This window comes from Lottia gigantea (genome assembly GCF_000327385.1).
Source record: "Lottia gigantea unplaced genomic scaffold LOTGIsca_228, whole genome shotgun sequence".
NCBI lineage: Eukaryota > Metazoa > Mollusca > Gastropoda > Lottiidae > Lottia > Lottia gigantea.
The window spans coordinates 3,555-69,885 of NW_008708627.1; the positions used below are offsets into that span (position 1 = coordinate 3,555).

At 33.8% G+C, this 66,331-nt stretch overlaps 5 protein-coding genes across 5 annotated transcripts; 3 read left to right on the top strand and 2 right to left on the bottom strand.

Moving 5' to 3' along the window:
• Positions 1-138: 138 nt before the first annotated feature.
• On the bottom strand, positions 139-1,507 carry LOTGIDRAFT_144245 (hypothetical protein; the record flags this gene model as incomplete). Its single annotated transcript, XM_009054839.1, has 2 exons — positions 139-549; positions 926-1,507. Coding segments are annotated over 2 exons (993 nt in total), but the record flags the coding sequence as incomplete, so codon positions are not given.
• A 3,852-nt stretch (positions 1,508-5,359) lies between these two features.
• Positions 5,360-22,810, top strand: LOTGIDRAFT_239364 (hypothetical protein). The gene is made up of 24 exons (XM_009054840.1): positions 5,360-5,435; positions 5,719-5,914; positions 6,541-6,623; positions 7,020-7,132; positions 8,032-8,255; positions 8,850-8,979; positions 9,470-9,629; positions 10,742-10,867; positions 11,188-11,315; positions 11,903-11,989; positions 12,860-12,962; positions 14,875-15,017; positions 15,444-15,564; positions 15,608-15,697; positions 16,327-16,499; positions 16,720-16,819; positions 17,251-17,423; positions 17,855-18,092; positions 18,704-18,938; positions 19,963-20,015; positions 20,344-20,431; positions 21,194-21,268; positions 21,965-22,110; positions 22,650-22,810. The coding sequence occupies exons 2-24, from the start codon at positions 5,728-5,730 to the stop codon at positions 22,788-22,790; spliced, it is 3,117 nt and encodes a 1,038-aa protein (XP_009053088.1). The 5' UTR covers positions 5,360-5,435; positions 5,719-5,727; the 3' UTR covers positions 22,791-22,810.
• Positions 22,811-23,432: 622 nt separating this feature from the next.
• On the top strand, positions 23,433-30,104 carry LOTGIDRAFT_227129 (hypothetical protein). Its single transcript, XM_009054841.1, has 11 exons — positions 23,433-23,580; positions 24,422-24,561; positions 25,225-25,295; positions 25,861-26,001; positions 26,545-26,573; positions 27,078-27,260; positions 27,518-27,586; positions 28,080-28,157; positions 28,376-28,468; positions 28,817-28,925; positions 29,177-30,104. The coding sequence occupies exons 1-11, from the start codon at positions 23,509-23,511 to the stop codon at positions 29,374-29,376; spliced, it is 1,185 nt and encodes a 394-aa protein (XP_009053089.1). The 5' UTR covers positions 23,433-23,508; the 3' UTR covers positions 29,377-30,104.
• Positions 30,105-35,314: 5,210 nt separating this feature from the next.
• LOTGIDRAFT_239367 (hypothetical protein) lies at positions 35,315-37,110 on the top strand. The gene is made up of 2 exons (XM_009054842.1): positions 35,315-35,441; positions 35,999-37,110. The coding sequence occupies exons 1-2, from the start codon at positions 35,322-35,324 to the stop codon at positions 36,548-36,550; spliced, it is 672 nt and encodes a 223-aa protein (XP_009053090.1). The 5' UTR covers positions 35,315-35,321; the 3' UTR covers positions 36,551-37,110.
• A 3,064-nt stretch (positions 37,111-40,174) lies between these two features.
• Positions 40,175-56,926, bottom strand: LOTGIDRAFT_239368 (hypothetical protein; the record flags this gene model as incomplete). The annotated part of the gene is made up of 25 exons (XM_009054843.1): positions 40,175-41,048; positions 41,641-42,033; positions 42,287-42,499; positions 42,964-43,044; positions 43,195-43,346; positions 43,778-43,872; positions 44,325-44,410; positions 44,795-44,901; positions 45,438-45,883; positions 46,322-46,437; positions 47,036-47,468; positions 47,622-47,926; positions 48,283-48,591; positions 48,896-48,994; positions 49,416-49,510; positions 49,806-49,918; positions 50,077-50,203; positions 50,646-50,827; positions 51,706-51,820; positions 52,307-52,386; positions 52,642-52,779; positions 53,321-53,481; positions 54,262-54,397; positions 55,248-55,405; positions 56,876-56,926. 25 exons carry the CDS (start codon positions 56,924-56,926, stop codon positions 40,866-40,868), a joined length of 4,374 nt encoding a protein of 1,457 aa, XP_009053091.1. The 3' UTR covers positions 40,175-40,865.
• Between the last annotated feature and the right edge of the window lie 9,405 nt (positions 56,927-66,331).

Sequence of the window (66,331 nt, forward strand, 5' to 3'; positions counted from 1 at the left end):
TTATAATCGCAAAGCGCCTTGAGTGGTATTTTTCGATTAGTGATGTCATCAAACACAAATTGGTGCAAATTGATGCTATCAGTAGCCCAGTTACATAAAACAATAAATTTAGAAAACCTCTTGACAATCCCTTTAATTCTAAAGAGTTAAGTTTTCGGCTAAATAAAACAGAGCCGTTGTAGTCTCGTTTGGCGTATACGTCTGTCTTAAAGCATCTGATTGGTCGAAAGGTTCTCCCATATTCTCGTCGATAACATCCGAGACTAATGAATGGTCAGTTTGTTCGATTGTGTCTGCTACATTTAGGTTCACTATGCTGACGTTGGTAACGACTTGAGGTGGATTATCGTGCGTTCGTTTGTGGCGACTTAGAGTAAATCTTGTATTAAAACTTTTGTTGCAGACGTCACAAGTGAATGAACCCGGATGCACGTGGATTGTTGCAATGTGTTTTTTCTGTACGGATTGAGTCTTGAATGACGCTCCACACAGATGACATAAATACGGCCTCTCCTTTTTGTGCGTTATCTCGTGTTCTTTAAGATGAGCCTGAAATTGATTAAATTAAGGAGTTAAATGGTAAGTAGTTAGGTATCCCCCCCCCCCCGGACGTAAACCTGGCTCCACCACAGTGGCAGATACGCCCTTTTTTCGTATCAAATTTCCACACACGATGGGACGCGTAAATTGGTTGGATAGCATATCCCCTACAGGCTTCGACAGCGGTGGGTCGGTCGAATATCAATTACTAAGTGCATATACGATATATGCGTATCTAGAAAGTAGCTGAGGATGACACTTGGGGCCAGTGGCCCGGGGATGAGGGCTTAATTTCACATCAAAAACAGGCCCGAGGGGACATGTCCGTAAATTCAGCCAACAATGCCCCGATATATTGATAAGAAGCGATTACATCAGAACTTACCCTGGAACCAAATCCTTTAGAACAGATCTCACAAATATGAGGTAGATTTCTATCCTTTCGCTGTAAATGGGTTATTTTATGAGCTTTCAACGCGTCAGTTCTTTTAAAGGATTTGCCACAATCGTCACATAAATAAGGTCTAGCGTCGCCGTGAACGTCCGTCATGTGACGCTGAAACCGTGCGTTCACGTCCGTCTTATAATTGCAAGTGTCACATTTGTAGATTTGTTTTTCTCCTGTGACCACATGTAATTTTAGATGCCTGGTATAATTCACTCGTTGATTAGTTGTGAAGTCGCAGTCCGGACAAGTAAAGAAATTCTTGTTGGCTTTGTGCTTCAGACGCTTGTGACGCCGTAAATAAAACGCTTGGTTGGTCGTAAATGTACATTTGTCACAGGAGTGGATCGTAGTGCTATGGTGTTGAAGTTCGTGACGATTTAAATGACATCGTCTAATGGCTACGAACGTACATTGTTTGCATTTTAACAGTTGAACGTTGCGATTTTCATGAAAACATGAATGTTTGTCCATGTGACTCTTCCGTGCCGTTTTAAACGAACACTGTGCACAAGCAAATTTGAATGGTTTGGAGATGGGTTCTGGGACTGAAAAGAAAAATTATATTGTATTCAAATATCATTCATGTAGCCACTTCAGTTAGGGTAAAACGACTGGCCTCTTGAACGTTCGTCAACTTGACCTTTTGACCTAACTTGATAACTGAAGTGGCTATATTAAAAATAAAAGCTAATAAAAACGGAACGAAAGTTTGGTCTAATATAAATTAGAAAATGAAACGAAATGAATGGAGTTTTACGTCCTACTACTTTTCTGTACCATGTGGACGATTGAAGACGAGCAACGGTAAGTAGGGTGCAATGAGGGACATTTTGCTAGGACAGTGGCATTAGCCTGCTCCCTTTCGATTTTCAACTGTCGAGGGGTCTTTAACGAACGAGCAAGCGTCTAGATTGCTGAGCCACCGCAAGACCCCAAAGTTAAATTAGACGGGACCATTATTAACCAACCTTTTGAATTTTCAGGCTCCAAATCTGTCGATTTCTGTGAACGTAAATATCTTCTTCTCGGTTTTCTTTTATGTACATGATCGTCACTGTCATTTTCATTTTCGCTCACTGGGTCTTTGTAAAATCCTTTAAAAAAAACGAGATTATAGGAAGTTCATTTCATTTTATGTCGTTTTGAGCCCCATAAAAACTTATGGGTATCGGGGACACCGTTAGCATCAATTTGCAACATTCCAATTATCAATTAGTTTGATGACGTCACTAATCGCAAAGCATATTTAACGATTAGTAACGTCAAAATCAATTAATTAATGGTGATTTTGTTGATATGAATATCGCCCTAAGTGCACTTTCACTGAGACTAAGGTACGATTGGTCATACGGATGGCGATTCTGTCCCTTTCAGTAAACTTACCAGTGTATCTAGAAGGTTGATGAACCTGACGACCTCGAGAAGAGATGTGAGGAACCAAAATATCACATTGCACCTTAACATCGGACGTCTGCTTCTCGTCTTTGACGTGAAACGTTCTGGCGAGTTTACCATTCAGTAACTCCTGTAGCTTATTGTTCAGCTTTACAATGGTATCAATGCTACCGTACACTGTACACTGGTTAGTATCCGTCATCTCCATCTGTACATCCGGTTCTGTTTGGATCTCTGACCAGATGACTGTTTCATAATCCGGGATAATCTGCATCACGTCTGTTGATAGAGTTGCTGATACGCGACAAAATACCTGACAAATATTTTATGATGTTAAAGGGGGATTCCGCTATTTTCCTTATCAGTTTATATCCGAGAATATTTCTAAAGGATGCTATTTATATTATTTCTTTGAATTTGTTTTAAAAGGGTTAATTAAAACGGAGAGTACTTATTGGTAATTAGGAGACATATTCCTTTACTTTACTCAAATTTGTGCATTACTTTTTTAACAGCTTCCAAAAAGCATAACGAACTTAAAAACCTTACGTAACGTTTTTATAGCGTTTAAAAATTTTACACTTTTAGATACGTACGTTAAAGGGCCAATTTCTCTACATATTTGAGTATAGTTTTCACAAATTTGAGCAAAAAATATTTTTGTCGTACGAAAAACGGAATGCCCCTTTAACAATAAGAACGACATAACAATTATGGCGACATCAATTAGATGGAGATTAAGGACACATCTCAGAATGGGGAACTTTCAACGATCACAAATCTGGCAAAATGAATTAATTCATTTGCGTCATCTCCATGGTTGTCAAACAGTAGCGGCGGCCTCACGAGACTGGCGGTACAAACAAGGGGCAGGCTGACTCTATAGTGACTGTTCTCCCAAAAATTGTGACGCATATTTTGGTGAAAAACAGGGGGCAATGTTCATCACCAAAAGATGTAATTTGAGACACATAAATGATACTTACTAATATTTGATTGTTGCCGAGTGGAAGGTGATTCGTTGTCTGTTGTACATGTTGGTTACCGTTCTGAGTAATAGAGTCTAAAGGCACGACTAACCGGTCTGAAGAGGTTTGGTCGTTTTGTTGTTGCAGTAAAAGTAACGACTCCTGATCGTTCTGGACATCTCTGTTCAATTCGAAAACATTGCCAGATATTTCTCCACCTAAAATGGACATAAAATTTAAAGTCTCAAACTTGGTCAATAACAGTATATTCATCAGTTAGATTTACCAGGTACCATGACTAAAGAATAGAATCTCTATACAAGACGATCTCTATGCAAACCATTCAAGCCTATGATAGCTACTTTGAGAGTTGTGGACTGTTGTAGAGACAGAAAAAATTGGCCCTGTTTGGTGGGGATTTTAAACCTATTTATTTAAATCAGGTCAGCCAAACCCATATATATTGGAAAGACTCTACTCCAGCCGATGTATGTCAAAATATCTATCAGAGGCTGGAATACTTGCAGATGTTTCGGACTACATTCAGACCTACAAGAATTAAATGATCTCAATTATGCGAATTTTAGAAATCCCTCAGACATGCATGGTGGGTAGCGAGTTGGAATGTCGTCTGCTGGAGGTAAGGTGCCGTGGGTTAAACAAAAACTCTGATGCCTGTGCTTGTGCTTAGGAGAGTCGCTCCATTGTCGGCTTTCTAAATACAAGCATATCTGTAACTTCAGATATCCTGGTCATTCAGAATCTTGACACCTACCATCAACAATCTTAGCCATGTCAAATTTGCTTACTACAGCATCGCCATTTTCATCATACGTTATGATGGACTGGTTTGTTGGATCGTTTGGGTCAGCTACAAGATTTTGACGAATGGCGAATTGTGTTTCAGGATCCAGGTGTTGTAACTGAATTGGTAGGGATTGAAAAGATATGATGGTCTCATTGCCACTTTGGATAGCCCATTGCGTCTGGTCAGCCAGCTCCGAGGGAACTGAAATAAGATCGCTGGTAACCATGTCGTTTTCTGCTGAAGATGCAAGGGTTGTCATTTGTTGAACTCCAGCATCCATGTTGACGATTGGGATGATCTCTGTCGATTCGTTGTCATCTAAATGGTAAGATTGGTGGCTGAAAAAATTATAATAGGCCTATAAATATTAAAGGAAGAGAATCGCCATTTTCGAGGGTTGATTTTGAATCTTGAGTATATGTAAATAGTCGAAAATAGAAAAGTACAAAAAGCGCACAATTCCTTCAAATATATATCTTTTCTATATTTGTATATGACAGAGTCGCATTAAATGATGAGTCGTCATTTTAACGAGAAATGGTGAGTCGTCATTTTAACTATAGATGTGGATATAGGCCTACAATGATACCAGGGCTCATTAGTCTACTGATTAGACAGGCTTAGCTAAAAAAAAAAAAATCCCTTTTCTGAGACTAAGGTACGTCTGGTCAAACTGATGGCGGACATGTTGTTCCTTTTAGGAAATAACGTTAATTACCGGTATCCTAAATCTATGCGTATGGAGAATTTAAATGTGATCTTAAATGTAGAGTACAAAGTGCTTAAAATTAAAGGGGGGTAACTCCATTTTTTGGTTCGTGAACAAATTAATTTTGAATAAACGAAATAAAAGGAAATTTTAAATTTTTTACCTTGGTGCATGTTGATGACCCCCTTCTTCCATTCTTAAACGTTAATTCCAACAAATTATTCCACACAATCAACAAATTTTTAATACCAAATTTGGGAAACGAGTCCTCTTTTCAACCCACTCGAATCTCACTTCTTTTCCCCGAGAATGTAGATAAACAGATATAAAAGAAACTTAACGATTTGAAAATATGTGAAGCGACAATGAAATAAATTCAACACATTATAAAAATTAAAATAGCTTTATAATTTACATCTATTTTATCTTGTTTTATTTTTTCCAAAAAATAAATTTTCTGCGGGACTATTAAAATGGCGGCCTCAATGAAATGAAAAATTTATATAGAGGAAGAAAGAAAACGTTGAAAACATAAGATATATCAAGTGATTCTTTGGAGTTTCTTTTGTAAGTTTCTTTGACCCTTTCTTTCTGACAACGTCGTCATTTCATTCTTTCAAGGTTTATTGATTCTTTTCTGATTCTTGTACAGGTTGCAAATCGAAAAAGACATTGTTTATCCATTGCATTGGACTGTCAAAGTTTCCCTCATTGAACAGTCTTCATTAGCCCAATTGGTCAGAGGTAAGGAGGTAAGAGGCAAAACTTCACGCTTATGATCCAGTTATAATGCAATTTTTATCTCATCTTTTGTTTGTAATAAAGTAACATTTTCATTGAATTCTCTTAGGTTGAAAAAATGGAGATAAAAATGGAGGCAATAGGCAGTGGAGGTAATAAAGAAACAGAACCCATCTTAGGGCTGGTTAGTGAAATCAGAAGGACTTTGATGAGGGCATGGACTGAGCGGTGGTCTGAAGTACAATTTGGTGTACAGTTAAAACGTATTTTAGCCAGTCATTCTGATGAAGATGTTGATTTGGCGGGTAGGTCAATGTGCTAGGTATTGTAATGTAATTGATGGTAAGGAGGTTTTGTACAAAAATTCCAATTTTCAATCTGATGCATGTGGTTGCTGCAATTTCTCAAGAAAATTAGTATTTGATGACGTCACTAATCGCAATAAAGGTCTTATGTAATAACGCATATTTTGCAAATGGTAACGTCATCAAACTCTTAGTTTTAGAAGAATTGCAGATAACATAACACATGTTTTTTCAGAAATTGCAGGAACCACAAACGTCTGATTGGAAATTGGAATGGTGCAAATTGATTCTATAAGTGTCCCATGTACTCATAAAATTTTTTAGAAGACCTCTTCACAATCCCTTTAAGCTTAAAGGATATTTCCATCAAAACCTTTACTTTATAGCAGCTTCAGTACAGCAATTATTGTAGCATGTAGCTAGGTGAGGCTGGGCACTCCAACTCCCAAGGCCACTTCAGCATTTCCTTTAGAAGTCAACATATCTACATGAATTTCTGCTTTTTTTCACTTCAAATTTGAGCAAGATTCATTATAAACATGCATTGGTGCCAGTAGCATTTTTTATTTTATGAGGTTAAACCATACAATAAGAATACAATGTAATAGAATTCTTTTAATTTACAGAAATCCTGTTACAGTTGGCACTAGTTGGAAGCAGTCCAAAATCTCTATTATTGGATTATTTAAAACATATTGTTCTGTCACAGGTAAAAATTTGCATTATTCATCCTTAAAGGGGAACAGTCGGCATTTTTGGGGAATGATTTGGGTCTTAATTGTGCTTTAATAAAAATGTACGAATATCACATAATTCCTTCAAATATACCTCAAACTAGAAATTTCACTTTCTATTCCTAAATAATATGTGTTTTATGTCATCAAAATGAAGTTATAATGATGCCCAACACTAATTTACAGTCAAGGTAATTTAATATGCTAGAAAAAAGCGCATCGACGGATGTTTGAAAAATCCCCATAAAACAGGGTTAGTTTTTCTGACTCTTCTCCAGCTGATAACTGTCAAAATATCTATGAGAGGCTGGAATAGAGGCAGATGTTTCCGACTATCTATTTTAATGAAATGTTCATCATACATTTTGTAGGTAGTACCACACAGTGTAATGTTTAAACATATCTCCACTTATGATGATCTTAGTAAACCTTACTGTATCATGGCTTTAATAGACTTAGCTGAAACATTTGCCACCAAAATAAGGTATTTTAAATTTCATTTTTTATTATTAAAGGTTTGAAAAGTATTCAGCCCTTATCTGCATCTATGATGTTATTCCTAATTACGGTCTTGATTTACTGTCCGCTTCAATTCCTAAATTCTGCCGCAGACAAGAGGAACTGCCTGAGCTCGCTGCCTCGAGATTTTGACTACTTTTTTCACCACAGACGAGAGCTCTAAACTATTGTCTCACTAGAAAATCTTCGATGAATTTTGTATGTCAAGGAAAACAACTGAAGAACGCTCAGACCGCATCCATGTCATAATCAAAATGGACACATTTCCCTGTTTTGGAATTCTGCAGAATAACACGTAAAGACAAGGGTAGTCTTGACATATAAGTTGATCTTCTAAAATTGCATCATTCATGTTATCATAATGTGATCCGTCAACGCATTTCTATTGGTTAGCTTCTTTATCTAGCTCAGCTGGCAGCAGTGAATTTCTGGCCTTTTGAGGCAGAATATATCAAACAAGATGGCCTCAATGCAGAAATCTCACTAAAAATTCAGAGCACATGGAGAAAACGACTCAGCGCCCAACTTCTTGAGGCAGGCAGCTCAGTTAGTTTGTCTCATCTGCGGCAGGCTTTACAGAAAATCTGACTCGTTTCTGTATGGTCCATATTAATCAAAGCATTAAATGAAATGCTACTTTCGTTTTTTTACGTTCCTGAAGAGATCGTCTATAACAAGTGATTCACTTTGATTTTATTGGCTGAAATTTTACTAGAAAGATTTAGGGACAAACTCGATTGGACAATATTTAGCTGTTTATGCAATTTTCCCTCACTTGTATTACCACGGCCCCAAGGAAATATGACTAATTGGGGGTGTGGTTTGGACACGATGCCTTCATCAACAAAGATGTTCATTTTCTAGTTTCAGCTATGGAATGGACAGTTCTCTACAGATGTGTAAGTCATTATTAATGCTAGTTCATTGGCTGTTAAATCATGTGTATAGATGCCTACAGAAAACACAGGAGGGAAAATCTACACCAGAAATCCCCAGTATTATTGATAGAGCCAGTTCTGCTATACAGAAAACAGTTGATAAGAAAACAGTGTGTACGTTATTACAGATAGCACGGGCTGAGACTGCAGGTATAATATTAGCTTGGTTTTTGTTGAATTTAATTCTCTGATATTTTAGTCTAAATTGTAATCTTAAGAGTTTCCTACCCAAAGGCCAGTCCTAAAGGTAGTATTTTCAACCAATCAAAAAAGCTTCTAGATAACATAAGGAATTGTGGGATAGCAAAACCCCAAGAGGCTGTCATTTGCTCTACTATAGGTTTCACTATCCCAAAATTCCATATTTTATCAAGAGAGGCATTTCACATTCTTTGATTGGTTAAAAATACTGCCTTTTTGACAGGCATTTGGTAGAAAAATTCTTGCAGTCACCATTTTGGGTATTGATTTGGGTCTTGAATAGTCTTCAGAAGCACTAGAAATGTACCAAATTCACATAATTCCTTCAAAAATAAGAATTTCTCTTTCTATATGTCTTTTAATTTTCTAACGCTAATGATTCTGGAAACATGTATTTGAAGGCTAGCTGTGAACACTATTACTGATTAGCTTAGTTTAAAAAAATGCGCATTTCTGAGACTAAGGTTTCGATTGGTCAAACCAATATGGCGAACCTGTTTCTTTAAGTCAATCTTGAGATGTAATAATATTTGTATATTTCAGATAAATATCGTGAATTTGAACAATGTGAAGTAAACGTACGAGGAACACTGTCTCAGTTATCACAGTCAACTGGTATTTTACCATCAACTACGGTAGAGAAAGTCTCAGATATGTTGACATCACTGGCTCAGTAAGATTTTAATTTTATATTCTTGATTCATTTAAAGGTATATTACCTCTTAGAATGGACATAAAATTTAAAGCCTCAAACTTCATCAGTTAGACTTACCAGGTACCATGACTAAAGAATAGAATCTCTATATAAGATGATATATCCATTAAACTAAGTAATTATTGAAACACACTTCTAATTTTTTCAATTTACTTCATTCCGATTTTCAATCAGACGTCTGTAGATCCTGCAATTCCACTAAAACTAAGTGTTTGATGATGTCACTAATCGTGAAGGGCTTGTGATAAAACATGATTAGCAATTAGTGATGTTATCAAAAACTTTGTTTTATTGGAATTATAGGAACCGCAGACGTCTAATTGTAAATTGAATGGTGGAAATTGATGTTATCACAGTGTCAAGAATAAACACATAAAAAATTTAGAAAAACTTTTTACAATCTCTTTAATGGTCTATTTTAAAACTGTGAGGCTATTTTTGATTATAGATTACAAGATATGACGTTACCATGTGAACATGAAGAAGGTCCACTTAAATTAAAACTCAGTTCTACAGTAAATACTCTAGTAGGACTAGAAGCTGTGTTAAATGCTACTAATCAGTTACAGCCATTTGTAGATCAGACATTGGTGTTAGCTCGACTAACAGTAAGTGAAATTTTTGTTTTCCATATAGAAGATCTTAAACGAGTGTTGCAGGTCGCTCGATTGGTGAGTTCTGTACTTTCTGGATTTCGGACGGCGTTCCCTGTGTGCCGAAAAATAATAGGTGCTGACAGAATTCAGAAAGCCCGTGAAGGAAATAGATAGGAAAATTTTGAATTTCCGAAATTTATAAAATGAGTTGCCAGATTTGATATTTCCTGAGACTTGGAAAACATTAAATCTGGCAACTCATTTCATGGATTTCATGATATGTCATTAGCACAAGTAGAAAGATTTTATTTTCCATAAATTCCTTTTACTTTTTCTAGACCTTTTGACATAACTCGATGACGTCTGCTTTAACAAATCAAATTTCTACCCTCTTCAGCGCTGGCATTTTGTGATGAGGTGTTTAGCAGGTTAGATCAAAAGGTTAATCTGATGAGCGTTTAAAGGGACAGGTCCGCCATTTAGGGGGGTTGATTTTAATATTGAATATATGTAAATAGTCTTCAGAAATACTAGAAATGTACGAAAATTGCATATTTCCTTTAAAAATATCTCAAACTAGGAATTTTACTCACTTTTCCTATGTATGTCTTTTCAATATATCACGAGTTGTCATTTTAACATTCAATCGCCCATAATTCTGGACACACATGGATTTGAAGGCTAAAATTTTGATGGGGGGTTGATTTTAATATTGAATATATGTAAATAGTCTTCAGAAATACTAGAAATGTACGAAAATTGCATATTTCCTTTAAAAATATCTCAAACTAGGAATTTTACTCACTTTTCCTATGTATGTCTTTTCAATATATCACGAGTTGTCATTATAACATTCAATCGCCCATAATTCTGGACACACATGGATTTGAAGGCTAAAATTTTGATGGTGAGCTTTGAACACTAATACTGATTGGCTTAGCTATAAAATTCCCGCCACTGAGACTAAAGTATGATTGGTGAAATTGGTGGTCCCTTTGACCCTAACTGAGGTGGTTACCGCTATATTAAGAATAAAAGCTAACTAAAAAAAACAGAAGGAAAGTTTGGTCCAATGTAAACTTTTATTTCGTAATCCTAGTTTTGAATTTTCTATTCTATTTCAGTCGTTTGAGAAGCTATCGTGGCCAGAATTGTATGTTGAAATATTTAGAGCGTGTTTTATGGGAGTGATAGACACCCCAAATGATTCCCATGAAGAGTTGAAATGGGCTTCCTTTACATTCCTCAAGGTACACAATTATATATTTCATTATTTTTTAGAACTGAGTTTTACGTCCTACTTTTCTGCACCATGTGGGCTATTGAAGACGAGCAACACCATGCAGGGTGCAATGAAGGAAATGTTGCAAGGACAGCAGTATTAGCCTGCTCTTTTTCGATTTCCAACTGTCGAGAGATCTTTATCGTGCACAGCCTGTAGCACACAGGGCCTCGGTTTATTATCCCATCCGAACGACTAGATGCTTTTTCCATGTCTGCCCCTCTTGCCTACATCACTGAAACCAGGGATACCAGGTTGAAAAATCCAAAAATCTTTTCTCTGCTATAGATACCACAGATTATACAGAAGTTACAAGTCCATACTATTGGTAGAGATGTCACTGTTGATTTGGAACAGAGTTTTGAGTTACTGTTAAACTATCCTAATTTATTAGACTTAGCAGACGCCAAACAAAAGTAAGATGTGTGATTTTTTTTTTTCTGGGACATAATATGTATGTTAAAAAAAACCATCAGAACAGCTTGTGTTTTTGAAGATTACAAACCTTTTTCAGTAATAGCTTAGTCTGTTACCCACAACAAATTCCTGACATGTGCCATGAGCTCAAAGGTACAGGCACGTGAACGGTCTTGGTCGGTGATTTCTGTTGCTGACTAGAGTCTTGTCAAGAGTGTCCACGCCCGGCACAGGCACACGAGGAGACAATCTCAAGTTGGTCGTTTTACACCATGTCGATAATCATGTATGGATCTTGCAATTGAAACGAAAATGATGACAGTCTGTGTTGCAAACGATAAAATTGTTGGAGACTATTATCGAACTGGTTTGATTTTAAAAATCTTGTTGTGAAAGTATGGGCACACGCTAGATTTTACTCAAGAGTCGAGTCAGCGACAAAAATCTCTGACCAAGACCACTCGTGCCTGCACCTTAAGTCAACCCATCCATCTTGGTGTGTTGCATTTCAATAATCTAATTAAGATAAGATTTTTTTGTTTAGACGGTGATGGTCAAGGAATATTACTATTGTTGAATATTTCAGGTGTGACTCAGTAGAACAATTAATACAAGGTTGTATCAAACTAAATTTACTCTCTGATAGACATAAACAAAGAATCATGCAGAAAAGGTAGGCATTTTCATTAGCTTGTTCACATAATATTTTTTTTACAATTTTTGGTCAAAATCTTAAAAGGGTTGTAATAAATTTTTTATGTGTATCCAGGACACTGATAGCATCAATTTGCACCATTCCAATTTTCAGTCAGATGTCTGTGGTTCCTGCAATTCCACTATAACTAAGTGTTTAATGACATCATTAATCGCAAAAAATATGCTTTACCACATAAGGTCCTTCACGTTAACACTTAGGTTTAGTGGAATTGCAGGAACCACAGAGATCAGATTGAAAATTGGAATGGTGCAAATTGATGCCATCAGTGTCCCCGATTCACATAAAAAATTTGGTGAATCTCTTAAAAATGTCTTTAAAGGTTCTTGCCCTAATTTCCAGTATATAGAACTCAATTGTTGCTTGATATATTTGTGTGAGATTCTATAGAAAATAAATAATGAACATATTGCTTTAACTTAGTGAGCGACATATTTCCCAATTCTTTGATGAAATGAAATATCAACTTCAAACTAGTACCTTACCCATCTTTTGCAATCAAAGCTCTCAATTTTCAGTCCTGGTTTCCCTCTGTCAGTAATGTAGGTAAAAGGGGCTGACATGGAAAAAGCGTCTGGTTGTTCAGATGGGTCAATAAACCGAGGCCCCGTGTGGTACAGACTGTGCACGTTTAACAATCCCTCGACAGTTGGAAATTGAAAAAAGAGCATGCTAATGCGACTGTCCTGGCAAAATTTCCCTCATTGCACACTGCATGGCATTTCCTGTCTTCATTAGCCCACATGGTGCAGAAAAGTAGGAAGTAAAACTCCATTCCATTCATTTCATTTTCATTTCTAAATTTGCACTGCAATTTTCTATCCATAGAGACAACGAGAGAGGTCGAGCTTTAGAAAGATCGTCCAGTCAAACTAACAGTATAGTCATTTTACGTGCCGAGGCTACAGTCCTCTCCATTCTTAAGGTAGAGGTATAGTATTCCCCACTGGTTGGCTCAGTGCTTTTTTTCTTTGCTTTGTTTTTATTTTGCTTATGTAGTTTTACGTTTTTATGTTACTTTTCAAAAAAGACAAATAGTACACCATTGTCTTATATCTACTAAAAAAAGATATATCAATATGGGGCGCTCGATTGGTGGGTAATATACGTTCATGGAATCAACTGAACGTTCAATTAGTTGGAGCAGAGTTCAGAACGTGATCCACATGTGCCTAAAACATTGTAGGTGTTGAATTCAAAATGGTGGAAAAGGAAATAGATGGGAAAATTTTGAATGTGGCATACTGAGGGCTGTTCGATTGAGGGCAGAACTGACGGAACCTGTTCAGAATTCTTCAACCGAGCGCCACCTATGTTGGTATATGTTATTAGCACAATCATGTAATTGTGATGTTTGTGTGCATCTTACGGGACACATGCCCTTTGCTCTTGTCAGTGATGCAAGGCTACTGACTGAAATGCGTCTGGTCGAATAGAATGCAAAACCTATTCTTTTTCTGTGCAAAGATCCTTCAGCAATGAAATTGGATTCTAATTAAAATAAGACCAAACTTTCGTAACGTGTTTTAATAGCTTTCATTTTAAATATAGCCACTTCAGTTAGGGTCTAACGACAGCCCTCTTGAACGTTCGTCAAATTAACCTTTTGACCTAAATTGATGACGTCTGCTTTAACCAATCAAATTTCTGCCCTCTCCGGCACTTTGTGAGTTAGTGAAGGAAATTGATTGGTTGAAGCAGAGGTCATCAGGTTAGGTCAAAAGGTTATTTTGAAGAATGTTTAACAAAAGTTGATAAAAAACGGAACGAAAATTTGGTCTAATTTAAAATTTAAAATCATAAATGAATATGGATAATAAGGAAATTGGGTGCTGTCTAAACCATTTTTCCCTCATTGTACACTGCATATGTCTCCAAATTAACTGAATCAGGCAAGAGCAGAAACAATTTTCCTCGCACTTTTTGTTCCAACAAAGCTTAGATACATTACCAAGATTTTTTTTTGATTTGATATTTTTTAGTAGAAGCAATCAGCATTAATTTTAACACTTTCTACCATGCGCTTTTCACAAAACATGACAAACTGCACTGACAAATCTCTGCCTTTGTTTATTTTTTAAGATTATGTCATCTATGTAAGAGTGCGGACACACAAACGATCTTAATCAACGATTTTTGTCACTGACTAGAATCTTGTCAAGAGTCTCACCAACTGACAGTGGGCACACAGGGAGACAAAAATCTTACCAGTCTGTAATTTTCCACTTTGTCGATTATCATGCAAAAGGAAAAATGAATCTGATTGGTTGATGATACTCTGTGTTGTAGCCAATAAAACCATCAGCGACAATTATCGACCTTGTTTGAAATTAAATCATGTCTGCAATGCGATAATCTTGATTCAAGTTTGCAACAAAAGATTAGCAACCAATTCTGTTTGTGTGCCCACACCCTGTCTGTTCATTTCATTCATTTAATATTGTACTTATTTTGTATAAATATTGAATAAGATTGTATATTATATTGAATAAGATTGTATAAAAAATTGAATAAATATTGTATAAAAATTGAATAAATATTGTATAAATATTGTACAATACTTTACAAATATTTTCAATATTTTACAAATATTTACTTTTTTTTTAAACAAATATTTACTTTTTTTTTTAAACAAATATTTACAATATTTTACAAATATTTACAATATTTTACAAATATTTTACAAATATTTACAATATTTTACAAATATTTACAATATTTTGTATTAATATTGTATAAATACTGTATAAAGATTTACAATATCTTACAATGTTTTACATATTTTGTATATATATTGTATAAATAGTATATAAATATTGTATAAACATTGTATAAATATTCAGACATTAGATACAGACTATCAGAAGAGCCAGGAACCATTGTTAAGTGTTTTGTGTCAGATGACGTCTGGCAAGAGTTTTGAGATTATATTAGCAGCAGCAGCTTCTATGGGGGAACTACAGAATTTTTCTATCAAACTGATCAAGTAAGTTGACTAACTTTTTAATTTTTTAAGAAAAGTTTGGATTTCTGGTCACAAATTTTTACTTGGAACAAATTTTTCTGCCTGATTTATCCGACCCTGGGAAAGTTGGCTATTTATAGTTTTCTTTGCATGTTGGTTTGTCCTTGGTGGCACTCGATTGGTGAGTTCTGAACAAGTCCCTTCTGTTAAAATTCTGCCCTCAATCAAATGGTATGGAGTGGAATATGTCACATGTAAAATTTTCCCGCCTAATTCCTTCTCCGCCATTTTGAATTCTGTTTGCACCTGCTATTTTTGTGGCACACATGGAACGCGTTCTTAACTCTGTTCCAATAGTTTTATTGTTGCATAACAATTGCAATAGCTGAATCATGAACATGCAGAACTCACAAATCAATTGGCAGATATATGATGATTTTGTTTCAGAGTCAATGAATTTGCCCGTCATTCTACAGGAGAAGGTGGAAAAGCTTCACAAACCAGAGCTTCACTGTTTGATGTTACATTTTTAATGTTGTGTCATATTGTACAACACTATGGTCTAGAGGTGAGTTCTGTCATGTTGTTCAACACTATGGTCTAGATTACAGACATTGCAGTCTAGACATAAGTTATGTCATATTGTACAACACTATGGTCTAGATGTAATTTCTGTCATTGTACAACACTATGGTCTAGAGGTGAGTTCTGTCATGTTGTACAACACTATGGTCCAGATTACAGACATTACAGTCTAGACGTAAGTTATGTCATATTGTACAACAGTATATATTCTAGATGTAAATATTGTCATATTGTACATCACTATGGTCTAGAGGTGAGTGCTATGATGTTGTACATCACTATGGTTTAGATATAAGTTCTCTCGTATTGTAAAACATTATGGTCCAGAGGTAAGTAATGTTATATAGTTCCATCATCATTATGGTCAAGAGGTCTCTAGTATAATGATCAAGGATGACTATTTGCAATTATACTAAAATGTCTTTCATATATGTTTACTGGCTCTCGAATGGAGTGTTCTGAACAGATTCTGTCTGTTCCAATTCTGGCAGAATATTCAGAAGCAGAATATGTCACATTCACATTTTTCTCATCTATTTCTTCTCTGCCATTTTGAATTCTGTCTGCACCTACTATTTTTTCGGCACATGTGGAACGCGTTCTGAACTCTGTTCCAACTTGTTTTATTAAACGTTCTGTTAATTCCGAGCGAGCAGGACCCACCAATCAAGCGACCCCATTATGGAATGGATTCCTTAAACCCATTTTAACAATTTTGACACAAATTTTGTTGCTTCTTTTGCAGACATTAACTTCAAACCATAAAGATACATCAGAGACCTTTTTTGTTCAATGGGCACAGAGATGGTTTCCTGAGGAGGGCAAATATAAAAATATAGAAAACTGTAGTCCATTAGATCAAAATAAAGTGGAACCATTGATGAAGCTATTTTTAACTTCTGGAGAACTCAGAACTAGGTAAGTTAAGTGAAAAAACAGCTTGATTAAAAAGAAACAATTTATTCCATGGGCGGTGTAGAATATATAAATGCTCTTCTATGTTGATTGCTATGTATAATGCTATGTTGAATGCTGTGTTGATTGCTGTATTGATTGCTATGTTGATTGCTATGTTAATTGCAGTGTTGATTGCTATGTTAATTGCAGTGTTGATTGCTATGTTGATTTTTTTTTTCAGTCTAACACGATGGCATGAAGTTTGTTTAAATACACCATTTGCTATACAAGAAATTTTATTTGCGTGGGAACATGGTGCGATAAATATTGATCAGGTGAAGGTAGGTGTTAGTAATTTTTGTCTGATTTTAAAGGGATTGTAAAGAAATTTTCTAAATTTTTATGTGTTTTGGGGACACTGATAGCATCAAATTGCACTATTCCAATTTTCAATCAGACATCTGTGGTCCCTGCAATTCCACTAAAACTAAGTGTTTGATGATGTTGCTAATTGCAAAATATACTTTATCAAGTAAGGCCTTTCAAATAAGTGAAGTCATCAAACAGACAAATAGCATCATAATAAAGTTTGTTAGCAATTGCAGACAAACCAGATGTCACATTTTGATTCTGGAAAGGGATACAGATAACTGCAATTGAGCATTGTACAGACAAATTTACCAATCTGTTTAAACATTTGCAGACAAACCAGATGTCATATTTTGATTCTGGAAAGGGACACAAATAGCCGCAACTTTTTATTTTATTATAGACAGTGCTGGACAATGTAAAAAGTTGGATGTGTTGTTTACCAGTAGTTGTTAGTTGTTGGTTGTGTTGTTATATTAATACTGCGGACTATGACCGACGTATTAAACCATTGTTCATGTTAGAACAGTTAATGACTATTACTAATCAAGCTGAATCAACTCAACTCAATGATAGGTAAGCTTTTTTAATGTAGTATAAAAAGAATTGTAAAAAGGTTTTCTCAATTTTTTATGTGTATCGGGGACACTGATAGCATCAATTTGTACCATTCTAAGTTTTAATCAGATGTCTGTGGTTCCTGCAATTCCACTAAAACTAAATTGCATAAGTCCTTATGTGATAAAGTATATTTTGTGATTAGTGACATCTTTACACACTTATTTTTAGTGGAGTTGCCGGAACCACAGATATCTGATTGATAATAGGAATGGTGTAAATTGATTCTATCAATGTCCCTGAAACACCTTTTTACAATCCCTTTAAAACATAACTCACTGCTATTTCAGTAATTTCAACCTAGATTTCATAGAATTTTTTGATAAGTTAGCCTTTTAACATATTTTTAATGTTACTTTATGATGGCTGTTTCATTTTATTTACTTCAGGTATCAGTTTATGAAAACAGTCATTGAGCTACTATCTCAAGAGGTTCTCCCAGCCAATCACACTTATCGTAACATCAGTAAACAATATATTCCAGCCAATGAGCCTCCAGCTATCATATTTAAACAAACTCTTCACAATATCTTCAGTAAAGGCTGGGTCAATCTAAAAAGCCTGCATACACTAGAACAGGTGTTAAATCTGTGTGGCTGTGATTGGTTTTGTGATCAAATTGTAAACGTAAGTTCAGCCCTGTTGCCAGGAATGAATTGGTGCTGGGGCTCATATTTTGTACATTGAGAATTAAAGGCCCAGAGAACTCATTTCTGACAATTTTTAAGAGCCAAAAACGTTTCAAAATCTTTATCTTTCTGATTTTGTATAAAGACACTGTAAATGAATCAATCTCTGCTGAACTGAAGGTTTTGCTGGGGCTTAATTCTCACTTGATGGGCCCAACCCCCATGGACCCCACCCTAATTACGGGCCTGCATAAGTTTTGCTATATGAGTTGTTATACCTGCAGGCTCAGGATTCAATCCCAGCGTAGGTCGAGATAATACCTTTGGATTTTTCAACCAGTTTTCGCCTTGTCATTGAGACTGATCTGAAAAAAACTCCTAGTTGTTCAGATGGGACAATAAACCGAGGCCCTGTGTGCTACAGACTGTGCACGTTAAAGATCCCTCGACAGTTGGAAATCGAAAAAGAGCAGGCTAATGCAGCTGTCCTGGCAAAATTTCCCTCATTGTACACTGCATGTTTTTGCACATTTTCATTAGCCCAATCAGGTGCAGAAAAGTAGGACGTAAAACTCCATTCAATTCATTTTGTATATGTGTTTATTTCAGCATATGTTAGAAACTAATAAAACAGATGAACTATGTACTGCAGTTAGTCTCGTATTTGCGTTATTCCATATGGATTTAGAAAACCTTACATTAAGTTTATTGGTAAAGACCCTACCAAGCATCTTACATTCAGCTGATAGAACCCATTTAATGATCGATCCCCGAGGCTATACGCTAGCTAGACTAGCTGTACTCTGTATTACTGCCTCTAATGTCAACAGAGGAGGACAAAAAGGTAAGAATTTATTAAAGATGGGTTTCCTTGTTTTTTAGAGTCAAATTAAGCAAACTATTAGATGAATTGGTGTTTCTAATGATTTATCATGTATTCTTAATCATATCATTATGTTCTTAATGCATATATTAAGGAGATTTTAACCGATCATAAATGTCTATGTATATACAGTCTGGATAAACAAAAAAATACTTTTTAACCTTGCTTGATCGGTCACTCATTGGAATTCTGCTGGTAATTCTCTTCTAATTTAGCTCATTATGAATTAATTATGGACATGTGAGACAAACTGGTATTTTTCCAAGTCATTAGAACAACTCTTTTTTTCTATTCATATAAGTATTTAGCATTTCCATTTTCATAAATGAAAAGAAGGGAACCCAACTTTGATAGCTCTAAGCTTACTGTTTCTCAAATTTCCAGTAATTAAAGGGACAGGTTCGCCATCCATTTAACCAATCATACCTTAGTCTCAGAAACGTGAACCTTTTTAGCTAAGCTAATCAGTAATAGTGTACACATCTCACCGTTGAAATTTGAGCCTTCAAATCCATAAGTCTTATAGAAAGATTATATAGAAAAGACATATAAGGAAATAGAAAATGAAATTCCTAGTTTGAGATATTTTTAAAGGAATTATGTGATTTCCATACATTTCTAGTATTTCTAATGAGTATGGACATTATCAGGACTCAACCCTCCAAAAGTGGTGAACATGTCCCTCTTATCCAGTGGTTCCCAACGTTTCTCAGCCTTCGCACCACTGCAGCAATCACCTGGATCTTTCACACCTCAAAAATTTGTTTCATCCACATTTCCAGCGTGTGACAATGTGAGGTGCTCTCTCAACACAAAATGAATTCTTCTCCTACACCAGTTGGCCACACCCCTGACACCCTAGTCTCACACCCCCAGGGGGGTGAAAACATCCCAGTTTGGGAACCTGGGCTTTAAGAGAACTTTTATTTCTACTGGATACAGACTTTTTCCCTTTTGTAAATTGTGTATTATGTATATATTGTAGAGCCCTATGTACGAGTTGGAAGGAAAAGATCTAGAATTGAAGTTGATATAGAGGTAAAAACTGTGTTTCCACTGTTTTCAGTGGACAAATTGGCAGAGGCAGCCATTTTGAACGTCATATATCAACATCAAATCCGATTGGCTGAAGAAATATCAGTCACCTGATGAAATAGGCTGGTCAGACGAACGAATTTAACAGCAGTGTAGAAATATCTTAACATTTTTGATGCAGGCGATTTGTATGGGCGTAAACAAAATTAGTGAATATTTTTTTTGTGATTTTGAAATCCGGTGATCAAATATGCTTGTCTGCCTCCACAGCACTAGATGACTGCTGGCCTTAAATTCAATGTTTTTATAATAATGTTCAATATATTTCTAGGATATTGATGACAGTGAAGCCAGACCGTCTAAAATAAGAAAAATAAGTGAACCTCAATTAACTTTACATTCTGAAGATTTTACTTTTGGTAAGAATCATTGATAATAGTGCTCTGTTGATTTGTCTTGGTTATACATTGTCAGAACTGCAATTTCAATATTTCCATTATGATTGGTTGTGATTGGTGTTCGATTGGTGAGTTCTGAACAAGTTCTGTCTGTTCCAATTCTGCCTTCAATCAAACAGTATGAAACTGAAAGTGGAATATGTCACATTCAAAACTTTCTCATCTATTTCCTTTCTCTGCCATTTTGAATCCTGTCTTCATCTACTATTTTTTCGGCATACGTGGAACCGGTTCTGAATTCTGTTTCAACTTGTTTTATTGAAGGTCTGGTTCATTTCATGAATCCAGAACTTGCAGAAATCACCAATCAAGCAGCAGAAATCACCAATCAAGCAACCCCATGGTCTTAATAGCCTTCTTGTTTAAGATAAACGCAAATTGTTTGAAACCAGTTTCCAATGTGTAGGAGACAGCAAGAAACAGCCAGTGGGAACATCAGCCTCCCACGACTGAAGGTACAAATATGGGACAGACTGACTCAATGGGCAAGTCTGAATTCAAAATGCGACAGACTCTCATGGAAGGTCGGAAGGGTTCTCCTAAGAAAATTTTCAAACAATTGAATTATTTTGGTGCATTCTGACACATATTTTGGGGCAAAAACGTATATAAAAATCATATTTGTTAAAAAAGGAACATCTTGGGGCACAAACCATATGCAGTGAAATATTTAATTTTTTTATGTAATATTTATATTGTTTGTCATATATCACTTTTTTTTAGATGACCTGAATACAAGGGAAGATGGTGAAGTTATACCAACATTTGATACAAAAGAACCTTTAAATAAAGCTCTAGGTAGTTATTTTTGACAACTATTGGTATATACATGGCTAAGTATGGAGTGAATCGAAGCAGTCATATTAAAACTAGACCAAACTTTTGTCCCCTTTTTTATTAGCATTTATTTTTAATATAGCTACTTCATTTAGGATCTAAAGATAGAACTCTTGAATATTTGTCACAATAACCTTTTGACCTAACTTGATGACGACTGCTTTAACCAGTCCAATTTCTACCCTTTCCAATGCTTGTATTCTGTGAGAGAGTGAAAATTTTTTTACTGCATGCAGCTAGCAGTTGTCCACTGTTCAATTAGAATGGCAAAGAAGTCGTAGTAGAACACACACGAAATCCTCAATAACGAATGATTGATTTCAGGACACCCTGCTCTGCTTATATCTGAACAACTGACTGCGCTGCTCTACTACGCTCTTCTCTGCTCTGCTCATCTCTGCGCCGCCCTGCTCTGCCTGTAGAGTGAACGAACCTTAACTTTTCTGCACCATGTAGGCTAATGAAGACGGGCAACGCCATGCGTGTAAGGAGGGTTATTTTGCCAGTACATTTGCATTTGCCTGCTCTTTTTCAATTTCCAACTGTTGAGGGATCTTTGATGTACACAGCCTAAACACTTTTAAACTTACGGATTGAAACAAATCCTTTCGAGCTGTTTAAGAAATTTTGTCAACTATATACATTTTTTTCTTACAGTCAATTTGTTTCGGCTAATGAATGCCAGTATTCATGATCAACGTGTTACAACTAGAACCAGTTTTATACGATCCTTTATAGAGGAAACTTTACGCTGTGGACCACAATATTATAGATTTATTTTACAGTTTATGCCTGCAAATATGGTGAGTCTTTCAGTGATCTGAGACGTTATTTTGTATTTAGAATCAGACATTTAAAGAGATTGTAATGAGGTTTTCTAAAATTTTTATGTGTATCTGGGATAATGATAACATCAATTTACACCAGTTCAATTTCAATTCTGACATCTGTGGTTCCTGAAAATCCACTAAAACAAAGTGATGACATCACTAATTGAAAAATGCTTTATCACGCCCTTCACGATTAGTGAAGTCATCAAACACGTAGTTTTAGTGGAATTGCAGGAACCACAGACATAACTTCTTTTAAAAATACCTCAAACTAGGAATTTCACTTTCTATTCCTATATATATCTTTCCTATAATATGAGTATCAAGAATTTATAAGTCGTCATTTCAACTTTCAAACACTGATAATTCTGCACACACTGGATTTGAAGGCTCAAATTTTGACGATGAGTTGTGAACACTATTACTGACTAGCTTAGCTAATTTCCGTTTCTGAAACTAAGGTCAAACGGATGGCGAACTTGTGCCTTTAATTTGATTGTTGTAAATTTCAGCTGGCCCAGTTAATGAAGACCATGCCTGGTATATTTCAAAATGAACAAATCATCCATATCTGTGACCTGTCTACACTTGGTGGTCGTAAACTAGCTGCTAAAGCTGTCTGTCACAATTCTTATTTAAAAGTCTGCTCATAAATAAAAACTTTTTGATAATGACACACTTGTTTTTTATAGGCCCACTTATCTTTTCGCAGGCATATATTCTTGGCATAATTATCTTCATGCCTACTGGTATTGTGGTAAATGAAAATTGAAAGGCATTTAATCAAAAAAAAGAAGCAAATTCTTGACTCATAGTTGTCAAGTGTCCAACAAAATGTGTAGCACCGTTATGAATGTATGTGGCTTTCGTCACTAATCCACTTAGTTAAAGTAAAAAAATAAGCCCCCACCCCCGACACACACAAGATAAATATATAGAAGGAAAATCTATCCCACTTAAAAAGTAAAGCCTGCAGCTCTAAAATTAAGGAGAATTAAGGAGCTGATTCGTTTTTTGGGAGGTTATAAATGTATTTAAATCAAAGGGCAACATCAAAAGGAGTTGCCGGCATAGTTAGTACATGTATATTCATCACTGCCGGCAAGGCCAGATAATCATACCCACCAGTAAACTATATTTTATTGTCGTCTGAACTGATTAAATTTTGATGAAGAAGTGAAGAACACAACTACAACTTTTTACAGAACATTCTACCAATGCAATTAACGTATATTGAAACGATGTTTAGCTGTTAAAAGTTTATACGAAAATGTGGCTACCGGAAGTGAGAAATCAGACATTTTGCCAAAACAACGTGTGATTTCACTAAAACATGAAATAAATCGCTCATTCAGCTAATTTGGATCTAAAATGCCGCCCAAGAAACAACCCAATCAACCAAGTAAAAAGACAGAGCAAAAGAAAAAAGAGAAAGTTATCGAGGTAATGAAATACTTCTAGGCCTATCGTGTAAATAGTGTTTCATTGTGACACTGTGTCAACGACAACAAATTCAAACTTATCCAGTATGGCCAATGTAACAAATGTTAATTTAAGGTGCTAATTTAATAAGATGAAGCAAACTAGGCCCTACTTAAACCCTAGACCATAGGTCAGATATAAAGTTTAAAATTTTAGAATGCTGACCACTGGTCTACACTCCGATAACAAAATTTAATCTGTTTTTAAATTTCATTCAGAAAAACAAAAATAAATTTTGCTTAGGTACTTACTAAAATATAAATGTAAAGCAGATAGGCCTATAATTGTCTTGATATTATCATGTCCAACAGAGCTCTGAAATGAAAATGAATGAAGTTTACATCCCACTTTTCTGCACCTAATGGGCTAATGAAGACGCACAAGGCCATGCAGTGTGCAATGAAAGCAATTTTTCCAAGGACAGTGGCATTAACCTACTTTTGTTCTTGTACATGTATAGCCTGTAGCACACAGAACCTTGGTTTAATGTCCTGTCCTAACAACTAATACTTTTTCAATGTCAGTTCCTCTTACCTGTATCACTGACTGGGGGGAAACCGGGTTAAGAAATCCAAAGTTATTATCTTGACCTTCGCCAGGATTGAACCCTGGACCTTCAGGTTAGCCAGCAAACGTCTGACTTACTCACTGCGCCACCAGCTCTTAAGGCTTTAACTTAAATGATTTTGTTCTTCCCTCACTGCCTATGCATATTTCCTCTACATACACCAAGAATTTTTATAATTTTCAGAGAAACCATATAATGACAGATTCAGTTATTGTTCAATTGTTTGTATTTCAGGATAAAACTTTTGGTCTGAAAAATAAAAAAGGTGCCAAACAACAGAAATATGTTGAGACTGTTAAAAAGCAGATTCAACATGGCAATGTTAAAGCATCGAAGGTAAGGAACCATACATTAAAGGGATTCAATAAAACTAAGTGTTTGATGATGTCACTAATCGGTAATTAATAATACTACCTCTTAGAATGGACATGAATTTAAAAGTTTCAAACTTGGTCAATAAGTGTAAATATTCATCAGTTGGACTGAACATAAATATACAACAGAATCCTTGATTACACTGATAAATCCATAACGTAATTACTTAGTTTAACGAATTATTACTTAGTTTAATGAATTATTACTAAGTTTAAAGAATTATTACTTAGTTTAATGAATTATTACTTAGTTTAATGAATTAGTACTAAGTTTAAAGAATTATTACTTAGTTTAATGAATTATTACTTAGTTTAATGAATTAGTACTAAGTTTAAAGAATTATTACTTAGTTTAATGAATTATTACTTAGTTTAATGAATTAGTACTAAGTTTAAAGAATTATTACTTAGTTTAATGAATTATTACTTAGTTTAATGAATTAGTACTAAGTTTAAAGAATTATTACTTAGTTTAATGAATTATTACTTAGTTTAATGAATTAGTACTAAGTTTAAAGAATTATTACTTAGTTTAATGAATTATTACTTAGTTTAATGAATTATTACTTAGTTTAATGAATTATTACTTAGTTTTATGGATTTATAGAGGGATTCTCTTGTATAGTTATGATAGGTAAAATGATAAATATATAAAAATAAGAGATTACAGAAAGAAAAAGAATTAGAAGAACTTAGTGCATTATTTAAACCTGTAAAACAAAATGTCAGCAAAGGTAAGTCGGTTTCAGAACAAAACAAAAATTCTTTGTTTCAAACCAGTTTGATATTTGTCGCTGATTGTTTATCGTCTGCCAGATAGATATCCAATCAGATTCATTTTCCTTTCAATTTCATGCTCCGCAGGTGATTATCGATTTAGTGGAAAACGACCGAATGGAGATTTTTCGTGTGCCCATAGCTGGTTGGTGAAACTCAGTAAAAAACTCTTGTCAGTGACAAAAATCACCGTCCAAGACTGTTTGTGTGTCTGCACCTTAAGTGCCAAGTACATTTATCCTTAGATTAAAAATATTTGTGGGATAGCAGTTGATGCTGTGGAAACACCCTACTTCTACAAAGATGGTCTTGAATCATTCAACCAGCGTCAGTCAATCTGAAAAGAAACAATGCTGTTGGTATCAGAAAATGTCTAATTTGATGCATACCGTTTCATTGCTGTGGCATAACTCCTTCCAAATCGGCCAATGAACTTTTCAGCCTCTCTGGTACATGAATTTGAAATTAAAAAAGCTCTGAGAAGTTTATTTGATTGCTATAAAACTTTGTATTATATTCTAGGTACTGATCCCAAGTCTGTGCTTTGTCAGTTTTTTCGACAAGGCCAGTGTACTAAAGGAGACAAATGTAAATTTTCTCATGATTTAGCTATTGGTCGTAAAGCTGAAAAACGTGATTTATATACAGACACTCGAGATGATGGTAAGTATTGCTCAGTAAATTATGACTTGTTAACAGGTATACGGGAGAAAATAGACGTTGATAATTAATTGATATGAACTGATAATTGATAATCAAAATTATAAATTCCTAGCGACGATAATCGATGATTTTGGTTATTTTACCCAGCTCTATCTATAGATATAGAAAAATACTTAGAGACGGGCTCCCTTAATATTTTCATTTATGAAAATGAAAATGCTAATACTTATATCAAATAGAAAGTAAAGGTGTTCTAAAGACTTTGAAGAATACTGGTTTGTCTCACATGTCCATAATTAATCATACTTAGCTAAATTAGAAGAGAATTACCAGCAGAATCCAAATAAGTGACCGATCATGAAAAATCAAATAGTCTCTGTTTTTTGTTTATCCAATCCATGATTGGTTAAAATTCTTAATTATATGCAATAAGAATGTAATGATATAATTAAGAATACATGATAATTCATTAGAAATAATTTACTTAATTTGACATTAAAAAAATAAGGAAACCCATCTTTGATTAGTTATTTTTTATTACAGCACCTGGCGGACCAGATAGAACTGCACTGGTAAGTAAATTATATTATATTGATTTTTCACATATAGCAATTTATTTATACTCATATACTGCCTTTATATTTCATTATATACAGTAATTAGATCTACTGTACATATATAACAGTCATATAGAATAAATGACTTGTAATCAATTTCATATCAAATCTTGATGTTTGTTTCATGTTTTTCTGAGGGTGACTTCTCTTGATGAAACAAGTTAAAGGGACAGTTGCACGATTCTTTTTGACCAATTATACTTTAGTCTCAGAAACGTTTTTTTTTTTAGCTGAGCTTGTCAGTAATGGTGTTCACAGTTCATAGTCGAAATTTGAGTCTTCGAATCCATGTGTGTCCAGAAATATCTGCGTTTGAATGTTAAAATGACAACTCTAGTGTTTGTATAGAGGCATTTTTAGCTGTAGAATTGAAGGTGGCAACGAAAGGTCATGCTGTATATTTAGACCGCTTACTTGTGTATAACACTTAATAAATTTAAAGAACAATATTAATTTCAGGTGTGTAAACATTTCTTGGATGCTGTAGAAAGCGGTGGTTATGGATGGTTTTGGGCGTGTCCTAATGGAGGTGATAAATGTACATACAGACATGCTCTACCTGAAGGTTACGTGCTTAAAAAAGATCAGAAAAAAGAAGATAAAGAAGATGAAATCTCTATAGAAGAACTGATTGAAAAAGAGGTATATTTGTAAATTCCCAGTTTGATTAGAATTATAAAAAACTTTCGTTCCAGTTTTTTATTAGCTTTTATTTATAATACAGCCACTTCAGTTAGGGTCTTAATAACCTTTTGACCTAACCAGCTGATGACCCTGCTTTTTAACCAATCAAATTTCTGCCAGCACTGGGATTTTGTGAAAGTGAACAAATTTTACAATCCCTTTAAACGATGCTGTTATTAAACATTGTTAATGATATTATCTTATTATTATTGTAGAGAGCTATGTTAGGTGATGATACAACCAAAGTTACTTTAGAGTCATTTCTTAAGTGGAAAGAAAGAAAGGTAGGCGGTTTTTGATTAAGACCTTCACTTGTTTGTCGTAAGCTTTTGGTGAGAAGGAATTGTATTTTAAGGTCTCTACCTTTCTGCACTCATTTGATAAATGTTTGAATTGATCTTTAAAGTTCAGTCAATGAACAGGATAGACCGAAACATCTCCCTCTATTCCAGCCTTTGATAGTTTTTTTAAATTTGTTGGCTGGTGTAGAGACAGAAAAACTTGGCCTTGTCTTATGGGGATTTTCTTAAACGTATTTATTTACATCGGATTCGCCAAACCCAAATATATTCGAAAAGGTGATACCAAAGTTACGATGATACCCATCACTTATTTACCGTTATCTTAAAGGTAATTTCATATTATGTTTCGGAGGTGTGGAAAATCCCCTTAAAACAGCTCCTTGTTTTGACTATCTATATATCTTTTGGAGGCTGGAATAGAGGCAAATGTCTCAGACTATGAACAGCGGTGTTAAAATATTTTGAATAATTTTAGAGAAGAGAAAAGAGAGAAGCCAGAGAAAAGGATGAGAAGGAAAAGAAGAATGCTTACAAACAGGGCAAATTATCAGGGGTAAGTGTAGGCTACTATAGTGTCATATTGTAATAACATAGTCAAACATATTGTTATATTGTGGTCTGGAAATATCATGTCTGTATGAAGAGTTATCTCCTTTTAGAGATTGGTGGCCAGCCTGAATAAAGATGGGGGTCTTAAGCCTGTCACAAAAATGGCGCTAATCCAATCAAAGAAGGGGCCAAGGGCATAATTCTGTTTGTTGATATAATTAGATTAGTGGAAGACAGATGTTTGAGTTTGATCCGACTATGGGTGGTGATGATGAAGATGCTGATGATCAGGTTGAAAGAGAATTAGATGAAGAGGTTAGTATTTATAGAACAGCTTTATGACACTTAGGGACTTATCAGCGCTCAAACCACACCACGTCTCACTTTCTCGTGGCAATACAAATGAAAAAAATTACATATTCGTAGCTAAATATTGTCCAATCAAAAGGTAAATTTTACTCCTCCAAATCTTTGTATGCGCTGTATTATTGTATTATATAAATGCACACTTTAATCTCTGTCAATACATTTTGCTTAAATAAAAATGCCTGTCTTTAGACCCTAACTGAAGTGGCTGTACTAGAAATAAACGATAATACAAACGGAAATAAAGGTTGGTCTTATTTGAATAAAACTGGCAAGAGATTTGAATTGTATTTATAGGATGTATATGATGGTCCTGTGGTGGATGTATGTTTAGAAAATATTAAAGCTACTGATGTCGACTCTTCTGGTACTCAAGCTTCAAAAGATAGGTTAAAGGCAAATTCAGGTAAGTTGTCTTTAAATACTTCAAGAAGAATTCTTGAAAAATTAGTTCTTCTTATTAAATCAACTTGGTAGCCTGATGGTGGTAGACAGAAAAAGAAACAAACAAGGCCTATCAAGAAACCCTATTATTGATGGAAATTTGACTAAATTAAAATCAATTAGTAACGGTCTTTTCAAGATTTACAACTAAATGTCCCAACTACCAGTTTTTCCAGCATAATTGATCCAAAATTGTATATTTTATACTTGTAGAGCACAATAAATTGGACCAGGCAGCCGCTTTACCACCTTCGAATAACACAGCAAGTGATAAAGAAATAGCAATGGCACTAGCTGCTAGTGAAAACGGTGAATTAACAAGTGATATTCCTATTGACGAAGGACTTTTTGATGGGGATGATATAGATTTAATAGACGAAGATTTAGAAAATCTGGAACTTGAAGATGATTGATGTTTGATTTCAACATTAAATTATGTTTACAAAAGACTCAATTATTTGGTCAGACTCGTATTTCTCAAAATGTCTGCAGAAGTGGGATTAGGATTATTATCCTCAAAAATACAATCATTTTTGAATTTAAGGTATTTTGAAAAATACTGAGTCTGAATGGTGCTTGAAAAATTCCTGGAATGAATGAATTCTTTAAAAAAAATTCTTTTAAAGTTATATTACCTCTTAGAATGACCAAAAAATTGAAATTTTTAAACTTGGTTAAAATGTGTCTTTGTGCATCAGTGGGCTTACCTGGTGTCATAACAATATAACAGAATCTCTCTATAATCAAATAAATCCACACAACTAAGCAATAATTCATTAAAACTAAGTAAACTACTTAGAAACGTGATTCAATAATCATTTATTTAATGGATATATCGTCTTATATAGAGATTCTATTCTTTAGTCATGATACCTGGTAAGTCTAACTGATGAATATATACTCTTATTGACCAAGTTTGAGACTTTAAATTGTATGTCCATTCTAAGAGGTAGTGTTCCTTTAAGTGTTCAAGTGTTTTCCTTCTTCAAAAATTAGAAATTTATACACCTTATTCATGCGTCGGCCATAACACATAAAGGTAGTTTGGTGTCACTGCACTAAAATGACCACCTTGACCTCCTTCTCCAATACCTTTAACTCAAAACTAATCATATTTTAAATCATTAAAATCAGAATTGATTGAGCTATCTAACAATACTTTCAAATGAATTTAACCTTAGCTCATTTCCAAGAAAGGTCAGTTTTAGGCCCGTTTTGTCGCTGATGAACTGGTGTTTTTATGTCAAACAGGCTTTTCATTCATACGACATCGCTATCATATCAATGGATGACGTAATTTGAGTTATGAACCTCGCTTTCAGTGTCTCAAAAACGAGGCATGAATATGGTCTATAGATTTGCAGAATTAATATTCTTTTAACATCTCATCTGCATTTTTTGAAGGTCGACTAACTTATCAAAACTCAATATAACACTGTGCTGGTCTCAATGAAATATTATTTAGTTCCAGATTAATTGGAACATCTAACAGTTTCAAGTTTTTTCAAGTTTTTGTGAATTAAAGGGATTGTTAAAAAGGTTTTTTAAAAATTGAATGTGTATCAGGGAAACTGATAGAATCAATTTGCACCATTCCAATATTCAATCAGATGTATGTGGTTCCTACAATTCCACTAAAACTAAGTGTTTGATGATGTCACTAATCGCAAAATATGCTTTTTCATATTAGGCCCTTTGTGATGTTGGAATTTCAGGAACCGTAGACGGCTGATTGGAAAATTGAAATGGGGTAAATTGATGCTATCAGTGTCCCTGATACACATACAAATTTAGAAAACCTTTTTAAAACAAGACACCCCAATCTATCAGTCAATTGTTAGGATTTCAACATCAAATCTAACTTTTAAAGGTTCTATCCTGCGAAGACAATATTGTGTGATTGAAACAAGTTATGATGGCCCATTGTATTACAGTTTCATTTTGCCCCTATTATATTAAAGTGCTAAAATTTTAATTTTTGTTTTTTTTTCTCATTGAAATGAACTGATCACAACAAACTTAAAATAATTATTTTCTATTTTGGCCCAAAACAATGAAAGGTGTTCTTGTTTGTGATGTGCTTAAATAATTGTTTTTGCATCAATCCAATACACCTTAGAGCATTTGGATTTTTAAAGGGATAGTAAAGAGGTTTTTTAAATTTTTATGTGTATCAAGGGACACTGACAGCATCAATTTTCACCATGTCAATTTCTAATCAGACATCTGTGATTCCTGTAATTACACTAAAACTAAGTGTTTGACTATGTCACTAATCGCAAAATATGCTTTATCACATCATTTCACCACATTTGTCTATGCTGTTTTCCACTATGACTGTTTGTGTGCCTGCACCATAAAACACTTAAAAAAACAATTATATTTTTATATAATCCTTAACCTGTTTAGAATTAATTCACAATAATTAATAATAATAATAATATAGAGATAACATAACAAAAAGATCTAAAAGCCTCTAAAAATGAATATTGAAAGACGTTAAAATTGACTATAATACCATTTTGAATTATAGCGGATGAACAGGTCAGACGACATGCAATTTAATTAAAATTCAGATTACAATTTCGTTTCATCATTATTTTTTAATTGTAATCTAACTAAATTTCTACCAAAGGTCTGTCCCACTTATATTATTTTTAACCAATCACAGCATGTCATGTAAAATTTGATTCTTGATATAAAGAATTGGGGGATATCGAAACTTAAAGTAGAGTAATATTACATACTGTCCCAATGATATTATTTTTAACCAATCACAGCATGTCTTGAAAAAATCTTTCTTGATATAATAAGGAATTGTGGGATGGCTAAACCTAAAAAAAAGCTGTCGTATTACTCTACTTAGGTTTCCCATAATGTATCAAGTATTGGATGCCATCTGACTCATAAACCCTTAAAGGGATTGTAAAGAGGTTTTTCTAAATTTTTCATGGGTATCTGGGCATCGTTCAAATTTTCATTCAACTGTCTTTGGTTCCTGCCATTCCACTAAAACTAAGCGTTTGTTGACGTCACTTATTACAATAAAGCCTATTTTATGATTAGTGATAACATCAAACACTTAGTTTTAGTGGAATTGCAGGAATCTAAGATGTCTGACTGAAAATTAGAATGGAAATTGATGTTATCAGTGTTTCTGATACACAAAAAATCAGAAAACCTTTTTACAATCCCTTTAAAAACTACAATCATCATCTTTGTAGAAGAATAAAGTCTTGAAGTTTACGTGGAAGATTAAGCAAAGGAATAACATTTGGTAGATATTGGTTCCGTAAACTGGTCCTAATCTGATGCCTGCAGAGATTTTGAAGAGAACGTGGTAGAACACAATAGGGCATTAACAATTCACTTAGTTTATTGTCTCTAGCTATATCAGGGATTAACTCCCCTTTATCATTCCGTAAATCAAATTGTCCAGACGCTTCAATCAACAGTTCTAAACATGCATCATCATGTTCTGTATTCAGTCCACTTGCTTGAATGGCTGCCGCTCGCATCAAAGCCGTCTGCCCATTTAGATTGCGCGAATTAACATCAGCGTTATATTCCAGAAGTATTTTGATTATTTCTAAATGACATTTTCGCGCCGCCCAGCTCAAGGCAGTGTCACGATTGTAGTCCATTACATCAACTTCAGCGCCATTTTGAAGGAGGAGTTTCACACATTGAACATTATTGGTATAAGCCGCCCAATGTAATGGCGTATCATTATTACCATCTCCCATATTCACATCTGCACCATGTTGTAATAAAATATCAACACAAAATACGTCTCTTTCTGCTGCATAGTGTAAAGCTGTTCTACCATACCCATCTACTTCATTGACCTGTCAACAAACAAAAAAAAAGCTGTCTATTAACGGCACAGATTCACCAATGGTCTTCAGAATCAGAGGTACTAGAAATGTACAAATATTGTATAATTCCTTCAGAAATACCTCAAACTAGAAATTTCACTTTCTATTTCTATATATGTCTTTTCTATATATGGCAAAATAAAAAAATGAGCCTTTTTAATTTTCAAACACGGATAATTCTGGATACACATGGATTTGAAGTTTGAAGTTTCAAATTTCAATGGTGAGCTGTGAATACTATTACTGATTAGAAGAGCTAAAGAAATTCCTGTTTCTGAGGTACAATTGGTCAAACAAATGGAGAACCTGTTTTATTTGGCGAAATAGTGTTCACAGCTCAACTTTCAAATCCATGTGTGCCAGAATTATCCGTGTTTAGGAATCTTCAAGCCTAAAATCAACCCCTGAAAATGACGAAACTGTCCCTTAAAAAAAACAAAAGGGATTTTTGACATGGAGTCAATGACCAACTTCAAGGAATTATATGTTACAGAGCGCCAAAAGGACAAAAATGCTATTTAATTGTATCATACTAAACCTACCCGAGCTCCCTTTTGTAGCAGAAGTCGTAAACAATAACTGTCACTGGCCATACAGGCACAATGTAACGGTAATAAAGTACCATGTAATCTGTTAACATCTGCTCCTAGTTGGATTAACTCTTCAATATCATCATTAGAGGTAGATAAAGTCCTCCAATTACTAATAGCTCGTATCAAACGATCAGATAAATTATAATCTTGTTGTATATTTTCCATGATATACCACATAATATGTCAATCTGGTACCTGAAATTGGAAAAACAGGATATTTAAAGATGAATTGCATAAAGTGACAAATTAAGCAAACTATTAGATTAATTGGTTTTTCTAATGATTTATCACCAAGCAATATTCATATATGAGATATTGCTTGGTTAACCAATCATAAATGTCCTTGTATATACAGTCTGGATAAACAATAAAAGACTTTCTGACCTTTCTTGATTAGTCGGTGTTTCTGTCGGTAATTCTCTTCTAATTTAGCTAATTATGAATTAATTATTGACATGTGAGACAAACTGATATTTTTCCAAGTCATTAAAACACCTCTTCTTTCTATTCATATAAGTATTAGCATTTTCATAAATGATAGGAAGGGAATAAATCTTTAATATTTCTTCTTATCAAAATTAGAACAAACTTTCATTCCGTTGTTTTATTTTTGATACAGGCCACTTCAGTTAGGGTCTAATCACAGCTCTGTGGAAAGTAGTCAAATTAACCTTTTGACCTAACCTGATAAACAAAAAATGAAAGCGATGGAGAAGGTAGGAATTTGGTTGGTTAGTCAACGCAGAAGAACGTTCAAGAGGACTGTTGTTAGACCCTTACTAAGATGGCTATAATAAACATGAAAAAGCTAATAAAACATTGAAAGTTTGGTCTAATTTTAATTAGACTGTTCCATAATTGTCTAGAAATATGAGAAACTCATTCCAATATTTAATAAAAAGGGATTGTAAAGAGGTTTTCTAAAAATTTTATGTGTTTTGATATCAGTAATCAGATGTCTTTGGTTCCTGCATTTTATACAAACCAAGTGTTTGACGACTATTTCGCAATTAGTGATGTCATCAATCTACGAAAACCGAGTTAGATTGTCGTCTGCTAGGCGATTAGTTGATGTAGATTCAAATCCTCCACAAGGTAAGAAAAATTCTAATGCCTGGGCCTTTGTTGGCTTTCACCCCCTAATACCAATACCAGCCTAAACACTGACAACAGACCTAGGCTAAGTATTGAGTGTGAAACTGACATTGCAAGCAATTGAACTGCTGTGTGTAAGTCACAACTACACAAGTGGGTAGTGCAGTAGCAGGCCTCTCCGAAATCTAAAAGCCTGGTAGCATTAATCAAACAAAATTTGAAAAAATGCCAACCTGTTCTTTCTGTATTACTTGTCTGCGTGAAAATTAAAACATACTTACCCTTTGTGCAAATATCTACGGAGATAGGAAATTTTGACATTTATTCCTTGTATATTTTCAAGCTGTTATTTATTAGATGAACTTTGACCCGGAACAGAAACATTGAGGGGTGTTCGATTGAATATTCCGTTCGATTCATCTATCAGTTCTATTATTTTACTTAGTTTGACAATTATTGTGCGCCCCACCCATTTGCGGATTCAATTGGAGGGGGGGGGGGGGGGTGGGCATATCCTAAAAATTACTGCCGCTGAGCCCACAAAAGTTCGATTCATTTGCTCTGCACAAACTTATAGAGATGTGCAATGATAATTAAATTTGTGTACTGCCATTTTTAGTCGTGGCAATGCTGTTAAGAAACATTTTGAAATTACTTCTAAGTAAAACTAGAGCTGAAAACTTCGGCCACAGAAACTCTAGGTCCTTTCAGGGGATAGTCAATAAAAAAAAGTTCAAGGGTTTTGCATTGAAAATCGCTCACCTCTATCCACAAGTTTTAATGGCGTGAAAAATGAAAGTTGCTATCGTTGGACATTCTTTCGTGCGAAGATTGGAAGAATTTTCACGAGATATTAAAGAACCTGTGCATCCAGAACATGAAATATCATTCCACGGGAAAGGTGGCTCCAAGGTAGGTGAAATTTGATGTAAATTAACTGAAAAATCAAGAGAATTTCTACGAAATATTTGTGATGTATGTACAGGACGCTTTTCCGACAAGCCTAATGCAGTAATTGTCCATGGCTATTTATTGCATGATTTTGCATGGCGAAGTAGATATGATTTCATTTCGAATATGACATTTATTATTGAAACACCAACACACATCTTTGTTTACCAGAAGTCTGAAGAGAGCATTACTTGGTTTTGGTTAAAGGGACAGATGCGGCATTTCCGGGGGTTGGTGTGGACCTCAATATAATATGTAAATAGTTTCCTACTAGAACTTCCAAAACTGCACGAAAATTGCATTATTCCTACAAATAGACCACAAACAAGATGATTGAGTCTACTGTATAGTGTATAGACATGACGTCATCAATGATTATTCAAAATAAAGAATCTCGTAAAAAAAATCTGAATGTAGTAACTTGGTCAGGCTTGTAGTTCTCTTATGGACAGATGCTATACAAGTGTAGTCTTCTAGCTTAAGCTACCCTGAGCTCTATTTACATTCATTCATTTCAGTTGGATAATATTTTTGGATTGATAAATGAACTACCAAAGGAAACTAAACTGGTCTTTATACAGAGTGGTGGGAATGACCTGAGTCCACATACTAGCGCCAATGATGTCGCTAAAAAAATGCTGAAAGTTGCAGAAAGAATTATTCAAGTTCGCGAGATTCCAGTAATCGTCGGAACTGTTTTTATTCGTCCAAACCCGCGATATCAAACTCCGGAAGATTATGATAAAATGCGAATAAAAATCAACAAGGAATTTCGAGGCATGGTTCAACATAAACGTAAAATTGTTGTTGGATGTCACGAAAAGTTTTTTCGTAAACTACGTTGCTCGTATATGCTAGAAGATGGCGTCCACTTAAATCCTGTAGGTCAAAAGGCATTTATGTTTTTTATTAGAAAGAAAATTAATGGTGCTTTACAGAAATTCTATAATCTACATGGTCCACATTTTAAAATTAGGCCATCCCAAGTTTCCAAAAATAAGAAAGAGCTCATGAAGCTGCAAGGATCTTATACATCCCCTGGAACTAACAAACGAAGGAGGCATGTTTAAGGATCTGGAAACTGTTTCAAAGTATACTACCTCTTAAAAAAGACATAAACTTTAAAGTCAAAAACTTGGTCAATGAGAGTATATATTCATCAGTAAGACTTACCAGGTACCATGACTAAAGAATAGAATCTCTATATAAGATGATATATCTATTAAACTAAATAATTATTGAAATACACTTCTTAGCATGTTTCAAAATTACTTAGTTTAATGGATTATTACTTAGTTTTATAGATTTATTAGATTATATAGATATTCTATTCTCTAGACATGGTACGTGGTAAATCCAACTGATGAATATATACTCTTATTGACCAAGTTTGAAACTATCAATTTTATGTCCATTCTAAGAGGTAGTGTACCTTTAAGAATATGCTTAAGGAAATGTCCAACAGCTTTAGATGGTGCACTTATTTTCACTGATTCCACTGATCAAAAGATTAGGAAACTTACTATTTTAGTCTGTTTAAAAGATTTAAAAATCTTCAGTTATAAATTTATTTATTGATATTGAGACGTAATGAAATGTTTATTTTTTCTTGTTTACGATTACAAATTTGAGTTTAAATGGATTTTTTTTTTGAAGGGGGGCAGTTTTAATCAAAAAATACTTTAGACCAGAAATGATTAAAGGAATTGTAAAGAGGTTTTCTAAATTTTTTATGTATCAGGAAATTGATAGTATCAATTTACAATATTCCAATTTTCAATCAGATGTCTACGGTTCCTGCCAATCCGCTAAAACTAAGTGTGTGATGATGTCACCTATCACGAAGGACCTTGTGAAAATATGATGAAGCATATGCTACGATAAGTGACAACATCAAACGCTAATTTTTAGTGTAGCAAAAAGCTACAGACGACTGATTAAATATTTGAATGGTACAAATTGATGCTATCAGTATCAGTGTCCCTGGTACATATCATCACAAATCTCTTTAACTCGGAACAAAACAAAAAAAAAGTATTTTGAAAAATAAATATTTATTTATACAAATTACAAATTATATGTAAAATTACACTTTATCACATTAATCACATTAATTTATATTACTAGTTCTTTATTCCAGCCTCTGATTGATATTTTGACAGTTGTCGGCTGGTGTAGAGACAGAAAAAATATGCCCTGTTTAATGGGGATTTTCCACACCTCAGAAGATACAGTTTTTTTAACATAATATTTAATAATGACTGTAAATTGTTTTGTTAGTATCATGTGACCTTTGAACTTTTGGCTGCTGCTAGATCAGTTTCGCCCAAAAAACTTTGATGAAACCGGAGACATGACATAAATGATGTAGGGAGAAAATGATGGTATGACTGAACCACAAAAATAGTCATCTTTCCAAATATATCTGGGTTTCGCAGATTCGAGGTATCTAAATAGGTTTTAAACCCCAGCAGATGCCGAAAGTTCCATAAAACAAGGCCATTTTTTCTGTCTACACCAGCAGAAATTTGCCCAAATAGCTATTGGAGGCTGGAATAGAGACCGATGTTACAGTCTATTAAACAAGTAATATTGATGGGATGAAATGAACTATGAAGTCCTGTTTATCTTTGGTCATGGGCTAAACAGCTAATGAACTGGACACGTAAATACATTTATTTAAATTAGACCAAACTTCCGTGCCATTTTTTTTATTAATATTTATTTTTAACATAGCCACTTCAGTTAGGGTCTAACGACAGCCCTGTTGAGCGTTTGTCAAATTAATTTTTTGACCTAATTCGATGACGTCTGCTTTAACCAATCAAATTTCTACTCTCTCCAGCGCTGGCATTTTGTGTTACGTTGTGTTTATCGGTCTATGTCAAAGGTCAATTTGAAAAACGTTCAAGAGGGCTGTTGTTAGACCCTAACTGAAATGACTATATTAAAAAAAAAGCTAGACAAAAAACGGAACGAAAGTTTGGTCTAATTTTATTTAGACTGACATGAATACAACTTTACTAAATTTTAAGGCACAATTTTCAATAATATTTAAGACAAAAATAACATTGAAAATTAAATATTTTCAAAATTAAGCCATTTTAAGGAATAATACCTCTTAGAATGGACACAAAATTTAAAGTCTCAAACTTGGTCAATAAGTGTATATATTCATCAGTTGGACTTACCAGGACTAAAGAATAGAATCTCTATATAAGACGATATATCTATTAAACTAAGCATGTTTCAAAATTACTTAGTTTAATGGATTATTACTTAGTTTTATAGATTTATTAGATTATAGAGAGATTCTGTTGTATAGTTATGACACCAGGTAAATCCACTGATGACTCATTTTAAAATATCAATTTTTTTTGGTCATCCTAAGTGGTAGTATACCTTTAATCTATAACTTGCAATTAAATAGATCAGCGATTTTGACATCTTGACATCTAATCAAATCACCAATCAAAAGAATGCCAAGTTTCTAATACTATATTTGTTAAATGTCAAAAAAGTTATCACAATGAAAACAGAATTACCGGTATCTTGAAAAACCGCATTTCCACTGACAATTGTAAAGATAACTCTAATTTGCATTGATTTTAGCCTCGATCACAAAGTCGCGCATTATTGACAACATATGATGTACAAGTCTACAGTTTAGACCAGTAAGAAAAGCAATAGACTGGAAAGACCAATAATGCCCCCTATTGCTGAACGAGATAAAGCTGGCTTTTTACCTTTCCACCGAGTAAAGCTATCTTTTGGCCCTCGATAAATTGCCGAACACAAAGAGAGAGGTTTTCGGTCATTTGCCTAGTGCAAACACACGAAAGCTAGCTCAAAGCCGGCTTTATCCATCAGTGGAAACAGAGTTTATATAACATACAATAAGAAAGAAGATCTTTAAAACTGCACCATATTAAGCAAATTATTTCATAAAAACATCAAAGGAAAATAATTATGTTACAATACACTATGAGATCAGTTCAAGGCACCAAGTTATTTACTAAACAATAAATATAAATATCAAAAAATATTATTTACATAACAGATATTACTAACAAGGTCAAGCTTATCAAAAAGTGAACACGAACAATTTAAAAAGAAGAAATGAAAAATTTTGATTTATTTAAGGGGAGGTGAGATTATTTAAAATCATTTAAGACTATCGGAAGGTATTCAGTGCAAGGCTGGCAAAAGACTTATTTTTAAAGGGATTGTGAAAGGATTTTCAAAATGTGTATCAGGGACACTTTTAGCATCAATTTGCACCATTCCAAGTTTCAATCAGACTTCTGTTGTTCCTACAATTCCACTAAAACTAAGTGTTTGATGACATCACTTATCGCAAATTATGTGTTACCGTATAAGGCTCTTCAGGATTAGTGACGTCATCAAACACTTATTGATTATACACATAAATCAAGAAAAGGATTATACAAATAATGCACAACAAATGAATAAGTTACAATTTACTTGTTTGGATACAGATTAATCTTAATTTGACTGAACTTTCGTTCCGTTTTTTATAACTTTTATTTTTAGTATAGTCACTTCAGTTAGAATCTCTTGAACATCAGTTTGATGATTCCGCCAGCCAATCAAATCCCAAGTCCCACAAAATCCCAGTGCAGACGCGGGCAGAAATTTGATTGGCTGGCAGTATCATCAAACAGACAAATGTTCAAGAAGGCCAGCCGTCTTTAGACCCTTACTGCTATATTAAAAATAAATGCTAATAAAAAACGGAACAAAATTTTAATCCGTCTGGTTTTGACATCATATCATTAAACTTAATAATTAACTTTTGTCTACTAACATAACAATTATGAGTTTTGTTGGCCATAGCGAATGATGTAAGGAACACCTAACTTTTGTTCATGTAGGTACTAAAGAGGCAGGACATGCTTATGGTTGATGGAAACTCAGCAGTTTTAAACATGATTTTTATATAATGAATGTTATTTTTATGTTGTTAAATGTCTTAAACATCACAGTTTCAGTCTGTTACTCATGAATGGCAAATACAGGGAAATGTTTTTGAAGCTCAAGATCCAAGTAAAAAAATTTGGACTAAGACTACTAACATTTCTATTGTCAAGATATTTTCAGACACAGACCACTTATACTTTTATCTAACATCAGGGTGGCGCTCAATTGGGGAGTTCCGAACAGGTTCTGTCTGTTCCAATTCTGCCCCCAATCAAAGTATGAATGCAGATACGTCACATTCAAATTTCTCCGCCATCTATTTCTATCTATCTAATCTATTTTCCTCTCTGCCATTTTGAATTCTGTCTGCATCTACTATGTTTGCGACACATGGAACGCGTTCTGAACATGCAGAACTCACTAATCAAGCCGACCCCATGTTTCTCATTCTCTCTTCTCTAAAATGGTGGGGAAATGAATTATCTGAAGATCTTTTCCGAAGTCACATACAATACTCATATTACCAATGGCCTGTATTTTCCTGACAAACCCAACCTGGTCAGAATCACTGAACTGAACTTGTCGTATAATTTTACCTTTAACAATATCACAGAGGTATAGTTTGTCCTGGAAAACAAAGCATATTCTTCAATAACCATGGAAACGTAGCCTTGATTCATTGGTGAAGGGAATTGTCTTCAAAAGATTGTCAAGAGATTTTCTAAATTTTGTATGTGTATTGGGGACACTGATAGCATGAATTTGCACCATTTCAATTTTCAATCAGATGTCTGTGGTTCCTGCAATTCCAATAAAACTAAGTGTCTGATAACATCACTAATCGCAAAGGGCCTTATGTGATATATGCATAGTTTGCAATTAGTAATAAAACGCTTAGTTTTAGTGCAATTGCAAGAACCACAGACATCTGACTGAAATTTCGAATGGTGCAAATCGATGTCCCCAATACACATAAGAAATTTAGAAACTTCTTTACAATCCCTTCAAGTCCAGAGAGGTTTTGACTAGACTAAGTTATGATATCACTTTCGCAAATGATGAGATAAGAAATAAGCTACCCAGAATGCCCAAAAAAGGTAAAACTGTAGATTTTAAACGATAAGGCTTACCTGACTTCCTGTCACAACCACAGAATTACTTAATAAACATAAATTACTACCACAACAATTCTCCTGTAAACAGATAAACACAGAATTACTTCAGAAACATAAATTACTACCACAACAATTCTCCTGTAAACAGATAACACAGAATTACTAAATAAACATAAATTACTACCACAACAATTCTCCTGTAAACAGATAAACACAGAATTACTAAATAAACTTAAATTACTACCACAACAATTCTCCTGTAAACAGATAAACACAGAATTACTAAATAAACTTAAATTACTACCACAACAATTCTCCTGTAAACAGATAAACACAGAATTACTAAATAAACATAAATTACTACCACAACAATTCTCCTGTAAACAGATAAACACAGAATTACTAAATAAACATAAATTACTACCACAACAATTCTCCTGTAAACAGATAAACACAGAATTACTAAATAAACATAAATTACTACCACAACAATTCTCCTGTAAACAGATAAACACAGAATTACTTAATAAACACTAAAACTAAGTGTTTCATGACGTAACTACAAGGCCTAATGTGATAAAGCATATTTTACGATTAGTGACGTCATCAAACACTTAGTATTTGTGGAATTACAGAAACCACAGATGTCTGACTGAAAATTGGAATGATGCAAATTGATGCTATCAGTGGCCCCAATACACATACAAAATTTACAAAAACATCTTTACAATCCCTTTCAATATAACTTACCACTGTAATGGAATGAAGTAGAAAGCCTTTATAACGATCCCAAATACACAGTTTATCATCAACTCCAATACTTATTACATGATGTACGGTACAGCTGATATTACATACTGTACCTTCATGACCAGTTAAAATATTTAAACAGGATCCCATGACTAAATCCCATAATCTAATACATTTATCTGTTGATCCACTTACACAACCATATGGTGGTAACTAAAAACATAAAATAAAAAAATATTTAGACCTAACTTTCAAGCCTGGTCATTGTATCTTAAACAATTTTGAAATTTTACATTCAGGAATAACAAACTTGGGATGCGGAAACACAAACAGTCTTGGTCGCCAATTTTTGTTGCCGACTCGAATCTTGAGTAAAATCTCACGTGTGCCCACGCTTTTACGACAAGATTATCGATATTTGTTACAGAAATATGTGAAGGTAAATTCATGTGAAAATATCATTTCCGATTTTAATGATGTAAAATATTATTAGTTTAGAGTTAGTGGGATTGGAGAGGAAGGCTTTAAAGACATCGAGGTGGCGAATTTACTGCAGTGACACCATGTTACCTTTGTTTGTTTCCATTATAAGCCTCAATCTGGATTCAATATGGCTGATGCGTGAATAAGGTCTATTGGGCTGTAGAATGCATCCCTTTGTAGTAAGACACACTTACTTTGTCCAAATATAAAGCTGTAATGCTGCCTTCGTGACCATAAAACGTATACAGACACAAACAATCTTCCATACGGAAAACCTAAAATTATAATGGAGTTTCTTTATCACAAATTTACTCTCTTTAAAGATTGAGAAAACCTCTTTACAATCCCTTTAAGGCCCAAAGTAACACAAAACTTTTTAATTTGGTTTCTGTATTATCATGAAACATAACAAATCTATTTCCTACCTTGAGGGTGTGGTCTTGACATGCTGATACTACACGCCCACCAGATGATTGTAAAAAGTTGATTGGACGTTGATGAGCTTTGACAGATGATTGACAGACAAGACGTAACATGATATCATTGGTTTTCACTTCACTCATACTTCTTACATGACCTGGAAAATCACAAAACTTAGTCAAACTTGTCCCTGATTGACTTTTGACTTCCTGAAAGGCTTGATCAACTACAGTCAAATTATAACAAACTTTTGTTCCATATTTTTAATATAGCCACTTCACGTTGATTTAGGTCTTGAATATATGTAAATAGTCTTCAGAAATACTAAAAATGCAAGAAAAACGTTCAAAAATATTTCAAACTAGGAATTTCCCTTTCTATTTCTGTATATGTCTCAAGAAATGACGAGTTGTCTTTTTAACTTTCAAACATGGATAATTCTGGATACAAATTGATTTGAAGGCTCAAATTTCGACAGTGAGTTGTCAACACTATTAGCTTAGCTAAAAAATTCCCGTTTCTGTGACTAAGGTACGATTGCTCAAACAAATGACGAACCTATCCCTACTAAATGAGTTTAAATCTTACCTAATTGTTTTCGGAGTTCATCTTGTGGTACAGGGTTATGAAATGTCTCAATATGTAAAAAATCTATACTACCATCTAATCTAGCAACAATTACACTGAAAATATCATCAGATGTAGGGACATAAAAAATAGGTCCTGTTAAATGGGGTATTTCCGCATCTTCGCAGGTGCTGGGTTTTAAACCAACAAAACTGAACTGAACGAAACTGTGGAAAATTCTCATTTGACAGGGCCTATTTTTTCTGTCTCAACTCCAGCCAACAACTATCAAAATATCCATCCATACTCTTTGACTTAAAATGATAACATCTGCTTTAACCCATGACATTTCTACCCTCTCCAGCGCTGGCAATTTGTGACACAACGTTTATGAGGTCAGGTCAAAAGGTTATTAGGATGAATGTTCAAGACAACTGTCTTAGACCTTAACTGTAATGACTGTATCAAAAATTAAAAAGCTTGTTTTGCTAGTGTAAAAGCTACTGGAAGTTATTTGGATAGAACCAAATCACTTTTGCACTAAGTATAATAATATTAAAGGGTGTACCTTTTGCCAGAAAAGGACAAAGCTGTAACACCAGACGTCTTCATTTCATACTGGCATTTAAACAGACCAGATTCAGCTTCCCAAACCTAGAGAACATTAAAAATAAATACTTAAATTAAAAAAATAAAGGCCATATCAAAAGAATTTTTGAATTGAGACAAGTCAACAATGAAGATAACATACTCTGAATTCTATTTGGGCATATGAACCTACAAAAATAAAAGAGGCAAATTCTATTTTTGACCAATCGTATCTTAGTCTCAAAAGCGTGAATTTTTTAGCTGAGCTAATCAGTAATAGTGTTCACAGCTCACCATCGAAATTTGTGCCTTCAAAGCCACGTGTTTCCAGAATTATCTGCGTTCGAAAGTTAAAAAGACGATTCGTCTTTTTTTCAGAATCTTTCATATATAGAAAAGACATCTATAGAAATAGAATGTTAAATTCCTTCAGTCCAAATTTTTCCTTACCTCTACCCTTCCATTACCACACCCAACTACAACCAGACCTTCATCACTAGCTAGACACCATATAGCTGATGGTGGACCCATTACTGTACCAGAGAATGGTGAATCTCCTAAAACAACAGAGACATCATACAGAAACCTCTGAACTACTAATTCAGAACTCAAATCCACTTGTTGTATCTAAATTTAGACTCCATGTTTCTTTATGTCACCATATGACATGAAGTTATATTTGCATTAGCCACATTTTCGTATTTGAATATCTTTTTTTATTTAGAGGAAGATATGGAAAGTTAAAACGGATATTAGTCTATTTCCTGTTGCTGAAGATGATAAATATACAAAATACTCGAGTAGCTGTTGCAAATATTTTAACCAATCATGAATGTCTGTGAATGTACAGGCTGGATAAGTGATAAAAGACTTTTTGACCTTTCTTGATCAGTCAGTTAATTTGGGACTCTTGAGAAAAACCAGAATTTTTCAGAATCACTAGAACACCTCTACTTTCGTTTGACATAAGTGTTAGCCGCCCAATAAACGAAAATATATATAAGGGAAGGTACCTTTAAAAGCGCTACTGGTAAATTTCAAGCAACAAGCCAAGCCGTATTTTGAGCAATGGAGGAAAAAAAAGCCTACAAACCTGCACTCCAGCTTCGAGTTCGTAAACTATTTTCCCAATCTGTACTTCCACTGGTATTGATAGAAGATTCCTGACTCTTAATTCGACTGTCTCTAGCAGACGGCATGGGTTCAACTTGGTTCACCAGTTGCCAATGTTCTTCATAAACTTTCCCAAATCGTGACTGGAAATCGTAGCCTATTTGTCCATCTGTGGGAATTTCTTTCGATACTTTTGGATCAGGAGTCTTGAAGTCGCAGCAAATTGTACTCGATAAATCTGGCTCGTTATCAAAAATAAATTTTCTGGAATGTTCCAAGCTTCCTGATTTGTCTGAGAGACTAGTCTCAGAGGATCCTGTCGAGTCTAAACCAAAACTGTCACCATGATATTCAGCATAAAGATCAGCATCACTATCTTCAATGTTTCTACCTAGACATGGCTTTCTTCTTCTTGGAGGAGTGATGCTACAAAAGACAAAAGACATTCTAAGATAAAAATGTACATGACCACAGATATGTGTTTTGACTTAAGAAATGTTAAGTTTAGTGCAATATCTTCATCATTAAGGGGATTGTAAAGAAGTTTTCTAAAAATTTTCGGGACACTGATTGCATCAATTTGTACCATTCTAATTTTCAATCAGACGTCTGTGGTTCCTGCAATTCCACTAAAACTAAGTGTTTCATGACGTCTCTAATCGCAAAATATGGTTTATCACATAAGGCCCTTTGTGATTAGATGTTATCAAACACTTAGTTTTAATGGAATTGCAGGAACCACAGACATCTGACTGTAAATTGGAATGGTGCAAATTGATGCTATCGTTGTCCCCGATATACATCAAAAGTTTAGAAAACCTCTTTTCAATCCCTTTAAGTTATATTTTCTAAGAAATAACTGACCTATTTCTATGAAGAGTAGATATCAATTCACCAGAGTTGGAATCCCAAACACGAAGTTCACCACCAAGACAGGCACTAATAATAATCTGTACATCAGCCAATAAACATTCAATATCCTACAACAAATTAACAAACTTATCAAAAAATGAGAAGTGTTACAGTCCAGTCAGAGGGAGCCCCCTAGAAAAATGGCTTGCACCTCCAATTGTACCCTTACCTTATTTTTAATGAATTCAAAAATATGATTTTTATATATTTTTGCCACAAAACATGTGTCAGAATGCACCAAATCATTAAATTTTTCATACATTTTTTTGGAAGAACCCTCTCAGATGAGACGAGAGGCTTGTGACAATATGCCTCTATAGAGTTTCTGGAGGGAACAGGTTTTTGGGTGAAAGCAAAACATAGCCTGAATATTTTGAAAATCTATGTCATTTTTCTTAATACGCCTATGAAAATTCAAGACCAACACAAATCTCTTTAAACTCAAATGAAATGGATGTTTAGTTTCTTTTTCGCTATTTTACCCAAACTTCCGTTTACCCATGCACATCATCAATGAACAAAATTACCATATATTTTTTTTTTTCTTGCAGCTCAAGGATATACGGAAGTGTGGATAAAAAAGTGAAAAAAAAAAATAGACCGGTTCACGGATAAACATCCACTGCGAAACTCAAAAAGGTCTAAAAAAAATGATCAAAAAATTACCTGACTGTGCCCTTTAAGAACTAGTGGAATGGATTCCTTTATGAATCTATTAGTTGATCTGCGTTGACGTTTAAACTTATTCCAAGATGTCCGCCATTTAGCATAATTTCTTGAACACATACATTTATACATGACTACCATAAAATATGTGATTACTATGACGGTCAAAATGGCAAAACACACAGTTATAAAAAATTCTTTCTGAGATTTGGGGTAGTACAGCTTGAGTTGCTCTGGGTCATACATATGCATGTAGTGAGAAATATCATCTGCAGCTTCATCTGTTAATGTGTCTGCCTGTTTGATTGGTTTACTGGTGTCTTCTGAATGTAAATCCTTCAGTGATTGGCTGTCAGATGAATGCCTCAAATTGACAGCCATGTCTGGATTAATGGTAGATGACAGGTGAATTGTGGGTAAAATACTAACATAACTGAAAATAGAAAAGCATTATTCCTTCTCAAAATTAAAAAAAAATTCACACTAAAGTGGCCTTCAATTGGAGAGTTCTGAACAGGTTAACAAATACAGCATGAGTGGGCGGAGCCTAAGCCGTTATATCTGATTTGTGAATTAAATGACTTACTGTCCAAACAGACTAATGTTGTAATGACCAAATAAAGTTGGCCAATGATCATAAGATAAATCGTTAAATAGTTCTAGCTCTGTATGTTCTACTGGACCAATCAGATCATCATATACAAATGCACGCCCCATTCCCCAAAGGCCTTCATTGGCAAATTTTGTAGTAGGTAAATCCATCATCTCATCTTTCAATAGCGAATCAGCAGTAGAGGTCGGAGGTGAAACTGTTGGATGATTCTGATTGGTTAATTTATCCACCAATCCTGTTTTATAAAATATCAGCACAATCCAAACAAAGGTGCAGAACTGAAAAATAAATCGATGAAACCAAAAATTCAGTCGTTAATTTTTTCACGACAAAAGTAAACTTTTGTGGTGCTTTTTGGATTTGAGTAAAATAAACGCCTGATTGTAAAGAAATATGTCTCATACGTATTCTAAAGGTTTCAACTATAATATCGAGCCATTAAAAAGCCAAACACAAAAACTACGCCAACTGCTTGATTAACAATTTGTATACTCAGTTTAAATTAAGCCTTTTAAAACAAATTCAGTATGATCAAGTAGATACATAGATATTAATAGCATATTTTAGAAATATTTTCAGGTATAATTTACAATAATGATAATTGATAATGAAAATTTTCCATACTGTCCCTTACCATGATCATTCTTTGGAACATTCTGGTCTTTGCCCAGAAGTAGAGAAACTTGAGACGTCTGGGTAATTCCAAGATGGCAGGTGAAGGGAAAAATGTGTCGTCTGCTCCAGGTGAAGGCGGCGGAGTTATAGACTTGCCACTCAAATTCATGTCCTTCAGATCTAGATTTGGAACTGACTTAGCGCTATGTGTTTTTGATGATGATTTTATATGACCAGCTACAGGACAGTGGTATAATGGTTCTATCTGAACAGCAGCATCATTTTCTTTGACTGATTGTAAGACCCTCTGTTTGTGGAGATCTGTCAGCTGAAAAAATCAACCGAGGTGAATTTTAGGTCAAGATATTTTAGTAAGGAGTTCACTTCATTGGTGGTTTCTGTATGTTTGGGATTCATGGAATCGACAGAACGTTTAATAAAACAAGTTAGAACAGAGTTCGGAACACGTTCCATGTCTGCCGAAAAAATAGCAGGTATAGACAAACTGGCAGCGAAAGAAACAGATGGGGAAATTTTGAATGTGACATATTTTGCTTCAGTACCGTTGGAAAGCAAATCCAACCAAAAAATAAAATCCACACAACATCAAAAGATAACATAGTTCAACAAACCTCCATTCTTCTAATATCAACTGATAAAACAGTGACAAAGAAAAAAACTTGTAAACAAAAATCAGATAAAATACCAACAACAGCAAATAAACAGAATTCCTGCAAGAGAAATAAATGCAAACAACTGTCAAGGGATCAATCAACATTTTGCTGGCAGCATATGGACCTTCATCTAAGTTTGACTAAAAGACACTAGGTCTCTGTTTCCGTCGGTTTATTTCGATTCTGAATATATGTAAATAGCTTTCAGAAGTACTAGAACTGCAGGATAATAGCATAATTCCTTTAAAAATACTTCAAACTAGGAATTTTACTCACTATTTCTATATATATCTTTTCTATATATATCACAGAGTATCTTAAATTGTCGTCATTTTAACATTCAAACGCGGATAATTCTAGACACACATGGACTTGAAGGCTCAAATTTCGACAGTGAATTGTGAACACTATTAGCTTAGCTAAAAAATTCCTGCTTCTAAGACTAAGGTATGATTGGTAAAGAAAAAAAAAGACTTACCTGTATTGCTGGTACATATGTAAATAATCCTATTAAAATAATAACTAGCTCTAAAAATAAATTCTTTGTTATATACCATCCTTCTTTACTCAGACCTGAAATATAATCAAACTTGAATTACAATTTCGTTTCGTTATTATTTTTCAGTCTCAATTGTAATCTAAAATGATTTATACCAAGGTTGCGTACTATTGACATTCATTTCAACCAATCACAGACTGTCATGCAGAATTCGTGTCTAAATATCGACTATACATTAGTAATTATTATCTATCTGTTCCTGCAATTGAACATGTTCCAGCTTGCTTTATTGAATGGCTGATTTCCTGAATCAAGCGACCCTGTAGGTTAGCCTACTTTTAGGCCAAGGATTTTAAAAACAATACTTACCTTGTGCCACCCTAATTTTAACATCTAAATGTACTGGAGTTGAAACTATAGATTTAGTTAATACAACCACATTTTCTACACCAATAATTATAACAAGATAGGGGAAAATTTCACTGAAATAAAAAAAAAAATACATGGATTTGAAAGCTCAAATTTCGATGGTGAACTACTACTGATTGGCTTAGCTAAAAAATTCCCATTTCTGAGATTAAAGTATGATTGGTCAAAAAAATGGCCCATCTGTTCCTTTAAGGAAACAATGAATACTAACCTTCCATTTAGTTGTGGTCTCATACCAAATAATGTACAAATACTAACAGATACTAATAATGACGCGATCACCATGGCAACAGCACTTACAGCTAAACCCCATTTTGACTTGACCATTTCAATCTTTTCTGTAAAAGTACGCATAACAGTCAAAAACAAAAGATAGCTTGCCAGGCAACGTAATATACACCCACTGGCTGCTAGAGTGTTTAAGATCTACAAACATTGAACGCGTTTTCATGAACAAGGGCATTAACTCAAACTATATATTTTTCGATTTTTGTCATATTCAATAGGGTTCATCCATAGATGATATTACAAAAATAGTTCTGGAGTGTTCAAGAGCTAAAAAAACTTGTATCATGAACAGGGCAATAACCCATACTAAATATTTTTCTCACATTCAATAGGGTTCATCCATTGGTGGTAATAAAAAAATTTCTCCTAGTTCTGGAGTATTTAAAAGCTACAAAATTGAACGCATTTTTCATGAACAAGGGCATTATCTCATACTAAATATTATTCGATTTTTCTCATATTCAATAGGGTTCATCCTTGGTTCAAACTTACTTGCAGAGAAATACAGATAAAGAAATCCAGCAAAATAGGCCACAAATAAATAGGTATATTCAGCAACATAATCTATATCTTTATAATGAAAATGTACAATATGTTGCTTTTCTGTGTTGTTTACATTCTCCGATGTTTCTGGAAATAGTGATTCTAACTTCATCCTTAAGGTTTGCGTAAAACTGAAAAAAAAAACGAAACTCTTGAAAGTCAAAAGATAGCAATGGCCATCATAATAAGCCCACAATTGTAATACCAGCCAAAGCGTCAGGGAGGTTGACAATAGCTATTAAAAAATATTTCGGGGAGTAACGCAAGAGCTTAATTCACAGCCTTGTCCACCTTTTTTTTCGATTTTCAATAGGGTCTATTCTTGGTTGGGTGACAATCAACAATTCCACTAAGTTTTGTCCAAAACTGTCAAGAATTGTGCCTTCTACACAATGAGCTAAAATCAGATTTACTAGGCACAAACTCTTCACGAAAGAGTTAATTTTAGACGTTCTAATAACCCTGATGAAGGCAAATTCGTCCGCTCACAAAACTGTAAAACATGTCAAGAGGTCAAGATGCATGCGTAAGAACTGTTCTTGGAAAGCTCGACCATTTACACTATCAAATTTCAACTGTTCCGTTCTGAGAACTGTTCTGGGACCGACTGGCCCCGGTAGTCTCAAATTGGAACTGTTATTAGAACGCTCGACCGTTTACACTATCAAATTTCAACTGTTCTGTTCTGAGAACTGTTCCAAGACCACCTCGCCTCAGTAGTCTCAAATTGGAACTGTTATCAGAACGCTCGACTGTTTACACTATCAAATTTCAACTGTTCTGTTCTGAGAACTGTTCCAAGACCACCTCGCCTCAGTAGTCTCAAATTGGAACTGTTATCAGAACGCTTGACCGTTTACACTAGTAATTCTTCATCCACAATTATTATGTTCTCAGAATGGATAATTTTTGTAATTTAACGGGATTTATTTCCATGTCAGTCCCCTCAACCTGCATCAAAAACTTACAGGTTTGAAAGTATTTGTCAAAATATCAATTAAAGGCTTACCTGGGATCATATTTTTTAGTTATTATAGTAATAGCAAACATGATAGGTCTTTCTTTAGTCCTACTAAAATATCTTGATATACCTGTATTACCCCACGGTACACCAAACAACAAATCTGAAAATATTGAATTCAAGAGCTCGTAAAAGCGCAGATCTTGTGATCAAAACCTCTTATTCTTAGATTGATTGTAAATAACTCAAAAATCACTAATTAAATAACATGTACATAAACAGTCAGATTTAAAATCTCGTAAATATAAAACGTTGCCGACAGGATTTATAATATCAAACCAGTTTCATATTTGTCGCTGATTATTTTATCGTCTGCAAGACAGAGCGTCATCAACCAATCAGATTCATTTTCCTTTTAATTTTATGATCCGCACATGATTATCGCCATAGTGGCAAAAAACGCTTGGAGATTTTTCGTCTCCTTGCATCCCTGCAGCCGGTTGGTGAAAACTCTAGTCAGTGACAAAAATCATTGACCAAGACTGTTTGTGTGTCCGCAGCATTAATCAATATGTATACACTTTATTTATTTCCAATTGTTGAGGAATCTTTTAGTCAGTTCAAAATGGACATCAAAACAAGTAAGAACCTTTTAAGTTTGGTGGTGTTTCTAATGCCTGACCATATCTTCTATAAATAGTTTTTAAAATATCTCCATCATTAGTAAATCTAGAAATGCAAAAAATAGGCATAGTGAAGTCATAAAAAGCGTCATCAAACAATTATTTTTAGTGGAATTACAAGAACCACAGATGTCGGAATGAACATTTGAATGGTGCAAATTGATGCTAAGAGTGTCCTCGATACACATAAAAAATTTAGAAAACCTCTTTACAATCCGTTTAAGTTGAGATAAGATGAAGCTATTAATGAGATGAAGTCAATTACTTATTCTTTTGATACTTGTAAATTAAAGAAGCAAACCTATTTTCTTGGTTCTGCCACAGATTAGCTGGTGATAAAATAAGACAGGAATATTCAGGTAACATCCCTTTAACTTTGCCTTTTGTGACCACCTCAGATACACGCAGACATATATCAGCAACAGACAACTCTTCTCCTCTATAAAAAAACAACAACAAAATAAGAGTGAAGCATATCTTAAATATGCCTCAGGTCAGTCTCACAATAAAAAATCTCCTCTATTAAAGGGCCAGATTCGCCATTTTGGGAGAATGGTTTGAGTGTTGAATATATGTAGATAGTACTAGAATTATACGAAAATGGCACAATTCCTTCAAAAATATCCCAAACTAGGAATTTCACTTTCTTTAATTCTATATATGGCATAGCCTCAAAAAAAGACAAGTCATCTTTTTAACTTTCAAATGCGGATAATTCTGGACACACATGGATTTGAAGGCTCAAAATTCGATGGTGAACTGTAAACACTATTACTGATTGGCAACGATTGGTCAAAGAAATAGAAAACCTGTCCCTTTAAACAAAAACATTCAGTTTCTCAGTCCAAGTTCATCTGAATATATTCAATTATAATAATTATCTTTAAATCTAAACTAAAATACAAAAACTGCCTTTCATTTCACATCATTAACCTTTCTGAATACTAGTACAAATTTTCGAAGCATTTAAAGATACTTACCTTACTTCTGTCTGAAAGTTATTAACAGCATCTAATATTTGAAATACAAGAGATACAGGTGCTCGTATAGAGTCGGTCAATGTTAACTTAGATGGTTTCCATGGCGATACAGTGGCTTTAACGACTATTTGTTGAATATATCCCTCTGGTTTACCGACATACTGAAATAAAATCAAAATATAAAACTAGTTTTCTTTTGTCAACCTTTCCGAGACTAGACCCGTCGTGGTTCAGCTTCTTGGAAGTCTGCTTGCTTAATACCGAAGGGTAATGGGTGTGATTTTGAGTCATTGCACACTGCATGGTGTTGCCCATCTTCATATGCAGAAAAGTAGGATGTTCTGCTCCAGTAAAGACCCTTAATGCAATATGAAACTTGGCAGAAGACCAAATCATTGGATCCACATTTACTGACAAATCAAAAAAAAAATTAAACGAAACTTTTGTTCCTTTTTTTACTAGCTTTTATCTTTAATTCAGCCCCTTCTGTTGGGTCTAAAGACTGCCCTCTTGAACATTCATTTGTTCACGAACATAAGGTGCATTCTGAGAACCAATGAACAATGAATGCACCTTTTTTTCCTGTCACAAAATCCAGGAGTTCAAGAGAGCAGAAATTTGATTGCCTGGCAGTGTCATTAAACAAACAAACATTCAAGAGGCCTGTCTTTAGACCCTAACTGAAGTGGCTAAATTAAAAATAAAAGTGAATAAAAAACTTGGTCTAATTTTAATTAGGCTGAAGAAACTATTAGCTTAGTATAAGAATAGAGCCCAGCCTTGCCCGTTGGAGAGGGCAGAAATCTGATTAGCTGGGGGTGTCATCAAAATGGCAAATGATCCCTAACTGAAATGGCTGAATGAAAAATAAAAGCTAATAAAAAATGAAACGAAAGAATGGTCTAATTTTAATTTGTGATTAGGAATTTCCTATTTCTTACCCATCTAGGATATGATAAATGTCTTTCTGATGATTTAACTAGTGGTTGAACTCGCGGTGGTACAGTATAACCTGACAATGGTGTGGTATATTTTACTGGAGCATTGCCAGGATGTGGACGGTTTGCTAGAGGATAACTGAAAATTATAAATTTAAACATAAATTTAAAACTGTCATATCACTCTTCTTTAGGTTTTGCTATCCAAGAATTCCTTATTTATCAAGATTCAGCTTTTACATGGGTTTTAATATAGTTCATAGAAGTGGTTAATATCCACTGTCATATAAAAAGGTTCTAACAATTTTAACAAATTGAAAAAAATTGTTATATGATAATAAAAATCCCCACTTTTATGGAATAAAACTTATCACCAAGTATCGATACACGACATTGTGATACACATATCTTGATACTGATATATTGTGCCAGCACCATCAGGTAGGGCTGGATGATATACAGCTATCACGAAAAATACTGTGAAGCAGGTTTTACATGACAAAATTTGATTGGTTGAAAATACTAACTTTGGGGCGGTAGGCCTTTGCTAGAAGACTATTTAGATTACAATGTAGACTAACCAATTAACCAAATTGTAATCTAATTTTAAACGGACAGATTCGCCATTCTTTTTGACCAATCATACTTTAGTCTCGAAAACTGGAATTTTTAGCTGAGCTAATCAGTAAAAGCGTTCACATGTCACTGTCGAAATTTGAGCCTTCAAATCCATGTTTGTCCAGAATTATGCATTTGAATGTCAATGACTCGTCAATTTAAGATATATTCAAAAGACATAATACAGAAATAGTGAGTAAAATTCCTAGATTGAAGTATTTTTAAAGGCATTATGTGATTTTTGTACATTTCTAGTACTTAAGAAGACTCTTTACATATATTCAAGACTAAAATCAATTCCCCAAAATGGCACCTCTGTTCCTTTAAAATTAATGAAATCGTAAATTTAATGTACAACCTTGAATACTTACCATATTATCATGACAGTTATAATAACACCAGTTATAATAGAATAGGGATGACTAGCACAGAATAACCCATGTGTATAATATATCTGAGAAATACAGGATTTAATCCCATCTTTATAGGGTTTCAACTTCCTTGCTATAAATGACGGGAGCGTCATTATCTGAAAAAACAATTTTTAATCATATCTTTTATTGGTATCAGAGCTGTTTTATCAAAACTTACTTACAGAGCCACTCAAATATACTTCTAAAATAATCTTAATAGTCCAAACGGTACCAGACTAACCAAATCGGTAAATTTTGTTAAATATGATCAGAGTCTGTTTTCATGTCAGGTAAGCTTATACTACTTTCATTATAAAAGAGTTCTCATTAAGAGAAGACAATCAAATTGAATAATAATTGATTTAATTTTACGTACATAATATTACATACAGTAGGCTACATTTTATTTTTATGTGTTACCAACTAGGTCGAGCCCTTGCCCTTTTGAACATATTTTTGTGTTACCGTTTTGGTTGATCCATTACCGTTTCAATTATTATCATTTGGTTTTTGTTGCTGTTTCGCCCCCTCCTCTTCCCGAAGAGCTATCGATTTGAAACTTGGCAGAGAGGTACTTATATGTGTCCTGAATATTCACATCAAATTTCAGACAATTCCGATGCTTCCTTCCATTTTCCAAAATGTGCTACCAATATGGTTTGTTAGCGTTCTGACTGGCATTCCTGGCACTAGATCGCTGGGTCAACTTCATTCATTGATGATTTGTGTTAAGTTCAATAGCAAAATCTGGAATAGTTTGGCAGCTTGGCAGTTTTTTTGGTAAACCATGCGACCCTCAACCCCCTCTGCCCCGCATTCCCCCATCACCCCACCCCCAATGGCAATGGAATGAAAATGAGTCATGATCATGAATGTAAAGTTACTTGGGTAGAATTAAAATTGGGCGTAAAAGGGTTTTGATCAATGGTGACAATAAAGCTGTAGTCCATAGACATGTAAAATCAATACACGAGTAAAACAGAAAAATCAAATACCAGAAAGATATGCTATTTTCCCTCTTATTACATTTCTTTTATTTATTATTTAATATTTTGTTTCTCTTCCATGACCGGAAGTTACAGAAATAACATAAGCAGGTATGAGAAGAAATAATGCGGATATTTGATTGGTTTAAACTCGAGCCTACAGACCAATGTTAAATGTTACAGTAGAAAACATGGAGTTAGTGCATGACTTCATGCGAAAGGTAGGCAGTTTTGCAATGAAAAATGTTAAATGAAATTTGGACAATTTCCGCATTCTCAATTTTTTTTCATAGACCTTCTTAGTTGTTTTTTCAATATTAGGATGCAATCGTTTAATTTTAGTCCTTTTTATGCTTTTTTTATCAAGCGAAACTTACCAAATATGAGCTTGAAATTATTATTTTGATGAGCCTTGACCTACTGGAGTGTATACAGGTATTGGAAATTGTTTTTTCTTTTATTTTGAAAATTAAAATGACAATGATTTTTAAAGTTCCGCTGACACAATTTCCCTCATTGCACACTGCATGACTTTAACTGTCATCATTAGCCCAATTAGGTGCAGAAAAGTAGGACGTAAAACTCCATTCAATTTATTACCTGAACACTCCCATAACAATTTTTGTTAAATTGCAATTCCAGTTTGACCATTTTGAGAATACCACAAAAAAAAATTTGTTGCATACTTACATTAATTGCTGCCTTCGTTTTTAATTACAATTATTAACCATCAATTACAATTATTAACCATCAATTACAATTATTAATCATCAATTACAAATATTTTGACTGGTGTTCCATCGAAAAACACTATGTACACATTTCAAATTCTTTGAATTTGACACATTAACACTGAACGACAGTGAGCTGTGAACACTATCACTGATAAGCTTAGCTAAAAAAATTCCTGTTTCTGAGACTACGATTGGTTAAATGAATGGCGAACCTGTCCCTTTAAAAGCTGGAAGTTTGAGAAAAACAGATAATTCTGGACACACAAGGTTTTGAAGGCTCAAATTTTGACGGTGAGCAGTGAACACTGAAAAGCTTAGCTGAAAAAATTCCTGTTTCTGAGACTAAGGTGTCTACAATGTCCACTTTCGTGAATCTGTCCCTTTAAAAATAAACTTTTCAATATTTTAACAAATTTACACATTCCTTTTATCACAACTTTCAATTTGTCCAAACTGAACATGCGGCAATTTGCAAGGTAGTATTGGACTGAAATGAGGAGTAGACCTAATTATAAAAAGCTGTTACTTTACTTGTATCTGTTCCTAATGATTTTACTATCTTTAATGAGGCGTTCACTCACACACCTATACATTATTCTATATTACCCCCAACAATACAAAATTTCCATTGAATGACTTTTGAATCACAATGAATTCAAATTGTATGTTAAAGAGATTATAAAGAGATTTTCTAAATTTTTTATGTGTATCCAGGACACTGAAAGCATCAATTTGCACCATTCCAATTTACAATCAGATGTCTGTGGCTCCTGCAATTCTACTAAAAATAATTGTTTGATGACATAATTATTCGCAAAATATGCTTATCACAGAAGGCAATTAGTGATGTCATTAAATACTTAGTTTTGATGGAATTGCAGGAACCACAGACATCTGATTGAAAATTGGAATGGTGCAAATTGATACTATCAGTGTCCCCGATACACATGAAAAATTTAGAAAAACCTTTTTACAAGCTCTTTAATAATGAAGATATTGTAAGGAAGTAAAATAGGTATTTGTCAGTTGTAAAATGTTTTTTTCTTTCTATGATCAAGCTAATATGAAGCAATTAGCTTACTTCAGTTTATAGTAAAAATTGTGTTATTGTAATGTTACCAGCCAATTAGTAGGAAGTAACGACCATTGGACAATGGATTTGTCTTCCCAATGGACAAAAGACAGATCATCAAAGAAAAAAAATATATATCTATATATTGTGGGTGACTGCTTGAAACCTCGTATGACGATATATGACACCAAATTACTTTTTGAAATCTATTTGTATTCGTATTTTGTTAAAATCTTTTTTATTATTTTTTTAACTCTTTGAAAATTTAAACCACATATATAAATTTGAGTACTCTGACTTTCCCTTTTTGCACACTGCATGGCATCACCAGTAATCTATAACCCAATCAAGAGAATAAAAATAAAATGTAACACTCAATTTCATTTCACTTCAAGCATGAAATTTTGAGCAATTCATTTATGAAATCGATTGCTATTAAAATGGTGTAAATTAACCATTTGTTGTATTTATCAATTGTTGATGTCAAGTGATAACAGTGTTATTTCTAATCCATATAAATGTTGTGACTGTGAAAATAACTTTGTCCACAGTGAGTTGTTTATGTGTTGAGATATGGTGAGTTGTTGTAATTGTTTACATAAGTGCTCTGCATGATATCTTGAGTTGTTGTAATTGTTTTCGTAAGTGCTCTGCAGAATATCTTGAGTTCTTGTAAAATATTTGTAAGTGCTCTGCAGAATATGGTGAGTTGCAGGATTTGGTGAATTGTTGTAGTTGTTTTTGTAAGTTTTTTACAGAATATCTTGAGTTGTCGTATTATTTTTGTGCTCTGCATGGTAAGTTGCAGGATAGGGTGAGTTGTTATACTATTTTTGAAAGTGCTCTGCAGAATATCTTGAGTTATTGTAATTGTTTTTGTAAGTGCTCTGCAGAATATCTTGAGTTGTTGTAATTGTTTTTGTAAGTGTTCTGCAAAATTTGTCAAGTTGCAGGGTATGATGAATTGTTGTAATTGTTTTTTGTAAGTGCCTAGCAGAATATGGTGAGTTGCAGGATTTGGTGAGTTGTTGTAAATTTTTGAAAGTGCTCTGCAGAATATCTTGATTTGTTGTAATTGTTTTTGAAAGTGCTCTGCAGAATATCTTGAGTTGTTTTCATAAGTGTTTTACAGAATATGGTGAATTGTTGTAATTGTTTTTGTAAGTGTTCTGCAAAATTTGTCAAGTTGCAGGGTATGATGAATTGTTGTAATTGTTTTTTGTAAGTGCTCTGCAGAATATGGTGAGTTGCAGGATATGGTGAATATCCCTTTAAATAACTTTAAATATTAAATATGGTAACTGGTCTATTATAATAATAGATTATTACAAGTGATAATTTAAAATGTGTCATAGAACACCTGATGTCAATTTACTTTCAGCCACAAAATTACAGAACACTTGTCCACAATAGGCTGTCCATCGAGGTATTGTGTATTTATTTTATTTTTTTCATTCGTTTGTTCGTTCGTACGTTTACTCACTCGTTCGTTCATTCATTATATTGTCCCCATGGACTGAATGTTAGACAGGACCATATCTGCTGAATAACCACTGTTAATATAGGCTCTGATCTTTTATTTCAGCATAATCTCTGTTTATATAGGCCCTAATCTAGGCCCTGATCTTATAAATCTGAATAACCTCTGTTAATATAGGCTTTAATCTTAAATATCTCATTAACCTCTGTTTTTATAAGCTCTGGTCTTATATATCTGAATAACCTCTGTTAATAGAAGATCTGATCTTATATATCTTAATAAGTTCTGTTAATATAGGCTCTAATCTTATATATCTTAATAACCTTTGTTAATATAAGCTCCAATCTTATATACCTTAATAACCTCTGTAAATATAGGCTCTGATCTTATATATCTGGATAGCCCTTGTTAATATAGGCTCTGATCTGATGTGTCTGAATAACCTTTGTTAATATAGGTTCTAATCTTAAATACCTAAATAACCTCTGTTAATATAACCTCTGTTAATATAACCTCTGATCTTATATATCTTAATAACTTCTGTATATCTTTTATCAGAACTTATTGATTTTTTCTACCTCTGTTTTAGATGTAATCAATGATAAACCATGTTTCTATTTTATTTATTTCCTGGTTTGTAGACAATTATTATTCCAGTAACAAGTGCTAATACAAACTGTGTTGTTAATGTATTATTTTATATTATTGAAAATATCTTGGAATTGAAGTTTTTTTTTTATAGAATAATGTATTCTTTAAAGGGACAGATTCGCCATTGAGGGATTGATATTTTGTTTTTTTTTATATATGTAAATAGTCTTCAGAAGTACTAGAAATGTATGGAAATCACACAATTCCTTCTAAAATACCTCAAACTAAGAATTTTACTTTCTATTTCTATTATGTCATTTCTGTTTATGACCGAGTCGTAAGAAAACACGACTCTCATTTTAATTTCCAAACGCGAATAATTCTGGACACACATGGTTTTAAAGGCAAAAAATTTTGACAGTGGGCTGTGAACATTATTATTCCTGTTTCTGAGACTAAAGTATGATTGTTCAAAAGGATGAAGAACATGCCCCTTTAAGAATTACTGTTATCCATGGAAATTATTCTAGAATATTTAGTTTGTTATCCAATTCATGTTTTAAAGGGGCAGTATAGAAAATTTTCATTAATCAAAAACGTGGTAAATTACACCTGAAAATATGTTATTTATATCTATATATCCACATGATCAAACTGAATTTGTTTTAAAAGGGTTAATCAAAACGGAGAGTACTAATTGTTAATTAAGCAGACCTAGTTTTGATGCTTTATAATGGCTCATTATTATCAGTTAAAACTGATACGTAGGAGACATATTTCTCTACAGTTAGGTGTTGAGTTTACTCCAATCAGTACAGTAGTTTTCTAACAGCTTGCAAAAAAGTTAACGAACTTTAAAAGTTTGGCGTTGAATTATTAACGGCTATATTTCTTAGTTAAAACATTCAGATACGTTAAGGGACACATTTTTCTAGATTTTTCACAAATTTTAGAAAAAAAAATTTTTGACCAACAAAACATATAGAATGCCCCTTTAATTCTAAATAATTTCTGAGTCCAAGATTAACAAATAAGCATCTAATCAAATATCTCACCAATTAGCTTTTACTTTATTTAAAGATGGGTTCCCTTATTTTCATTTATGAAAATGAAAATGCTAATACTTATATGAATAGAAAGTAGAGGTGTTCTAATGACTTGGATAAATACCAGTTTGTCTCACATGTCCATAATTAATTCATAATTAGCCTAATTCGAAGAGTAAAATTGTAATTGAAAATTGTAATTGAAATTGTAAATGAAATTTTAAATGAAATTGTTAATGAAATTGTAAATGAAATTGTAAATATGATAGTATAATGGTGGGAATAGTGAAACATGAATTGATTGTATTACATAGAGAATGTGTTATTGTAATGTATTCAAATTGACCTTTATAAAAGTTAATTGATTGAAATAATGTAGCCATAGCATCAAATTTCATAAACCTTCTGTCACTCTCAGTCCAACACTATTTAACAAAGGAAGTAGGATTGTCGTCTGGTAGGCAATTATCAAGGGTTCTAAGGTAAGAAAATATCTCATGCCTGTGCCAGTGCTTTCAAGAGTTGGTCCTGTGTCGACTCTCACAAGTCTAGTAAAAATCTCCCCTTAATACTATATAACAAAGAAAATCTTTAATTATTATTATGTACTTTAAAAAAAAGCCGTCTGCTAGTGCAGAGATCTGGATTCGATGATAACATTCTCCATTCCCTTTTATCAATAATATGATCCTATTAGCTTGATAGCTACAGGAAGGTGAGCGGAGTAAGCCTGTATATGGATTGATAAAGCCATTATTGAAAAGACCTGAACTAACACTGGTACAGCATTAATGATAAACCAAGATATTGACGGCAACCACTCAGGCAGCAGATGTGACTATATAAGATAATCTTATTTCAGTAGCAGTAAGACAGAAGACTGTCGTGAGAGAGTCAGCCACAGAGAGAGAGAGAAAGACTGGGTGCGTTGAAAGACTATATCATTGTTCAAGACATTGGATTCGCTTGTCTGTTTACGATATGACAAATCGAGTGTTAATGGTGAAAAGTGCCAAGTGAAAACCACAGGCGGACATATTAGGAGTCATTTTTTTCCAAGGATTACCATGGCAACGGAGGGTAGTTATATTCTAGGACATAGTCAGGTCAGTTTCTTATTACTATTTATTGATTTTGATGGTTTAAGCTTGATTGATTTTGAAGGTCAAAAAAGTCAAGGAGATGACCGCTATTTTATTTTATTTTTCAATTTTGCATTTCAGACTCAATTTGTTATATCATCTCATTTTTTTTTTTTAACAAAAAAACAAGTAGCTTATTTGATCAATAAATATAGAAAACAACCTTTTTCTTAGTTCAGTGCTCTTGATGTGGCTGTATTTTTAAGGACATGTCTGACTGAATGAATAAAAGGGTCTGATCATTTAGTATTTTGCCGTTTTATCACTTTTCTACTGAGAAACAGATATGTAATGGAAAATCCCCATAAAACAGGGCCTAGTTTGTTCTGACTCTACTCCAGTCGATTACTGTCAAAATATCAATCAGGGGCTAGAATAGAGGCAGATGTTTTGAACTAGGCAGTGGACTGCTGTCTCAAGCTAATATATACCACAAGTTCATACGCTATGAAGGCAAAATTAATTTAGCCTCTATCTTCCAGTTTTCATGATTATTAATTATTTGATTGATATGCTATCACACTTAAAAAATATCCATTATCATAAGTGATTTGTATAGTAATAGATAATATTTCTATACCTATCCTTGCCTGTACCAGGCTATATGAATATATTTTCGAATTGTGTAAATGACAATAATTCCCTCTAACACTGGGTTGGAACACTGTCTTTTTTTGGCAGTGGAATAGCTCAATCTGTAGAGAGGCTTGTCCACTGCTAGGTGATAAAGTGCCATGGGTTTGAATCCTCCTCTAGGTAAGAAAAATTCTGATGCCTGTGCCAGTGCTTTTGAGAGTCTGCCCAGAAGCATACCTTTAAACAACCTAAAAATAAACTACACTGCGTATATAAATGTTTTAAATTGGAACTGGAAGTGTATAAACAATTTCGTTTTACTCTAATTTGAAACCCAGTTTCCCCTGTCAGTAATACTGGTGTACAATCGTTCAGATGGGACAATAACCCATGGCCTCGTGTGATCCAGGCTCTGAACATTAATGAAAGTAGGTTAATGCTGCTGGTCTGGCAAAATTTCCCTCATTTCAAACTGCATGGTGTAGTGTCTTCATAAGACAATGGTGCAGAACAGTAGGATGTTATACTATTTTGACTATAATTTGATGACTTGCTGTGATGATATAGAATTGACTATTGTATTGATGACAATGACAATAGTTATACCGGTCGATGATTTACTAGTATGTTATCTTAATTACTATATCACTTAACTAATTTATATACCACCCTCACTGGAATACTATTAAACAGCTATTACCAACAATCAATAAACTGTATCGGTACTAATTGACTATTTGAATAATGTTTGTTTGTATTGTCTTTATGTCTCTCAACCCCCAGTCTGACGAACCTAAGGAATATAAAGATATCATGGGTGACCGCTTGAAACCTTGTATAACGATATATGACGCAAAATTACTTTTCAACTAAAACACAAAAAACTATTTTTACTCATATTTTGTTAAATTCTTTTTTATTATTTTTTTTACATGGTTTTCATTCTTTGAAAATTTAAACCTCGTATAACAATTTGAGTACTCCAGCGCATTCAACCAATAACTTGTATAATAATACAGTTTACAAGGTTTTTGGGTGGTGTTTGGGTTATTTAAAATCAAGCTAAGAATATGAGGTTTTGATCGCAAGATCTTTTACAAGCTGTCAAAATGACCAAATATGGCATGTACAAGGTTTCAAGCGGTCACCCTCGATATGCTTGTAGTTGTGAATATCATTTATTTCAAAGCTATGAGAAATATGATTTGAGCAATTGAAATGATTACATGAATTGATACATAAATGTAAGATAAAAGCAAACTCATTTTTCTTGGAATTTAAGATATAGTTTGGGCTTAATGAGAAAATTAATGAATTATTCTGGACAGAAATAGATTTGAAGGCTCAAATTTTCAACAGTGAGCTGTGAACAAAAAAAAATGGCGCATCTGACCCTTTAAGTAGTGCTTTATTTTTTCATTTATGTCCATGTATGGATTTTTCCTATAGCCCTGATTAACAATATTCATAATTTCAATATGTCACAATATGTCGAAAGATTTATAGATTTTTATGTTTGACTTATTCTTTAATATCCTCTCCATATATCATTGTTATTGTATATTTTCTTAAAGTATTAAAGGGATTTGTAAAGAGGTTTTCTAAATTTTTTATGTGTATCGGGGACAGTGATAGCATCAATTTGTACCATTCCAATCAGACATCACTCACAAATCACGAAGGGCCTTATTAGTTATGTGATAAAGCATATTTTACAATTAGTGTCATCATCAAACACTTAGTTTTAGTTGAATTGAAGGAACCACAGACGTCTGATTGAAAATTAGAATGGTGTAAATTGATGCCATCAGTGTCCCTGATACACATGAAAATTTTTAAAAACCTCTTTACAATCCCTTTAAAGCTATCGAGGCATTTATAGAACTTCTGTTGGTAAAAAACAATGACAAAAGTATTGATTACTGATAGCATAAATTTACACCATTCCAATTTTCAATCAGACTTCTCTGGTTCCACTAAAGCTAAGTGTTTGATAACATCACTAATTGTGTACCATATATAAGACCCTTCATGATTAATGATGTCATCAAAAACTTAGTTTTAGTGGAATCTCAGGAACCACAGGATGTCTGATTGAAAATTGGAATGTACAAATTGATGCTATCAGTGTCCCCTAATACACATAATAAATTTAGAAAACCTCTTACAATCTCTTTAAAATATACCGGTAATTAAAGTTATCGAGCCATTTATATATAGAAAACTCTATTGATAAAAAACAATGATAAAAGTATTGATTGAATTCTTGTTACACGTTGAATATTTTCAACTGATTAACATTCTAATCTGGAGTAGTTTGAATTTCTTTTTGTTTCTTTTAAATTCACCAGTTGTTTATTCTGAATTCGCTAAGATTTGATTTTAATTCTCTAAGATTAGATTTGATTTGATTTGATTTGAATTCTCTTAGATTTGATTTGATTTGATTTGAATTCTCCTAGATTTGAAAGATTTGAATTCTCTTTGATTTGATTGATTTGATTTGATTTGATTTGATTTGATTTGATTTGATTTGATTTGATTTGATTTGATTTGATTTGATTTGAATTCTTTTAGATTTGATTTGATTTGAATTCTCTTAAATGTGATTTGAATTCTCTTAAATTTGATTTGAATTCTCTTAGATTTGATTTGATTTGAATTCTCTTAAATTTGATTTCAGTTCTCTTGGATTTGATTTGATTTGAATTCTCTTAAATTTGATTTGAATTCTCTTACATTTGATTTCAATTCTTTTGGATTTGATTTCAATTCTTTTGAATTTAATTTGAATTCTCTTAAATTTTAGCTATTTTCATCAGTTGTTTATTTGATTTGAATTATCTTTGAATGTTATTAAAGAGGGAGTTTGAATCTTTAAAGAAGTGTGTTATACCATAATATATTCCCTCATGTTTTCTGTTATATGTGCTCTCAACTTCTAAATGTCAACCTTATCAATTTACACCATTCCAATTTTCAATCAGACGTCTCCAGTATCTGCAATTCCATTAAAACTAAGTGTTTGATGACGTCACTCATCACGAACTATGCATGTATCACAAAAGGTCATTTACAGTTAGGGACTTCATCAAAATCTTAGATCTGGACATGATTTTCTTAAAGATGGATTTCCTTATTTTTTAGTGTCAAATTATTTGATTAATTGGTGTTTCTAATGAATTATCAAGTATTCTTAATCATATCATTATGTTCTTATTGCATATAATTAAAAGTTTTAACCAGTCATAAATGTCCTTGTATATACAGTCTGGATAAACAAAACAAGACTTTTTGACCTTTGTTGGTCACTCATTGGAATTCTGTTGGTAATTCTCTTCTTATTTAGCTAATTATGAATTAATTATGGACATGTGAGACAAACTGGTATTTTTCTAAGTCATTAGAACACCTC

Coding starts and splice junctions, on each gene's coding strand:
- LOTGIDRAFT_239367 (XM_009054842.1), top strand. CDS start 35,322: ATGAAAGTTGCTATCGTTGGACATTCTTTCGTGCGAAGATTGGAAGAA. Junction 35,442..35,998: donor ACGGGAAAGGTGGCTCCAAG/GTAGGTGAAATT, acceptor CATTCATTTCAG/TTGGATAATATTTTTGGATT.
- LOTGIDRAFT_227129 (XM_009054841.1), top strand. CDS start 23,509: ATGCCGCCCAAGAAACAACCCAATCAACCAAGTAAAAAGACAGAGCAA. Junction 24,562..25,224: donor AAGGGATTCAATAAAACTAA/GTGTTTGATGAT, acceptor TAAAAATAAGAG/ATTACAGAAAGAAAAAGAAT. Junction 26,574..27,077: donor GACCAGATAGAACTGCACTG/GTAAGTAAATTA, acceptor TATTAATTTCAG/GTGTGTAAACATTTCTTGGA.
- LOTGIDRAFT_239364 (XM_009054840.1), top strand. CDS start 5,728: ATGGAGATAAAAATGGAGGCAATAGGCAGTGGAGGTAATAAAGAAACA. Junction 16,500..16,719: donor TCTGGAGAACTCAGAACTAG/GTAAGTTAAGTG, acceptor TTTTTTTTTCAG/TCTAACACGATGGCATGAAG. Junction 17,424..17,854: donor TCAACTCAACTCAATGATAG/GTAAGCTTTTTT, acceptor TATTTACTTCAG/GTATCAGTTTATGAAAACAG.